This window comes from Nicotiana tabacum, chromosome 23, assembly GCF_000715075.1.
Source record: "Nicotiana tabacum cultivar K326 chromosome 23, ASM71507v2, whole genome shotgun sequence".
NCBI classification, from domain to species: domain Eukaryota; kingdom Viridiplantae; phylum Streptophyta; class Magnoliopsida; order Solanales; family Solanaceae; genus Nicotiana; species Nicotiana tabacum.
In genome coordinates this window covers 105008994-105081082 of record NC_134102.1, presented here as the reverse complement: position 1 = coordinate 105081082, position 72089 = coordinate 105008994, and the positions used below count along the sequence as shown (strand labels likewise).

The following is a 72089-nucleotide window of genomic DNA, read 5'->3' as shown; positions in this document are numbered from 1 at the left end:
GAGATCCATAACCAAAACATAAGGCCTTCAAAATTTCTAAATCGGTCTGAAGGCTACCCTTGGCAAAATTATAAAAAATCCTAAGTGAACATTTCAGGGAAAGCCTCCAGTCATACCGACCCCCCCCCCCCACACACACACACACACACCACTACCACCAGCCTTAAGCAAAATAGTATCGAAAACGAACAATGTTGCTAAGACATCCCAAATCTTTTCGATTATAAAGAAAAAGCAAAAAGAATCAATCTTGAAAATTGCCAAACGGCCAAACGGCCTCAACAAAAAAACGGCCAAACGGCCTATATATGCAAATTTTTACAAAGGCCAAACGGCCTCAACAAAATACAGAGGTACAAAAGCAAAAACTTACAAAGCACCTAAGAAGCTTAATCCTCACCAGAGCCCGCCTCATCACCGGGGCCGTCGGAATCCTCCCTATCCTCGGACCTGTCCGAACTCTCAGAATCTTCCGCATCCTGGGGTAAGCCAACTTCTTGGCCTCGACCTAGAGTCTCTTAACATTTTCAAGCTCGAGCGATAAATCGAGCCCCCCGGCATGAACCTCTTCGAGAGCCTCCCTACGGGACTGCCACTTTGCATGATTGACTATGGCCTTTAGGCGCTCCTGAACAGCCTCAACATTGGCTTTATACTGGGCCACCATCTCATCAGCATCGTCCTTGGCTATTTCAGTCACTGACTTGGCTGCTTTAAGCTCCCTGGTGAGGGTTTCCCTATCAGCAACAGCCGAGCTCAGTTGAGATTGGAGTTCCCTAATTTTCCGGGACCGTTCCTCTGCCTTCTCTTTCATCGATCGAAGTTGGGCCTCTGTTGAGGCCAATTGATCCCGGTTTGTTTCCTTTTCAGAAGCCAACCGGTCCATCTTGCCCTTCCACTCCTCGTCCAGGGCCTTGACTTCGTCCATCTCGACCAGAAGCTGATCAACCCGTTCTATGTAACGACCTGGTCGGTCATTTTGAGTGTATTATACCCAATCCCCTATTTACTGTTTTTCCCGTATCTGTTTCTGCTTATGTGACTTATCGGGAGGTCTTGTTTTTGATTTCGGAGTGTTTTGTGAAACTTAGTCCCTAAAACGGAAACTAAGTCTTAGGATTTTTGACTGTAGTCAGAATTGTATGAATACGACTTCGGAATGGAGTTTCATCGGTTACGTTAGCTCTGTTGGGTGATTTTGGATATAGGAGCGTGTTCGGACTGTGAATTTGAGGTCTATAGCTAATTTAGGCTTGAAATGGAAAAAGTCAAATTTTGGAAAGTTTGATCGGGGGTTGACTTTTTGATATCGGGGTCGGATTTCGATTTCAAAAGTTGGAATAGGTCTGTAATGTTGAATATGACTTGTGTGCAAAATTTGAGGTCAATCGGACGTGGTTTGGTAGGTTTCGGCGTCGTTTGTGGAATTTGAAAGTTTAGAAGTTCTTTAGGCTTGAATCCGGATGTAATTGATGTTTTGATGTTGTTTTGAGTGATTCAAAGGTTCGGCTAAGTTTGAATGGGGATATATGACTTGTTGGTATGTTTGGTTGAGGTCACGGGGGCCTCGGGGGTGTTTCGGATGCCCATCGGAAGGAAATTTGGACTTAGGCATTGCTGGGTTTTTTCTGGTGTTCTGGTATTTCGTACCTGTGGTGGGAGCCCGCAGGTGCGGCCCCACAGAAGCGAAGAGGAGGACGCAGATGCAGGCAAGGCTGGGTTAGACTGGAAGCGTAGGTGCGAGGTAAGGAGCGCATCTGCGAAACCGCAGATGCGGAATGGAAGGCGCATATGCGGAAGAAGGCCTGAGTGGGAAGGCTCACAGAAGCGGGCAGGGACACACCCGCAGGTGCGAATGAGTGACCGCAGATGCGGAATCTGGGAACTTAAGTGGGATCCGTACCTGCGATGGAATTTCCGCAGGTGCGGCGTCGGAGATGCGACAGAATGTCCGCAGGTGCAGAAGAACTAGGCAGAAAATGGAACTTCGATGGTTTTATTCCCATTTCAATTTTGGGACTTTGAGAGCTCGGTGTGAGGCAATTTTTTGAGGTTTCTTCAAGAAGATTGTTGGGGAAAGTGATTCTAACTCGGATTGAAATATATTTCATGAATCTATTGCTATTTTCATCATCTAATTAGGTATTTGAGTTGTAAAATTGGGGGAAAACGATAGAAACTTGATAGGCTAAAATTTCAAGTTTTGGAAGGTGATTTGAGGTTGGATTCGAGTAATTCTTGTATGGTTGGACTCATGAGTGGATGGGTGTTCATATTTTGTGACTTTTGTCAGATTTTGAGACGTGGGCCCGGGGGCCGGTTTAAGCCTATTTCGGATTTTGACTTATAATTTTGTGTTTCTCTTGTGGAATTGATTCTTTTAGCTTACATTAATTATATCATACTGCTTGTGGCTAGATTCAGGGTGCTTGGAGATTTATTCGAGGGGCAAGGGCATTGTGGACTAGGAATACTGCGCGGTTGAGGTAAGTAACAGTCTTAAATCTAGTTTTGAGGGTATGAAACACCGAGAATTGGTATGATGTGAGTGTTTGGAGGTGACGCACATGCTAGGTGACGGGCGTATGAGCGTGCACCGCGAGGGATTGTGACTTGGTCCGTCCCGTGAGACTGTAAAGTCAAATAGCCATTGTTATTACTTGTTTTCCTTGTCCTGAGCAATTGACTGCCTTTCATGTTAGAAACCATGCTTAGGCCATATGATATCATTGTTGGGACCCGCAGCAGTCGTATACTTGTTGAATTGACTGCTAATTGATGTCTTGTACTCAGTCACAGTCTTAATTGTGTGTTATATCTCTGTTCCCTCTCAGTTCTTGTTGATAGTTGTTGTATTCTCTATTTGGGCTGATTATTATGATATCCTGTGAGCCCGAGGGGCTGGAGAGGTTAGTGACTGAGATAGGGCCTGAGTGTCGAGTTGTGTGCTATGTGAGGTTATATGGATTGGGTTGCATGCCGCAACGAGCCTTATGGCTATTTATGGATTATGGATCGGGTTGCACGCCGCAACGAGCTTCATGGCTGCTTATATGATTGGGTCGAGTTGCTCGCCACAGCGATATAGCGCTTGGGCTGAAAGGAGCCCCTTTGGAGTTTGCACATCCCAGTGAGCGCACGTACCTATTGAGAGTTTGTATTAAGGGTTGAGAGCCGAGAGTATAAGCTATTGAGATGAGTTGAGTGACTGCTGCCTTGAGAGGTTGTACTTGCTTTTATTTATTATTGCACTTAGTTGTTATCTGTTGTTGTTGTGAAATTTCTGGAAGATTCATATCTGTTTTACTTGAGCTCGAACTAATTTGACTTATACCACCGGATTTGAAAGCATGTTCACCCTTCACTTAAAACTTTTGAAATGATCTCTATTTTTTATAGCTCGTCACTGCGTCTCAGTTCCTTATTTAATTCTGTTACTTGCTGAGTTGGTTGTACTCATGCTACACCCTGCACTTCATATGCAGATCCAGGTGTGTATGTTTCTGACTGTCGATAAGTTCGTGCGAGAGCTGATTATCGGAGACTTACGAGGTAGTTGCCGGCGCCCGCAATCATTGTTTCTCCTTTCTTATTATCTTTTCTCTCTTGTATTGGCATTTGGCGCAGACTGTAGTAGACTCTGTTTCTAGATTGGTTGTTAGATGCTCATGACTTAGTGACACCCTGATGTCGGGCTATCATTTTGCACTGGTATTTTGGGTTTTTACCCTGTTATTATGTAAACCTTTAGTTAGTTTAATTGTTGTAGCTCTCTTCTATTATATATTGAAAGCATATTGAGAATGTCGGCTTGCCTAGTTCCACGATAGGCGCCATCATGACTGGTTAGGTATTTGGGTCGTGACAAGTTGGTATCAGAGCCTAGGTTACATAGGTCTCACGAGTCATGAGCAGGTTTAGTAGAGTCTTGCGGATCGGTACGGAGATGTCTGTACTTATCTTCGAGAGTATGCCTAACCCTTAGGAAACTTCACATTCTTGAATTCTTGTCGTGCGAATCTTTTGATTCTGGTAACTAAATTTCTATTGTTCTAATTCTCTCACAAATGGTGAGGATGCATACTACGGGGCAGGATGGACAGCCACCAGTACCACCAGTCAGGGCCGTGAGAGGCCGAGGTCACGGTAGAGGCTGTGGTAGGGGTAGAGGTGCTGCTCGTACCGCAGCTAGGGCAGCACCTGTAGATCCACCAGTTTCCCCTAGTTCAGGAGCAGGCTCCAATTGTGGATGAGCCAGTGGGACCAGCTCAAGCACCACCTGTGCCTATTGTGATTCCAGACCTTTAGGAGGCCTTAGCTCAGATTCTGACCGCGTGTACCAGTCTTGCTCAGGCGGTCTCTGTTTTGGCCGCAGCAGCCACTTCTTAGGCCAGGGGAGGTGCTCAGACTCCCACCGCTAGCACACTAGAGCAGGTGGTACAGGTATTCCAGACACCGGGGGCACCACCAGCCCAGTCGGTTGCAGATGCTCAGGACTATGTGGTTCCTGTCATGCCTGATGATGAGCAGCATCGATTGGAGAGGTTTGGGAGACTCCAGCCTCCATCTTTCAGTGGTACCGAGGGAGAGGATGCACAGGGCTTCTTAGACAGGTGTTAGAGGATACTCCGTACATCAGGTATTCTAGAGGCCAGTGGGGTCTCGTTCAATACTTTTTAGTTCTCTAGGGCTGCCTTCAGTTGGTGGGAGGCTTACGAGAGGCGTAGGCTGGTCGACGCAGCACCCCTTATATGGCAGCAGTTCTCCGATCTATTCTTGGAGAAGTTCGTGCCACAGTCCCGCAGAGAGGAGCTGCACAGGCAGTTCGAGCAGCTTCATCAGGGTGATATGTCTGTGACGCAGTATGAGATAAGATTTTTAGAGTTGGACCGCCATGCTATCTGGTTGGTTCCCACATACAGGGAGAGGACCAGGAGGTTTATAGATGGCCTCACTTTTCAGCTGCGATTGCTTATGACACGAGAGAGAGTGTCTTGTGCTACTTTTGATGAGGTTGTCAACATTGCTTGTCAGATTGAGATGGTTCGCAGCCAGGAGCGGGTTGAGAGATAGGCCAAGAGGCCTTGTGGATAGGGTGGATTTAGCGGTGTTCCTTCAAGGGGCAGTTCCACCACGGTAGTGGTTGTCCTTTCAGACATGCTCAAATGGCTCGCCCAGTTCACTGTGGTGCATCATCTGGCCATGGTTCACATGGTTATCAGCAGGGCCATTCATCTCTCAGTGCCCTCCAAGCTCAGAGTTCATCCCGTGCTCCATCGGGTAAGGGTTCGTCTATGCCAGGTCCTTCTACCAATTATCCCGGTGCTCGGGGCTCCCTTCAGTCTCTAGCACCAGCACCGGGGAGTTGTTATGAGTGTGAAGAGTTTGTCCACATAAGGAGGCATTGTCCCCGCCTTACATGAGGTCCGGCCCAGCAGAGGAGCCAGTCTATGACATCAGCATCAATTTCTTTACCACACGCTCAGCCAGCTCAGGGTGGAGCCCAGTCAGCTAGGGGTCGCCCGAGAGGGGGAGGCTGATCAGGGGATGACCAGGACCATTTCTATGCTCTTCCTGCCTGACCATATACCATTGCTTCGGATACTATGATTACAGCTATTGTTTCAGTTTGCCACAAAAATGCCTCTGTATTATTTGACCATGGTTCCACTTATTTATATGTTTTCTCATATTTCGTTCATTTTATGGATATGCCCCGTGAGTCTTTAGTTTCATCTGTTCACGTATCTACTCCTGTGGGTGATACTATTATTGTGGACTGCGTATATCGGTCATGTGTGGTGACCATTGGGGGTCTGGTGACCAGAGTGGATCTTTTGCTGCTCAGTATGGTCGATTTTGATGTGATATTGGGTATGGATTGGTTGTATCCATATCATGATGTTCTAGATTATCACGCTAAGACTGTGATGTTGGCGATGACGGGGTTGCCGAGGGTTGAGTGGAGCGGTTCCATAAACTATGTTCCCAGTAGAGTGATTTCATACTTGAAAGCTCAGCGGATGGTTGAGATAGGTTGTCTATCTTATCTGGCCTTTGTGAGGGATATTAGTGAAGAGTCCCATGCTATTGATTCTGTTCCGGTGGTGCGAGATTTCCCAGATGTGTTTCCTACAGACTTGTCGGGCATGCCGCCCGATAGGGATATTGATTTCGGTATTGATTTGGTGGCGGGCACTCATCCCATTTCTATTCCACCGTACCGTATGGCACCGGCTGAGTTGAAGGAGTTGAAGTAGCAGCTTCAGGAACTCCTTGATAAGGGGTTTATTCGGCCTAGCGTGTCACCTTGGGGTGCACCAGTTCTATTTGTGAAGAAGAAGGATGGTACTATGAGAATTTTCATTGATTACAGACAGTTGAATAAGGTCACAATCAAGAACAAGTATCATTTGCCGCGTATTGATGATTTGTTTGACCAGCTTCAGGGAGCGATGGTGTTCTCCAAGATTAATTTGAGGTCAGGGTATCACCAACTGAAGATTCGAGACTCGGATATTCTTAAGACAACTTTCAAGACCCAATATGGTCATTTTGAGTTCCTTGTGATGTCTTTTGGCCTGACCAACGCCCCAGCAGCGTTCATGCATCTGATGAACAGTGTGTTTCAGCCGTATTTGGACTCGTTCATCATTGTATTCATTGATGATATCCTGGTGTACTCTCATAGCCAGGAGGAGCATGCCCAGCATCTGAAGATTGTTGTACAGAGATTAAGGGAGGAGAAGCTTTATGCAAAGTTCTCCAAGTGTGAGTTTTGGCTCAGTTCAGTGGTGTTCTTGGTATCCAGTGAGGGTATTCAGGTGGATCCGAAGAAGATAGAGGCGGTTCAGAGTTGGCCTAGACCGTCCTCAGCCACGGAGATTAGGAGCTTTCTTGGTTTGGCGGGCTATTACCGTCATTTTGTGGAGGGTTTCTCATCTATTGCATCACCCTTGACCAAATTAACCCAAAAGGGTGCCCCATTCAGGTGGTCGGATGAGTGCGATGAGAGCTTTCAGAAGCTCAAGACTGCTTTGACCACGGCTCTAGTTCTATTTCTATCATCAGCTTCTGGTTCTTACACAGTGTATTATGATGCCTTGCGGATCGGCATTGGGTGTGTTCTGATGCAGGAAGGTAGAGTGATTGCTTATGCTTCGCGCCAGTTAAAGCCCCATGAGAAGAACTATCATGTCCATGACCTTGAGTTAGTAGCTATTGTTCACGCCTTGAATATTTGGCGGCACTATTTGTACGGTGTCCATTGTGAGATTTACACTGATCATCGAAGTTTGCGGCATCTGTTCAAATATAAGGATCTTAACTTGCGTCAGCGGAGGTGGTTGGAGCTTCTTAAGGACTATGATATCACCATTTTGTACCATCCTAGAAAGGCCAATGTGGTGGTCAATGTCTTGAGTCGTCAGGCAGAGAGTTTGGGTAGCTTAGCATATCTTCTAGTAGCAGAAAGGCCATTGGCATTGGATGTTCAGGCCTTAGCCAACCAGTTTGTTAGATTAGATATTTCTGAGCCAAGTCGAGTATTGGCCTGTGTGGTCTCTCGGTCTTCTCTTTATGATCGTATCCGGGAGCGTCAGTATGATGACCCACATCTACTTGTCCTTAAGGACACGGTCTGGCACGGTGATGCTAAAAATGTCACTATTGGGGATGATGGTGCATTGAGGATGCAGGGCAGGCTATGTGTGCCCAATGTAGATGGTTTGCATGATCTAATTCTCCTGGAGGCTCACAGTTTGCAGTATTCTATTCATCTGGGCGCTGCGAAGATGTATCAGGATTTGAGGCAGCATTACTAGTGGAGGAGAATGAAGAAGGATATAGTGGAGTATATAGCTCGGTGCCTAAATTGCCAGCAGGTGAAGTAAGAGCATCAGCGACCAGGAGGGTTGCTTCAGAAGTTAGAGATTCCGGAGTGGAAATGGGAGCGGATCACTATGGATTTCATTGTTGGGCTTCCACGGACTCAGCAAAAGTTTGATGCGATTTGGGTAATTGTGGACCGGCTGACCAAGTCAGCTCATTTCATTCCTATGATGACTACCTATTCTTTCGAGCAGCTGGCTTTAGTGTATATCCGCAAGATCGTCAGGCTTCACAACATACCGGTATCTATCATCTCTGACTGGGGTACATAGTTTACATCACTGTTCTGGAGGGCCGTACAACATGAGTTGGGTACTCGAGTGGAGTTGAGCATAGCATTTCACCCTCAGACGGACGGGCAGTCCGAGTGCACTATTCAGATATTAGTAGATATGCTACGTGCGTGTGTGATGGAGTTTAGGGGTTTGTGGGATCAGTTCTTGCCTCTAGCGGAGTTTGCTTACAACAACAGTTACCAGTCGATCATCCAGATGGCATTGTATGTGGCTCTGTATGGTAGATGGTGTAGGTCTCCAGTGGGTTGGTTCGAGCTTAGCGAGGCTAGATTATTGGGTACAGACTTGGTTTAGGATGCTCTGGAGAAGGTTAGGGTAATTCATGATAGACTATGCACATCCCAGTCCAGACAGAAGAGTTATACGGATCGGAAGGTTCGCGATATTGCATTCATGGTTGGAGAGCGGGTCTTGCTCCGGATGTCACCCATGAAGGGTGTTATGAGGTTCAAAAAGAAGGGCAAGCTGAGCCCGAGGTTTATTGGTCCATTTGAGGTATTGCGACGTGTTAGCGAGGTTGCTTATGAGCTTTCCTTACCTCCCGGTCTAGCAGGAGTTCAACCAGTATTCCATGTTTCTATGCTCCAGAAGTATCACGACGATCTGTCTCACGTGTTGGATTTCAGCTCAGTCCAGTTGGACAAGGATTTATCTTATGTTGAGGAGCCGTGGCGATTTTAGATAGGCAGGTTCGAAAGTTGAAGTTGAAGAGTATTGCTTCTGTGAAGGTTTAGTGGAAGGGACAGTCGGTCGAGAAGGCAACTTAGGAGACCGAGCACGATATGCGCAGTCGTTATCCTCATCTTTTCACTACTTCGGTATATTTCTGTGCTCGTTCGAGGACGACGATTATTTTAAGAGGAGGAGGATGTAACAACTCGGCCTGTCATTTTGAGTGTATTAGCCCCGATCCCCTATTTACTGTTTTCCCCGTAACTGTTTCTGCTTATGTGACTTGTCGGGAGGTATTGTTTTTGGTTTCGGAGTGTTTTGGGACACTTAGTCCCTAAAACGGAAGCTAAGTCTCATGATTTTTGACCGTAGTCGAAATTATGTGAAGACTACTCCGGAATGGAGTTCTGTTTCGTTAGCTCCGTTGGGTGATTTTGGACTTAGGAGCGTGTCCGACTGTGAATTTAATGTCTGTAGCTAATTTAGGCTTGAAATGGCGTAAGTCGAATTTTGGAAAATTTGACCGGGGGGTTGACTTTTTGATATCGGGGTCAAATTTTGATTCCGAAAATTGGAATAGGTCTGTAATGTTGAATATGACTTGTGTGCAAAATTTTAGGCCAATCGGACGTGGTTTGGTAGGTTTCGGCGTCGTTTGTGGAATTTGAAAGTTTAGAAAATCTTTAGGCTTGAATCCGAGTGTAATTGGTGTTTTGATATTGTTTTGAGTGATTCGAAGGTTCGGCTAAGTTCGCATGGGGTTATATGACTTATTGGTATATTTAGTTGAGGTCCCGAGGGCCTCGGGGGTGTTTCGGATGCCCATCGAAAGGAAATTTGGACTTAGGCATTGCTGGTTTTTTTTCTGGTGTTCTGGTATTTTGCACCTGCGGTGGGAGCCTGCAGGTGCGGCCCCACAGAAGAGAAGAGGAGGACGCAGATGCGGGCAAGGCTGGGTTGGACTGGAAGCGCAGGTGCGAGGTTAGGAGTGCATCTGCAAAACCGCAGATGCAGAAGAGGAGGCACAGATGCGGAAGAAGACCTGAGTGGGAAGCATCGCAGAAGCGGGCAGGGCCCGCAGGTGAGAATGAGTGACCGCAGATGCGGAGTCTAGGAAGTTAAGTCGGATCCTCACCTGCGATGGAATTTCCGCAGGTGCGGCGTAGCAGATGTGACAGAATGTCCGCAGGTGCGGAATAACTAGGCAGAAAATAGAACTTCAAGGGTTTTATTCGATTTTGGGACTTTGAGAGCTCGGTGTGAGGCAATATTTTGAGGTTTCTTCAAGAAAATTTTTGGGGTAAGTGATTCTAACTCGGATTGGACTATATTTCATGAATCTATTGCTATTTTCATCATCTAATTAGGGATTTGAGTTGTAAATTTGGGGGGAAATGATAGAAACTTCATAGGCTAAAATTTTGACTTTTGGAAGGTGATTTGAGGTTGGATTCGAGTAATTTTTGTATGGTTGGACTCGTGAGTGGATGGGTGTTCATATTTTGTGACTTTTGTCGGATTTCGAGATATGGGCCCCGGGGCCGGTTTGAGCCTATTTCGGATTTTGACTTATAATTTCATGTTTCTCTTGTGGAATTGATTCTTTTAGCCTACATTAATTATATCGTACTGCTTGTGGCTAGATTCGGGGCATTTGAAGATTGATTCGAGGGGCAAGGGCATTGCGGAGTAGGATTTCTGCGCGGTTGAGGTAAGTAACAGTCTTAAATCTGGTTTTGAGGGTATGAAACACCGAGAATTGGTATGATGTAAGTGTTTGGAGGTGACGCACATGTTAGGTGACGGGCGTATGAGCGTGCACCGCGAGGGATTGTGACTTGGTCCATCCCGTGAGACTGTAAAGTCGAATAGCCATTGTTATTACTTATTTTTCCCTGTCTTGAGCAATTGACTGCCTTTCATGTTAGAAACCATGCTTAGGTCATATGATATCAATGTTGGGGCCCGCAGCAGTCGTATACTTATTGAATTGACTGCTAATTGTTGTCTTGTACTCAGTCACAGTCTTACTTGTGTGTTATATCTCCGTTCCCTCTCAGTTCTTGTTGATACTTGCTGTATTCTCTGTTTGGGTTGATTATTATGATATTCTGTGAGCCCGAGGGGCTGGAGAGGTTAGTGACTTAGATAGGGCCTGAGTGCCGAGCTGTGAGCTATTTGAGGTTATATGGATCGGGTTGCACGCCGCAACGAGCCTTATGGCTATTTATGTACTGTGGATCGGGTTGCATGTCGCAACGAGCCTTATGGCTACTTATATGATTGGGTAGGGTTGTACGCTGCAGCGATATAGCGCTTGGGCTGAAAGGAGCCCCTCCGGAGTCTGCACACCCCCAGTGAGCACAGGTACCTATTGAGAGTGTGTATTGAGGGCTGAGAGCCGAGAGTATGAGCTGTTGAGATGAGTTGAGTGACTGCTGCCTTGAGAGGCTGTACTTGCTTTTATTTATTGTTGCACTTAGTTGTTATCTGTTGTTGTTGTGAAATTTTTGGAAGATTCATATCTGTTTTACTTGAGCTCGAACTGATTTGACTTATACCACTGGATTTGAAAGCATGTTCAGCCTTCACTGAAAACTTTTGAAATGATCTGTATTTTTTTATAGCTCGTCACTGCTTCTCAGTTCCTTATTTAATTATGTTACTTGCTGAGTTGGTTGTACTCATGCTACACCCTGCACTTTATGTGCAGATCCAGGTGTGTACGGTTCTGACGGACACTGAGTTCGTGCGAGAGCTGATTAACGGAGACTTACGAGGTAGCTGCCGGCATCCGCAGTCCTTGTTTCTCCTTTCTTATTATCTTTTCTATCTTGTATTGGCATTTGGCACAGACTATAGTAGACTCTGTTTCTAGATTGGTTGTTAGATGCTCATGACTTAGTGGCACCCCGATGTCGGGCTATCATTCCGCACTGGTATTTTGGGTTTTTACCCCATTATTATGTAAACATTCAGTTAGTTTAATTGCTTTAGCTCTTTTCTGTTATATATTGAAAGCATATTGAGAATGTCGGCTTGCCTAGTTCCACGATATGTGCCATCACGACTGGTTAGGTATTTGGGTCGTGACATTTTGCCTTCTATTGGACCTGTGGATTCTGACTGTTAGACACCGTGCCTAGCTCATCATCACTAACTTAAAAAAAATTTACTTGTTCCAACAGATCGGCATGTTCCTTCTGAGCCGCATCCAACTCGGCTCGGAGGCTCTTGATTTCACCCTCGAGTTGCTCACTGAGATGTTTATACATGTTTCTTTTCCCAGCAAGCTCTTTGGCTTCGGCCTCGAGTTGTCTCAACTCATCTCGGTACCGGAGGAAGGTTTTGTTGTGGAGCACCGAGGCCAGCAAATATGAGGAAAGATATTAGAAATATCAAAAAATAGTTCAAATATCAGAAGAAAAATTAGAATCATCAAGGATTATCAAGAGTTACCCGGTTCAGCGCATGTTGTGCTTCGTTGAACAAGCATGGCGAGTCTACCTCATTCATTTTGTCTTGGTCTTCCTCAGTCATCAGGCACCGGAGGTAACTGCTATCACTACGGGGGCAAAAAGAACCAGGGCATCCTCCGGAATGGTGATGATAATTGACCGCTTCCGACCAGGATCCGCACTCGAGGAAGGGAACCGGTTGACAAGTCTCGGGCTCGAGTTAGGCCCACCTTCCCCGGAGGATGGACTTTCCCTCGGTACTTCTAAGTCACCCAACCCAGTGACATAAAAAAAACAGCAGAGGGGATCGTCTGCTTCGTGGTCCCCCTCGTTGGGTCGTTCTTTCATAGTTTGGGCCTCGTTGTACATCGGCTCGGTAAACGAGGATGACTCAGTGATTTCTATCACGCCAAGTGCCTCCTTCGGGCACTGCCCGTATCCCTGGAAGCCTCAACCCCGGCCTCCTCATCGGCATCCTTGGCCTGAGGCAAATCGACCTCACGGGTCTCTGTTTTGACGGCCCCCTACTCTTCGAGGGACGACAGCTCACGGGTCACAAAAACAAAAGGCTCTTCCTCATCGGGCTCGTCCCTAAGCCGATAAAGCAAGTCCGAAGTTGGTACTCGGGAGCTGGTGTTTTTCTTTGGCTTGCACACCAACCTTCTCCATGTTTTCTTTTTTCTCCAAGCTCGGGGAACTCGGAGCCCTCCTCTTCTTCTTCTCTCCGGCTTGCCCCGGAGCAGGAGACTCAACAGCCAAGTTCTCGTCCCCAACGAAGACCTAAGCTCGACGTTCTTAGGCAAACCTACAAAGGAAAGTAAAGGAGATAAGGACGCGATGTTAGAAGAAAAAGACTCACTACGACTTGTTTGGGAAAAAGGACCTTACCACGGGAACGGGCCCCCAATGACCTTTTGAAAGTTTGCGCCATGAGCGCTCGGAATAGGGCATCTGTGATATGATGCTCTCGACCCACTTATCGAGTCAAGGGATAGCATTCAGAACCCGAGCAAGGGCTACAACATAACAAGCACCGATAAGAAAAGGGAAGATAAGTCATAAAATCGACGCTTAAAGGGAATACTTACGTGATGCATTCCACCTTTCGGGGAACGGCCTCCACTCGGCAGGTACCAGGTTGACAGTCCTCACTCGAACAAAATGTCCTTGCTAACCCCGATCCCGGTCCTCGTCAATGCTCGAGAACGGGGCTTTGTTGGCCCAGCGTACTAGCTTTATCAGTCCCCCCGGAAGATTCGGGGATTGTATAAGCACAGTAGATGGTCGATGGTGAACGAGCACCCATCGATTTTGTTCACAAAAAATCGGAGGAGGATCACGATCCTCCATAGTGATGGATGATTCTTGCCTAGGCATACGTTGTACCTCTTGTAGAAGTCTAAAATGACTGGGTCTACCGGGCCCAATGTAAAGGAATAAGTGTAAATACTTAGATATCCCTCGACATGGGTGGTAATGGCCTCTTCGGGGTCGGGGACCACTATATATTTGTCGGCCCAGTCTCCGACAAAATAAGCCAAGCTCGAGACATGAGGCCGAAATCGGGGCAAGAGTCTCTTCGAGTCATGGTTCGGAATCGGTCCAGGCCTTGAACGACTTCAAAGAACATTGTCGGACAATCAAACACGTCCAATGGAGGGCCGTTATGTCCTGGACTGGCCGGATATACCTCTTGTGCTAAGGCCCGAACATATCGCTTACCACCGGAGCCATCGAGACCACGCCCCCCGAATTCGTTTCAAGCTCCAAGACCTCGGAAAAGCCTTACCAAACGGTTGCACACGACTAACGAAGGGCCGTGATATCAGTGCCCGACCAGATATCATGGCGCGGATCTCGGCCCGTATCGACAGCAGATCAGTGATTAACGAAAAAGAAGATTTTTACCTTGTTTAGAATTGTACTAGGGATGAAACTCTCCTACTATATAAAGGAGATAATTTTTATTCAAAGGACACATTGTAACACACATTCCAAAGCAATATATTATTATGATTTTCTCTATTATTAGCTCTTTCTCTTATTCATCAGTGCTGGCCATAGTGAGCCCGGGTCGAGGGCGAATACTTCATTAAGGCTGAAACTATCCTCCTTGTGTGGTTAGAATCCATTTTATTTTTGTTTGTTCAAATTTGACTTAATTTATCGCTTTGTACTAAATTAATCTGTGTATCTTTAAAATTACTTACAAATTTAATTGTTATCCGATTTTGAGGGTAAACAATTATATGATTGAGTTAGTTACTGATCCATTTTCGAAGTCCATATAGATGCCGTAGTTTGCACCTACTTATTACATGTTCAGTAAATAGTTGATCCTAGATGCGTTCTGGAGTAGTTCCCTTAGTAACGAAAGGAAAAATGATTATGCACGGCACGCCCATCTAGTAAATTTAGAAGGGGAAGCTTGGTTAATTTGAAACACAATTTGTCTTCGCCGACTGTACCGCATGGTTGATTTGCACACACGCCGTTCCAAATGCAGACAAAATAAAAAATGGAAATATGCACCATATAGGATTCGAACCGAAGAAATTTAAAAATAGCCAGATTTATAAGTAGTAATTGAAAAATAGTCACAGTTCTAAAAGTAATCGAAATTTAGCCATTTTTCATGTAAAGATAAATCTGAACGAAAACACTGTTCAAAATCCGAAAAATATTCCAGCATAATATACTGGAGTTCCAATATATTATACTGGAAGTTCATATACAGATGCTCCAATCTCCAGTATATTATGCTGGAACTTTCCGCGTATTGGAGTTCCAGCATAATATGCTGGAAGTTCATACACAGATGCACCAATCTCTAGTATATTATGCTGGACCAGTCCGTGTTGCAGCAAAATAGTGGCTATTTTTCAATGACTTTGCAAACGGTGACTATTTTTGAATTACCGGTCCGAAAACTGACTATACCGTGCTATTTTTACTATTCCTTCGTCAGGTTTAAGATCGATAATATGACAAGCTCACGTAAATGAAATTAGTAACTAGTAAGGATAGCATACAAAGAAAGAAAAAAAAAAAAGGGTTTTCTAATCATGCTTAAAATAATCTCAAAACGAAGCGGGTTCAACTGAACCCCTTGACATCATGCGGGTCCTCCCCGGTGATTCTTGTTAAAAATTTGAAGTACTTTATTATGTTATTTAAAAAGTGAGCAATGTTCATATTTTTTCTTCTTCTGTTGACTTTTCTTGCAGGAAATGTTAAATTTTTTATGAAAAATATAATAAACATATATCATGCATTTATCAATTTGGTGAATTTATCAGATATCATCAGTAAGTATCTTTATGAATTTACCGTGCTACTATATCTCCAAGAAAAAATTGAAAGTATGCGAGATTGGATTAAAAGTAAGAAGTTTTGTGCTTCAAACATTATGAAAGTGACTAATCACTATAGATGCTAAAGTGTTTTGCCCTAATATTGAAGAGTCAATTAGTTCTAAACCTTTTATTTTCTTATATTTTTATTTAACATCATGTGCAAATCATGTGTCACATAAACATGTTTAAGTGATAGATTTTTATGTAAAATTAATGATACATATAATAAATTTGTGTAGTTATCTCCAATTAAAGAGAAAATTGTGGTCGGACTTTGCAAAAAAATTGTTAGGTGCATGTTGGATCCTTCAAAAGTAAGTGTATTTTTGAAGGATCCAACACATGTGCGGTAATATTTTAGGAGAGTCCACGCAACATAATATTAAACATCCTCTCCAACAGATTATAATGTTCTTAGTTGCGTCTTCAGATTCAAATAGCATTAGTATTGACTATCCAATATGATCAAGCATAGCTTATAGAAAAGTTGCTCAAGGTCCATCTACTGGGACTGCTCTTTGTACGCCAGAAGCCAATGATAAGAATACATTCTTGAAAATCAAATGCAAGATGAAAATGAATAGCAGTAATGTGTATTTTTACATTGAACATTGGGAGAAAGAACATTAAATGAAGTCATTACCAACACAAAAAGAAGAGGCCCTTCAATCAAGCCAAAAACAATCCCTTGATGGTTTAAACTCATAAGGCATAAAGCAATGCGACGAGAGATCCTAGAGCTATTGGCCAGAGATGTATGGTTCGAGACAAAGTATTAGCACCATTGCATTGATCATTAGCACCACTGAAGCATCCAGGCCTAGTTACCTTAGGCTCTCCTCCTTCCGTGACAAAGCTGCTCTTCGGTTTGCCATTGCTGAAGAGTACACACCAGAAATAGGGGCCACCACCATCGGAGCCACTCACAGCAGCACCGACCTCCGTGTGATTCTTGCTGTTGAGAATATCCAAACTCTTGCTATTTCTAATAAGAATATCGTTGAATGCTTCAGAAGGTTCGGCATACTTGGATTGGCAAGCAAGAAATCTTCCGGTTATTTGAGCAAGTGATGACGCCTTCACATCACAGTCGGGGGCAAAAGTTTCGGCGAATTCAGATTCAGCAGGTTTCTTGGCATCTGGCCCTCCAACTGCACTACATTCACCTTGGTATGCTTTAATATATTGCAAAGCCAAGCATGCCAAGCCAGGATTGCTGTATAAGGAGGATAATTTATTTCCGGTCCTGTTACTATTAAGGACAGCTACCAGCTCATCAGCAGGATTATCTGTTACCTTAGCTGTAACTTTTATCAAGAACATATGTGTTAGAAGTTGACCATAAGGGCAATATTGGTGAATCAAGATCAAGAAGCTGTCTGCTCAAGGAATATGCATTGGAAATGACAAGGGTAAATTACATCTAACCGAAGGGACTTGAGAGACATGTTGGTATGTTTTTGGCAAGTACGATCAATTTAAGTATCTAAAACTAAGGAAGAAGAGCCCGAGAAGGGGGTTGTAAGCGTCATTTAGGCTGTGACTGTAATTCTAGCATACTCAGGAAAGATTATCAACAGTAACTATATCTATCAAGAGAGTTTTTTTTTATTATCTATCAAGAGAGTTAAAAGAAGAAAAAGTGAAGATACAAAATCAGGATCCAACATAGTTTTCAAAGGCATAAACTAAAGCAACTAGAAAAAGAATCTTGAGCAGTGTCCTATCATTTAGGTATCTTATCATGTTACCACAAGTTACAAAGAGCTAAAAGCCAATTTGAGCAGCTTCCCCTAGACTACTGTAAACATTTTACTCAAAATCAAGGACGACCCTACTGAACCAGCAAGAAGACTTGTAGCCTAGAATTTGCAGATGAACTAGATAGTTTCTTGTCTGAGCCATATATTCAACATCATCCGTTCCAAACTTCCAATAATTTTGGCTAGGTTAATAAGGCAAGACTCACACAGAATCCAAGGTTCAATTGTTAAGATATACCTTTTGACAATTTCCTAATTGTACAAATAACCTATCCCAGAGCACAATTTTGCACACTACTACTTATGTTTATTGGGGTTACAACATACCATTACCAACATACGTGGGAAATGGTCAATATTGAGCAGCCAAATGATATCATTTAACAAAGTCTCCAAAAGTAGATCTATCTCAGAAACTATGCACTTTATATGTAACTGCTATCCTGTTTATTTTTTCTTTTTTCGATAAGGAATAACTACTATCCTTTTTAATTTCTGATAAGGAATAACTACTATCCTGTTTGCATGAACAAAAAAACATCAATGCAGAAATCACTCAGCACATTATAGTTTATTAAGCAAAAACATACACCAGAACAAGTTGTTGACAAGTCTAAATATACTCCACTGAAGGATCTTTAGGAAAGGACACTGTACTATCTTGTAACTCAATCCTTAAGTAGATCCAAGAGTAGAGGTGGATTTTATGGGTTCAGATTCGCAATTCTACCACATCTCATCTAATTTAATGGATTCAAAACTTAATCTTTGTACATATTTAATAATATTTTGGGTAAAAATACAGGATATGAGTCAAAGCTATGGGTTCTGAATACGCCTACCAAGACTAAGATGGGCACAATAACAAGAATCTAACAGTGGAAAACATTCACCATTAGTTCATTGGATAAACAAAGAGTGGAAACAAACAACGCAAGATCCTTATCAAAAAACCTTCAGTAAATCAGCTCACTCAACACAAATCTACTCAGCAGATAATCAAGAAACTATAATTCAAATAACAATAAGAAAACCCACTTGAAATGTCAGATCACAAACACATATTCCCTCTAACTATACAATGAACAGAACACAAATTAGCAATATATAAACAAAAAAGAGGAATATTTACTTTGAACATTTGAAGCAGAAGCAGAGATGAAGAAAATGCAGAGAAGAAGGAACCATTGAGCCATTGCCATTTCTGTGAAGTAGTCGGTGGGTTAAGTGAGCTTTTCTTAAAGGTATATAAGAGAAGCTAGCTGTTAAGCAGAGGAAGAAACAGCTTGCAGTGGGTCGCTCTGTTAGTATGTCTATTTCGATCTGATGCTTTATAAATAACGCGACATCTTATTGCATTTAATTACTGTAATGCCACCAACCGAAAGCTCATTTCCAACTGATATAATATGTATTTTAGTGACCAAACTACCCTTCAAAATCTCCATGACATAAGACAACCATTTTGCGACTCGAGATGCAGAGTACGAGCTTTAACTTTTTAGTTCTGTTCAGTTTGGTTATTCGACTAATTAGTGGGCTTGATAATTAATTCTGGAATTAAATTTGAAAAGAGTTTATTTTACGGTTGGTTGGAATAAAATTATGATATAACTAATTATAGAATTAGTTATTTAGGAATTGTAGTGTTATTTTATTCATATGGGAGAGTGGGACAACAATCCGGAGATTACTAATCCTGAAATAGTTAATCCTAGGATAACTTGTTTCTCAACCAAACGACCCATAATTGTGTCAAAATAATGTTCAATACCCAAAAAGTAACAACAACAACAACAACAACAACAACAACAACAACAACAACAACAGCATACCCACTATTATCCCACACCATGAGGTCTGAGGAGGGTAGTGTGTACGCAGGTTTTACCTCTACCTTGTGAGAATAGAAAGGTTGTTTCCAATAGACCCTCGGTTCAGGAAATCATAAGCACCCCATTAATGAAAATATAGACAAGAAAGACCAGTACCAAAAAAGTCATATAAAAGCAGAATAAAAACAACAAGGTAGTAAGGTGATCAACAATGAAAGAAAATAACGGTTAGCCATAAAAACTTACTACCAACAGAAAGCGAGACTGCGTGCCAATACTACTGTTATGAATACTCTAAACTACCGACTCTACTACCCTAATCCCCGACCTCCAAACCTTGCTATCAAGGGTCGTGTCCTCAGTCAGCTGAAGCTACACCATGTCTTGCTTAATCATCTCTCCCCACCTCTTCTTTGGCCTACCTCTACCTCTCCGTAGGCCCTCCAATGTCAACCTCTCACACCTCCTCATCGGGGCGTTTGCGCTCTTCCTCCTCACATGACCAAACCACTTAAGCCACGTTTTTCGCATCGTGTCCTCAATAGGGGTCACACCCACCTTGTCGCGAATAGTCTCATTTATGATCCTATCTAACCTGGTGTACCCGCACATCCATCTCAACATCTTCATCTCTGCTACCTTCATCTTCTGGACATGAGCGATCTTGACTGGCCAACACTCATCCCCATACAACATTGTTGGTCTAACCATCACTCTATAGAACTTACCTTTAAGTTTCGGTGGCACATTCTTGTCACACAAAATACCGGAAGCGAGTCTCCATTTTATCCATCCGCCACAATACGATGTGTGACATCTTCATCAATCTCCCCATCCCCTGAATAATAGACTCAATATACTTAAAACTCTCTCTCCTAGGGATAACCTGTACGTCCAGCCTCACCTCTCCTTCCCCTCCTTGAGTCTCGACATTGAACTTACACTTCAAGTATTCTGTCTTGGTCTTGCTCAACTTGAAACCTTTAGATTTCAGGGTCTGCCTCCATACCTCTAATTGTGCGTTCACACCATCTCGCGTCTCGTCAATCAATACAATATCATCTGCAAATAGCATGCACCACGGCACCTCCCCTTGGATGTGGCGCATCAGTACATCCATCACTAGAGCAAACAAAAAAGGAATGAGTGCCGACCCCTGATGCAACCCCATCATAACTGAAAAATGGTCTGACTCCCCACCCACCGTCCTCACCCAGGTCTTTACTCCATCAACATGTCCTTAATCAACCTAACGTAGGCAAGGTACACCTCTAGCCTCCAAACATCTCCACAAAACCTCCCTCGGAACTTTATCGTACGCCTTTTCTAAGTCGATGAATACCATATACAAGTCCTTCTTTCTCTCCCTATATTGCTCCCAGAGGCAGAGCTAGGATTTGAAGCTTATGGATTCGGGATTCTAATCATTTTTAAGTTACTGAATTCTAAATTAATAATTTATACATGTTTAATGAATTTCATCAAACAAATACAGAGTTTGAACCAAAGCTACTGGGTTCGGCCCGTAACTTGCTCTCTAGCTCCGCCCCTGACCGCTCCATCAATCTTCTAACAAAGTGGATGGATTATGTAGTCGAACGCCTCGGCAATGACCAAAAAGGAAGGGGAAGAAAAGAAAGAAAAAAAAAATTCCAATCATATTCAAAAAATAATAAATTAATATTACAGTACCTTTTTCTAAGTATTATTATCTTTTCATAGGAAAACAGCTTGACATTTGTAGTAAAATTATGCAGGACGTGTTGTAGATTTGTAGTTCATGATCACTCTTTTACCAGTTTTTAAGACAATTAAAAAAAGAGGACAAGATTTACTTACGCATTGACATGTAGAATATATGCAAATTATGGTACTATTACTAAGTATCAACTTGAACTATTATATATGTTATATCAAGATGTGACAACTACTTCACTAAAGTTCCTTCAAAAACAACATCATAAAACGTATAATCATTATATTAATTTGAAATGCAAAGTTTATGGTGCGTATATGTATAAGATTAACCAATCCCATGAATTAAGTAAGTTGTCCCACACCATACATATTTAAGAAAAATAAATACTGTATAAGATATAAGAAGCGTACACCATTGACAGCTGTAGTTTAAAGGGTAAAATTGTAAATTCAGGAGGCTGAACTGGAAGAAGAGAAAAAACTGGATAAGAGTAACGCTGCTGCTCCTCTCCACTGCCAAACGCGAGATGACAATTACCATCTACAACCCGGCGCATGTTAGCACCGGCAGCTTAAATTTGCGTATCCTCCGTTCTCCGCCGCGGCGAACCTTTTCGCCGGCGCGATGTCACCGCAATTTTAGCTTGAGTTGCGCTTTACTCCCGGAGAAAAGGCGGGAAAGCAGACGATCGGTCACCGTAGCCCTCGGAGTCTTGCTTCAATGGCTCTTAGTACCTAAAGGTGATCCCTCTCATTCTATCAGTGCTAAGTGCTAACGTGCCTCCGCCAGTGCAATGCGCTAGTAATTACATTCGTAATTCTCAAGTTACGTATAAGTCCGCGTTTGCCTGCATTAGATTATTATAAAAGTGGCCGAGGTCGATATTGCTGCTATTATATATGCAAGCATGAAATTATCTTTGATAAACTGTAATCATTTCTCTGTGTGTGTGCGTGTTTATTTATTTTTATTTTTTCCTTTTGAATTTTGTTTTGGTTTGCAGATGCAGGAGCAAGCCCTTTTGACAAGTATGTTAAGAGGTGAGCACAAAAGTTGTTGAGTTTTGGAATAGATTGCATATATAATGTTTATGTTAGTTGATGAAAAGATGATTATTTGCATGAGATTGAGTTTAAATAGAGTAACGAGGTCAGTGAGTGAGGATTCAATCCCGACTTGTTTGGGACTAAGGCTTACTTCTTGTTGTTGTTGATGATCAAAAGATGGCTAATTTTCAAAGGTGGATCCAGCATATAAGCAGTAAAATGCTTACACCCACTGACTCAAGTTACACATCTATATGGAAATTTAAAAGAAAAATTATAAAGAGGAGGACCCAGTGCATTTAAATCATGGATCCGCTTATCAAAGGTGGACCTATATGTAGTATTGAGGGGTCACCGGACCCCGTAAATTTTGACAGAAATCTTGTGTATGTATATATATGTATACCTTGAAAATGATTATATAAATAACTTGGCACCCTGAACACTAAAAGCCTTTAGGGACACTGATTAATTGAGCAAAATATGGTGTCCCCGTCACGTTAAAATCTTGGGTCCGCCTTTGCCGCCTATACTATGGTAGCGTTCCTATAGCATGTAAGTTGTGCGTGCTATTAAACTATATCAAGTGGTAGAGTTAGGCTTGATTGTCACATCTATGTAATTGAATGGGACAGAAACTGTGTCATATTCTACTCCATTAAGATAATATGTTTCTCTTTTGATAACAATAAATTTTATGATGTATCTAATGACTTGAGTTGCACCTAGATTTTTTTTTTGTTGGTGAATCAGTAGTTTGCACTTTGAAAATTTTAGTGAAAATCAAAAAAGGAAAGAGAAAATTTTCTAGTATGATAACGAAAGAGGTGAGCGTTGATAGTGATTTTGTTTTTCAATTAGCCCGCCAATTTGAATGAAGTTACATCATTTTCTTTCTTCCCATGCCTCTCTCATTCTCAGGTCAAATTTTCAAAACACTAATTTCTCCTAGTGATGTTGACTTTCAAAATGCCGAATGTTTTGGGTGTTCGTAAGCTTTGTTTTCTACTTCCAATGATGGAATTTGATTTTAGGGCTAAATTTCGACCCCAGCTCAGGAAAAGCGGCTTCCATGCTTTGCTTTTATTTCATGAGTGAATTAGAGGATTGCCTACTTTTGTGTTTCCACGACTACTGATATTTGTGTCGATACTTAAGATCAAATAGCTTGTATATCTCGGTGGTATCAGGAGCCTGGGTTCCAGATGGCTCCACCATCTTCATTAACTTCCAACACCTCTGTAACTAGCTTCCACATCTGTCAACCTGCTTTATTTAGCTACGGCGACTGGTGGAATTAGCTTCTGCTTGAGTTATTGCCTTTGTGCTTTCAATTAGTTTTGTAAGCCTGTGATAGTTTGTGATTTCAGTTAATCTGGAATTGATCGTTGTGCTCATGTTATTATCAAAAATTTCGATTTGATAACTAGGAAAAAGCTTGATCCGCTGGAGACTTATATACCAGCTGTGCTGTTGGCGGGGGTGCAGATTAAGGAATTAGGTGACACTTGTTTCTCGCTGTCACTATTTTTGTTTCCTAGCATGTAAAGCTTAGTAAATGTCTATAGTTCATGCTGTGATCCACCGTGTTTATTTAGCCTGAATATTTAAGTGATTTTTCCTGCAGTACGGAGAAATATTGGAATTAAACGATTCTTCTTTAAAAGTTTGTGCCAGTGGTTGCAAATCAATTGCTATCTTCTCCCCTTAATCTCAACCCCCCCCCCCCCCAAACCCCCCCACCCCCAAAAGAAAACAAACAACAACAACAAAAAAGCAAAAATAACGGAAAAGCCAAAAACGATAGCCATCCTCTAATATTGACCCAATTGGATCATGAGCACCTTATGAATCAGAGTGAATGCTGTTTCTGTAATAACCTTCTAATTTCTCTTCTTGTTAAAAAAAGTTTGAAACACCATGCTCTATAGTCTACGGCGTCAAATATGTGCACATGATCACTGAAACTTTTAACAGTCTATCCATCAAGGACTACTGATTAAAAAAATCTGTCATCGAACTATCCACTGATATATGAAGAGAATGCTTTCAACTTTGGTGGCACGTCAGTATAACCTTCCCTGTGATAGTAGCTTATATAAACTATCCTAAGATATTCTCTTACAAATCTTCCTCATTTTCTGCTCCAAACCAAGTGGGAAGAGCACTCGTCTCTCTTCCTTAGCTTCAAGAATATTACAGCATTCCCGTTCCTTCCTGAAATCTCCTTGTTGCTTCTGGAGATTTCAAAATGAAACTATTCAGGAATGGGTGTTTACCATCTCTCGCACACTCATTTTAAACACGGTTCCACTGATGAACTTACTGATATGCGGAGACCCATAATTCTGGGTTCTTGCAAGGTTTCACATTCTACTGACTGCTATAAAATCGGAGTATGGTTAAACTTTAAATTTTTTATTATAAGATTTCACAGCATGATTTACATGATTTTTTTGGCATTTTATAGAGAAATCTTTGGAGGCTGATCAACCTAAATATGGCGATTGCCGGAATATATTGCGTTCTGGTCCTGCATCATCTCTTCGTGTCAATATTCGAGCAGTAAGTAAAGGTTTTCCCATGCCCCATCTCAACTCAATGAATGTTTTTTTCTAATGGTTGATAATTATCAGTTTCTGTACAGCTTTTTCCAAAATTAGTAATGTATGAAGTTGATTTTGTTGATATAGACTTATGAATGCTCCACTCTGGTCTTGGAGCACACTATATCATCCTAAGCATGAGAATTATTATTGTACCAGTTGCATTGTATGATATTTGTTGATGAAGGAAAGTAAAGTAAAAAGGAAATTAAGAAGAAAAGGGTAAAGAATTGCACCGCTGTCACAAAGTTGTCATTTTAGTTTTTTGAGAGTCAACTGCATTAAGACTTTGACCAAGATTTTTTAACAATTTGTAAACATTTTGATACAATTTTTGATCTTGCAGTATGTTTCATGTAATTTTTAAATATCCAACTATTACTTTCAAATCATGAATTTAAATATTTGTCAACTTGACACTCGTAAGAAAAGATTTGAAGAGAACAAAGCAAGGATTTCTTCATTGGTCTATGACTCCTCTGCTGTGCCATTTCTTCAGCACCGTGCAAGTATGAACATTGAGTATTTGAGTAAGCTACACAAGTCCAAGCTAATTATCCAAATTAGAGAATCGGTTAACAACAGAAGACCATTCAAGTATTTATTGCTTTGACATGCTATCATCTGTCTATCAAAAGTAAGGCAAAAATATCAAAAATGCTCAAATTTTTGTTACCAAGGAAAGAAAAAGTCTAGTTACATAAAAAATAAAGAAACTGCAGTTCTTTAAATAAATTTTGTTGCTGGTTTGAAAATGGCATTGCACTGAAGTTAGATATTCACATGTTCGACTAATTCTAGGCAATGGCGTTTCTTGTTCTTTTCTTTCTATTTTGTTATTTAGTTTGTGGCAATTTTTCTTAATTCACATAGACAGAGAAATACCAAAGATTTCTTCTCACTACAAAAAGATGATCATATCTTGAAAAAACTCTCTTATCTTTGCATTCAATTACAGGTAGCACAATATGCATCTGATGATGGAAATGGTGAATCAGCTTCCAGTGATGTTGATCAGTGTCTGAGGTACTACATCAAATATTTTAACTGTCAACCTGAACTTTCCTGTTTAAATACAATGTAATGCTGTGATAATAATAGTTTTGCAGTTCAGATTTTCTATTAAATTCATGCACGGGATGATCAGACTATCGGGTACAAGATGTAAGAAAATTTTAAAATTTTCTTGGAATACTGATGATTTCACTAGGTCTTTGTCCCAGAGAGAGCTACTTAATTGATTCTTGATCCCTTTAAGGTTGATTTCTATGGTAATGACATTTGATTGTTCAATCGTAATTTTTTCCAGTAAGCTTCATGACTTTTTTTTTCCTTAAGCAAGGTTGGCTGTGAAAGTTCATGCCATGAATGTGCAGTTATTGTAATTCCAAGCACACTGCCAAGGGAGATGGAACACCTTCAAATTCATGACTAGAGGAACATGCTTTTAATATATCCGTGTACCTCGCTAAACAAAAAGGACAAATGTTTAACCAAAATGCAAATTGGACCATCATATTGCTTGTAACTTTTTGTTTTCACTCTCACATGTCGTTACTATTGCTTCTATTCTTTCCTGCAGTGCATTGGAAGGACTTGACTCATTGCTTTTGCGTGCATCAAGAAATGATCCAGGGGCCTCAATTGACTCGATGAAGGCAAAAATTACTACTGCTCTAAATGCATTGGACAGGTCAAAGTTCTTTTTTTATTTATTTATTTCTGCCTTGGTGATAATCAATTGTTCAACTGCATCTCAATTCCAAATCAATTAGGTTGGTTATACATATATGTATTCTCTATAGCCATTTTACTCTGTTCAGGTAAAATTACTACTCCCTCCGTTCCAATTTAAGTGAACCTGTTTGACTGGGCACGGAGTTTAAGAAAAAATGAAGACTTTTGGAATTTGTGGTCCTAAACAATTCAAAAAGGGGCCAGAGTATTTGTGTGGTTATAAAAGCTTCTCATTAAGGGTAGAATTGTAAGTTTAAGCAAAATTATTTCCAAATTTAGAAAGGGGTCATTCTTTTTGGAACGGACCAAAAAGGAAATAGGTTCACATAAACTGGAACGGAGGTAGTAAATAATTTGTCTTTCAACGCAACTCAGGGGTTCGCTAATTCTGAATGTATTCATACACAGTTAACTAGTTTAATCTGAACCAGTTATACGCTTTTGCTAGCTAGTTCCCAACCAGATTCTCTAGAAGGTTTTGAAGTGTTTTATCCCCTTTTCCTCTTTCAGTCTTCTGAAAACCGTCCCAGCTGATATGCTTGACAAGGGAAAGATTGTAGCTGATTCATATTTCTTTGCTGATGAGGAAGATGTAACACCTGAGAAACTGGACCCGAATCTGAAGCAACTGGAATCAATACTGTAAAGAATATGAGAATGCTATGGCATTAGCTTTGGATACGAAGCCTCTTTCTGAACCAGGTCTGACTGTTTCATCCTATCAGAGTTTTTATATTGCTCGAAAACAAAAACCCATGAGTAGATGTGGTTTGGGAAGGGGGGCCGGGGTTCTCTTACTCTCTTAATTGATTAAACATAAAACAGAAGACCCAAAATATGCTCTTGTATTTAGTTTTCTTTTTTAATTCTAAAGATTGTATAGGATATCTTCCAATATACTCTAAATTTATAGCAGTATTAACTCTGAAATACCTCTAAACATAGAGTAAATTCGCTTTAACTTTTTAACTTTTTGACGGTAGATAAAAATTCTCCCTTTTCCTCTATTGAATGGAAACATAACCCTTTCGACCTCAAGGTCGACAGCAAAAAATAAGATGATTGTTGCCGCTATCAAAGTGTAAAAAATGGGTAGCAGTGCATTTTCTTTTAACAATTAAAAGGTTACCTAATAGTAGCACATAAAAATTGAAATTCCCGACCTTTTTTCTCTTTAGCTTTCTATGACTTTCTGTCTCTTACTCTGTTCTTACATATATCTTAGTCCAATTACTTAAAAATATCTGTATTATTTTGAAGAACAAGAGACTGTGCGGATGTTACAATCCTTTATAGGTGTGATGCACTAGCTCCTAAAATGTTAAAAATCATCAGAGGACCTGGAAGGAATTCTGTGTCTCACTGAAGGTGAAGGGAAAAAATCTCGCTGCTCTCTTAGCTAGTTAACTTTGAGGACCTTCAAATAATGTGATCGCAAAGCTGACCCAACCAACAGCGATGAACAATTTTCTGATCCAATCCTCCAGCTCTATTCTGGTGGCTACTTCTAAGTTCTAACTCCGAGCCTCGAGCTTTTCTTCTTTCTACGGACAAACAAAATATTGCTTTCTTTTTTATAAGCGATCTAATATTCACAATGCAGTTCATTTGAAAGCTTCACATTACTTGGAACTTATTAGCGGTAAATCCGAATCATAAGTCAAGGTGGTGCCCATGCTCATATTTTCCGGTTCATCCCAATTACTGCTACCTCATTTGAGTTTGTCCCTGCCTTGGTTGTTGATAGAAATGTTCTGAAGGCTGCCAAGTAGTGCTAGCAGATCCTCTATCTCCCAATCATTCAGGTTCCTCCTTAAACTTGGGCTCCAAGTGTTCACCTCCCAATTCTGAGCGACTGTAGAATTTGGATTAGATGCAACTGAGAATAGTCTTGGGTAAGCATCCTTCAAAGTGCTTTGACCAATCCAAAGATCCTTCCAAAATAAGATATGTTCCCCACTGCCCACCTGGAGAGAGAAAGTATTCCACAATTCCTGATACCCTTCCATAGACCACAACCATGAGGTGTATTAACCATATTGGAGCACCAACGACTATCATTGCCATACTTAGCTTGTACTACTTCCTTCCATAGATTCATTCCTTCTTGATTATACCTCCAAAGCCATTTCATCAACATGCTCTTACTGTGTAGTGACAGATCCTTTACTCCTAGACCCCCAAATGATTTGGGAAGTATTACCTTATCCCATTTCACAAGATGGAATGTGTGATCTTTGGAGTTACCTTCCCATAAGAATGAGCATCTGAGCTTATCAAGCTGCTTTCGAACTTTTGCTGTAAGAGGAAATAGTGACATAATGTAGGTTGGTAAGCTATCCAGTACTCTACTAATAAGAGTTAGTCTGCCACCAAAGGAAAGATACTGATACTGTTGCTGTCAGGAAGCCAACCTTTTTCAAAATTTTCAATGACCACATTCCATACCTCAGTTGATCTATGTCTAGCTCCCAATGGAAAGCCTAGATAAGTGGTTGGGAATGAATCTGTATTGCAGCACATGATCTCAGCCAACACCTCCAGATTAGGTACACAATTTTCTTTTGATGAAGTAAGTGAGTATTATTATCAAAAGTCATCAAGAAGATGCAGATATTACAAAGAAACAGAAAGTATCAGCCCAAAAATGTCAACAAAAGCTCTATCATGAGACTAAGGAGCTGATAAATTCCAAAAAGGATTCGGTGTTATAAACAAGGATAAGATTAACCCAGCTAAAAAGATTAACTAAACATTTGGCTTTAAGAGAATGATTGGCAGTTGAGACCCCATCAAAACATCTCTGATTCCTTTCGGTCTATATACACCACAAAATACAAGCAGGAACCATAGCCCATATCCTTTTTATGTTTTTATCAACTTTCCATGAGCACCAACTCACAAAAGCCTCCCTAACACTACATGGCATAGACCAATGCACACCAAAAAGAGCTAGGAACATGTTCCAAATGTCTGTTGCAATTGAGCAGTGAAGAAACAAATGATTAATTGACTCAGACTTGCAGAGGCACGTGTAACACTTATTAGGTAGCTGAAAATTTCTCTTGATGAGATTGTCTTGTGTTAAGCAAGAGCCCTTTAGAGTGATCCAGCTAAAACAGATAACTTTTGGTAGCAGTTTAGTTCTCCAGATTAATTTAGGTATACAATTAAGAGGGTATATGACACTTTTTGACATGTTAAAGAATACCATTTTAATTTCAGTGAAAACATAATTTCTTTAATTGTATTATTTTTTGCCAATGCAATTTTAATATGGTTTGATTACACTATGGTGTACCCATAAGAATGCGTCCAGTTCATCCTCCATTTCCCCCTCCATCGACCGTATTTTTGGAGGTTCGACTTCCTCCACAAGCCCAATGTGTGTCCCTGTTGTGCTGTTACAATCATCTGCATGTCTCCTCTGGCCCCTGAATCCTCCAATTGTACCCGCCATCCCCTTCGATGTTAGTCAAAGCATCTTCATAGTCATCTACTTCCTCATGTATTATCAGCATCATCTCTTCTTCTTCTTCTTCTTCTTCTACTTCTATGTGGTTTTCCATATCCCTGAAGCTTTCATCTTCATACGAGGACTCCAGCATATTGAACCCAATTTCATAAGTTCTCTATATTTAAGTAGTTTAAGGACTTGGGCCTCAGTAAAATAAGCTTGGGCCAGATGAGGAGCCCTTGTTAAAATTACTGGGTGAAGTACACAACTAGTCTTTAAAGTGGATCTTTAAAGTGGATGGTCTTCAATTTTTGTCCCCACTTGCTTCATGGGCAGAACTTCAAGTTTAACAAGCGTTGCCCTCCGCTTACCCCATGGGTAACACTTTTAACTTTTGACCTTAAAGTTCTGTTCATGGGGCAAGCGGGGGTCAAAAGTTATATATCACCCCCCAAAAAGTATCATATTTCTGTAATATTTGGAAATTACTTGTATTACCCGGCCTATTTAATGAGTCCAGTCTGCATATGTTTAGGCTTGTCGCTTTTGCAATATTTTCCTTTCGGCTTGCATTTATGCGCCCCCCTTCTGTATAGTACAGAAGGTATCAGGTCTTACCCCCTCCTTGTAGCCGTCAATCTAGTGGGATTTTGTTTTAGCCAATCAACTTAATATTTGAAATACAACCTTTAAAAAAATGGAAAAGGACTATATTTGTCCCTTTAATATCGAAAATAAGTTATATCTATCATCAGTTTCTTAGTTAACTATTTCTACAGTAATTATTTTGGATCATATTTGTCCCCACTTGTTAAATGGTGTGGTCCTATCTTAAAAAAGACACGTGACTGGCCTTGATTCAATAAAAAAGACCCACCCCTATTTTAATCAATTTCACCCGTCCCATCTATTTCTCCCAAATTAAACTGAAACCCACACAATATATTGTATTTCTCTTTAAATCTCCCAGCAAACCCACACAAATTTAAATGATTAATTGGATCACTATGCTTCACATTTACTCCTTCCGATCCACCTTAATTGATTTTTTGGCCTTTTTTTTGTAGTCCACAATATATAATTTTTTCAGATATCAAGAAAGAATTTTTTTTTTTTTTTTCAAAGTTGCCCTTGTAGTAAAGACCCTAGGAGAATTTTATGATATTTTAATAAACAAATTAAGGCTAATATGGTCAATTTTATTGTTAATTAATGCTAAAAGGTGACTTTCTCAATATATGTGAAAAGCGCCAAAAAATTCAATTAAAGTGTATCGGAGGGAGTAATATATTTATTTTGGTCCAAAATTAGTGTCCATTTACATAATCAAGAAAGAATTAATTTTATTTTTCCAAAATATGTCCTTATTTACATATTCCAATATGTCAAGGTAAGAATTAATTAAGGTTAATTTAGTGAATATATTTTTTTTTCTCTATGAGTTCGTATTTCCTTAATGGGTGTGCCAAAGGTAAAATGGTCACTCGTTGCGGACCGGAGAGAGTTTAACTTTTCCCTAAAAAAAGAGCTACGGTTTTGATAAGCATATATCTATGTTTATCTTCAAGCTTTCTGCATGTTCGAGATATCTAGTTTAGCTTACTTTATTTGTGAAAGTAAGCCCTTAAGTAGTCCATCTTTCTAGAGCTTGTGCACGCGCATTGTGAAACTTTTGTCGTTGTTAACGCAAACCACAATGTACAACAATTTGCCCATGGGATCGCAGAATGGATGAAATCTTGTAGCCTCTGGAGTCTGGGGGATAAGAATATAACACAGGAGTTGCAGAAACCATGGCTTTAGGAGTGGGCTCTCTATCTGCCCTATATTGACCGTCTGTGTATCTTTTTTTCTTTAGGCGCAGACACACTGCAGTTTTATATTCTGGAATATTAATTTATTCTCATTTGTTTCATGATATACTACAGTAATAGAAAAGGCAGTGTTTCAATTCATGTGAACATAGCCCACATCTCATGCATCCCAGGGCGATTTGGTGCATCACAAGATATCCAAACAATCATTCAACTATACCCGCCACCCCCAAATTAGAAATTTCATTGTTATTCAGGTGAAAAATATCATTGTTTTGAGGACCTTAACTTTTACGTTAATGATATACAAATAAGATTTAATATCAAATATATTTCATTGTCATTGGAAACACAATCAAAAGACAGAATATTATATCCCATTGTAGGTGATATTCACCATATTTCTTTCGGAAGGATTAGGAGAAATGAGCAAGACTTGCCAGTTGCCAATCAGGTTTGGTCGGCTGGGTTAGGGGAAGTGCAGTTAGCCACTAATTAGAGTTTTATTTACTTTTTAGCCATTGTTTAAAATGTATTTACTTTTTAGCCAGTGCTTTAATAAACTTTTATCCGCCTAGACAAAAATACCCATGTGCTAGACATGATGTCCTTAACTTCATGAGTGTTGTGTAAATATTAAGGACAAAGTGTTCTGAATTAGCACCTTCTGTTTTAAACTTTAGGACATCATGTCCTTAACTCCATGAGTGTTGTGTAAATATTAAGGACAAAGTGTCATGTATTTGCACCTTCTGTTGTTAAACTTTAGGACATCATGTCCTTAACTTCATATGTGCAGTGTAAATGTTAAAGATATGGTGTCCTTAAACTTCATGTGTGCAGTGTAAATGTTAAGGACATAGTATCCTTAACTTCATGAGTGTTGTGTAAATATTAAGGACATGGTTCGCTTAATGTCCAGAAGTTAAGGACATTTCAGAAACGTTTGTCCTCAATATTAGTTTCCTAGTTCAATATTTTAGGATGTTTAGAAAATTATGTCCTAACATTTACTTGTTTTGCTTAATGTCCAGAAGTTAAGGACATTTCAGAAACTGAATTTGATTCTCGTTTAATCCCCACAAAACAAACTCAAGTAAGGAATACAGCTTCCCAATAGCAGTACAAACAAATCCCATTAGCTAATTTGATTTAATTTTCACGAAATCAACAAAGCCAAGTGATCGTCTTTCCAAAATCGGCTTTGCAAATTTTCGACAAACCCTAGCAAATTAGATCACAAATGGTCCAAATTTGTAGAATCAACTCACAAAGGTGTTTCCCAACAAATATTTTGAACACCCAATTGATTTTGTATACCCAAATTTTTAGAGAAGAAACGAGAACTTAAGTGTTGGAGAGAAGCGGGGGTTTTGAGATTTTGATAATGAAAAAGAGTTGAAAATAAAAGAGATGAAGAAAGGGTAAAAACATCTATTCATATTAATTATAACAAAGTAATGGCTATATATGCTCAGCATTAAAATTGTTGGCCAAATACTAAATAGCATGGAAATGCGTCAAGCCACGCCATTTTCACGCTGGGTTATAAGCATGGGCTGAGCGGAATCGAGGCAGTCATGTCTTTTTTAAGATGGGGCCTAAACATTTAACGAGTGGAGGAAAATATGATCCAAAAGAGTAACGTTTGCAGTAATTTACCAAGAAACTGAAATGGAAAGTAAACGAGGGTGTTTGGCTAAGCTTATAAGCTGGTCAAACAAGTTTATAAGCGTTTTTCGGCTTATTTACGCGTTTGGTAGAGTTAAAAGTGCTTATAAGTCAAAAATAAGTCAAAAACAATAAGCTGATCACCCCCTGCTTATGAATTTTTATCTTATAAGCACTTTAAGTTTGACCAAGACTTTTACTATTTTATCCTTAAAATATTCTTTTTTAGAACAAAACTCCTACATCGATAATTATTGCCTCAAGCATTTTTTTCAACCCCCCCCCCCCCCCCCGGCCTCTTCAAGTCTTCAATTCTCATTGACTATTTAAGATAAGCGAATCCTCTATTCCTTTGCATATTTGTATCAATGTAATTGTGTATTAATCTTTGAGCTGTATGTAATAAATGAGGACATATCAATTTTTTGGTGTATTGCTTTTTAAATGTTGTGGTGATGAAGACAATGTTTGTTTCTCTTTAAATATTTTGTCCTATTTAGGTTTATTTTTTACTGAGAAACTTTTGTCAATTTATTAATTATTATAACTTATGATTATATGCTTATCATAAAATAAATTATATTTATCATAAAAATTATCTTATCTAAACACAATTGTATTTAAAATAAAATGACAAATAGAATATTTTGTATTTGAATCGATCTAAAATCTAAAATTTTGAAGAAATTATGCTTTAAACAATTATAAGGTTATTTAAGTCATTTTTAACAGAAAAAGAGCTTATCAGCATTTTTTCATTAAATACTGCAGCAGCTTATTATCAATTTCAGCACTTATCCAAACACATAACTGCTTATTAATTAAATCAGTTTCAGCACTTAAAAGTACTTTTCAACACCTAATAATTATCAGCTATTTCCAAACGGGCTCAATGTAACCTAATTCGATGGTAGAGAAGCAAATGCAACCCTCTTCTGGAAAAAAGATGAAGTTAGTTTTCATTTCTGCGAAAACAGCTAAAACACTTTTTGCAAGAACCACTAACATTTTACTTAAACATATGCAACAGCTTATTATCAATTTCAGCACTTATCCAAACACATAACTGCTTATTAATTAAATCAGTTTCAGCACTTAAAAGTACTTTTCAACACCTAATAATTATCAGCTATTTCAAATCAGCTAATCCAAAAGGGCTCAATGTAACCTAATTCGATGGTAGAGAAGCAAATGCAACCCTCTTCTGGAAAAAAGTAGTTTTCATTTCTGCGAAAACAGCTGAAACACACTTTTTGCAAGAACCACTAACATTTTACTTAAACATAAGAAGTTAGTTAATTCATATTTTATCCATACCATCATAACAAGCTTTACTTGTATTTATAACCCTTTTCTCTTTCCTTGTGCTGACATCGAAGTTGCATCTATTGCGTTAACCAAAACATACAATGCGAAAGCCAATGCCAAAAATACTACGACATTCTTATGTTTACAGCTCGTTGTGCATTCAGTAACCACAATAATATAAATAGTTAACTATACATAAAATATAAACCTCTGTAGTTATACATGTTGCTGAATTACCCGTCAACACAAACATATCCAATATTTCATTGCCTCACGATGGGACTAGGCTGCTAAATATGCGTTTTAAGCTGGGACATGCAGCACGTAACCTCCCCATGCTCGGTGGACAAATCTGTTAAAAGTGGCAAAAGGACCATGAGCATATAACAAAATCAATATAGGGCATATTCCTAGCATCAAATGTATTCCTATCAATAGATGATACATAATAAACCAATATGGGACATATTCCTAGCATCCAAAAATATCCCTTACCTTGGGACAAAAGCGTACGTCCAGCGTCTCAAGCATAGTACATCGTGAAATTGCAGCTTCAACAGCTTCCTCGTCAATGTTGCAGGACTATACAGCAACAAAACAAAAGTCAGGAACACCTCGGCAGCACAATTGCATCACAAAGTGTTTCAGGCAACCAGGAACTGTTTAGACACTATAGAAAGAAAGAATAGCAGTTGATTTCACGAGCACTACACTAAGAAGTGATATGTAAAGGTAAAAGGAAACGGAAGCCTGAAATGTGTCACTTATAGAAGTAATTGCAGTAGAATTATTTCAAGAAAATAAGCACCAGTTAAAGCCTCCTCAGTAAATTTTACCCAAAGCACATCACGCTCCAGGAAAGAGGGGCAAGACGCTTCCAAAATACATATGCCACCCCCACCCCCAAGAGTACCTCAAATTTTAATTCCAAAATTTGAAATTTTCGATAACCCATCCCCATGAATGCCCAGGACGACCATGAAGAGTACTACGATTACTTGTATTTTAGTAGAGGCCAGTGAGTTAATTTTGAGCATTCATTAGAAAATATGCAGCTCGATAACGGATCTTTGGAGAAGGAAGAAAAGAAAGTGGTTCCTAGAAGATCGTACGCCATCATTGTGAGGTCAAACACATGAGTATTTTAATGCACAGAGTTTAACATAGCAAGTCAAAACAAGATCAAAGCATGAAACAACCAAAAAAAGCATGAAACAAGTTTAAATTTTCTTCATATTTGAAGAAACATTCGAGTTATTTACCCAAAAAAGAACATGTAAGTCAACTGAACAAAGAAAAAGAAGCATGCTGGCATTTAGCAAATACTAATTACACAGATTGCTATCAGATCTAATAATACAATCTCATCTATAAAACTTTACTTAGAAGCAAAAGCACATGATAGAAATGATAAAGACTAACTAGAAAGAATATTTTTTGCAGCAAGGCTGCTGCTACAACTAAAATAACCAGCAAAGGACATGCCAAACTGAAGATGTAAGAATACCTGAAGAAAGAGGCTACTCAATCTTGGACATTCCAGTTGCAACGATTCCAGTGAACAACAGTTGCTGAACAAGAGAACAGAATTCATTAGAAGTTACAACTTCGATTATGAAAACAAAATTGTTGATATAAAACTAACCTATGAAGTCATATTGCTAAAGTATATACCTCAAATTGAGAAAGCACAGGTTGTAACAAGCTATATCAACCTCCTTCAAATTCGCAGACAGGGAAAGGTTTAATGATGACAAAAGGAAACCTTGTGCCATCGGAATAACCACCTTTTTTATATTTGGGCAACCTACACAATTTAGGTTCTCTAGCAAACGCTTTGGATGTTCATTTGGCAAATGTTGTTCTACCAAGGAAGATCCATGAGGTGCTATACCAACACCAGGTATACGCGACAGTTGGTCACCAGTAAATCCCCAGTTCAAATCATGCATATTAACACATCCATTCAAGCTGACATGAGTCAAATGCGTGCAGCAAGCAAGCAATTCCTCAATGGCTGATTGGCACAGCGTCCCGTATGACAAATCCAACTCACAAAGGGCTGGGAGAGCATTTTCTTTGTACAGAGGTTCCAAAGATGTATCAGTGAGATACTTGCATGCTTGCAATTTTAGGACCTAGAAGAGCAAATAGATAAGCTTAGAAAGGGGGGAAATGCAATAAGCAAAAGACCATGAACGTACCATACAAGATGCAATAAAATATAATCCCAAAAGCAGTAAGAACTAAGAAGGCAGTGTACAGCGCAGCCGGAAAGAGAGAAACGCAAAATTGTGGTGTTAAAATACGTCACAGAAAATTTCAGATTGATAACGCACCTAAAAAAAATTGAAATACAAGGAACTCAAGTCATTGCAGTGAAACAAGTTGGGGCATCAGACAATGACAAACCTTGTATCCTAATTGAATGCATTAGAGAATCAGGCGGGGAAGTAGAACTATTCAGATATGACTACACAAAAATAAAAGAGGAATGATAGAATGCATAACCAGACCTGGACGCTATACTTCCAGATTCCAGGCCGGCCATCTTCAACGGTTCAAAAAGGAGGAAGACTACTAAAAGAAAGTTAAGGTGGGGATTCTAGCCTATAATTTTGTAACCTTCAACAAACGAGTTAATAAATAACCCAAAGAATGGGTATTAATTCTTTAAGCATAGAACTATTTGAGGACAGACAGACAGCATTATCATTCCTTGAATGGCGTCATACCATAGTCCATCCCCTTCTTTACATGTTCACTCACTCCCTTTCTCACAACACTCCCTCTCTCTCCCGGTTAATATGGCTAACATAATCGTAAGTTTTAGAAGCCCTACAATATTCAATCTCAAATTTTCTCGGGTTTTTAACTATTACTCTATCCCTTGCCTTCCAAGTAGTCTTCTCTCAGTGCAAAACGGAAATTGCTAGTTTTCTGCTTGATCTTTACAGTTTCAGCTGTTCCAGCGCCAAATTGCAGGTAAAAGCTAAAAGCTAAGCTTGCCTTCTAGTTATTTTTTTAGCTTTCTAGAAGACAATATGCCTCGGATAAGCTAGGTCTTTCTCGGGAGTTGTTTATTCAGACAGCTTTAAGAACATTTACTTTACAAAATGAGAGTTTAAACAGACACCATTGGTCTGGTTACAGTTGTGATTCTTCATTTTCTTTTTCAGTTTTTGAGTTCTTCATTTGCTCTCTAAAGAGTAAAGACTCATTTTTGCCTTCCCTGAACTGCTTTTCTTCCTTTTTTGCAGTTTCCTCGTATCCATGGTTGTCAACTTTTTATCTACTGGCGTTACTTTATCTCTTTTATCACTTATACTTGTGCTTGAACTAATGCATTGGCTTATTTTACTTCCTATTCTTTGTACACAGCTAAATTTTCACTTTGAAAACAGAAGTGGTTTTTTCGGTTAATAATAGGATTCGGTTGTTAGTACTGTGGGAATAATTTGGTAATTGGTAAATAAATGTTTTTGTAAGAGTATCTTGTCCTGAAAAATTAAGCTTTTGCCGCAATTGGAAAAAAGGGAGAAGACAGATATAGAAAAAGGAAACGGGGAGACTGAGTAAAGTAGAATTGGCTTATGACCCAGTGTTCATCGCATCGTGACATGAGTAAATTTTGTAGTAGGTATTTTGACCTTCCCAAACTTAACCCAACCAATCCATTTGACACCCATAAAGAAAAGGGATAGGAAAGCGGCCCTTAAATCTACAAGAGTGGAAGTCAAGACTGAATAAATAGGCATACTTTTTTCAACAAATCGAGCATGTTAAATCAAGTTCATCTAAACTACGCACTGTAATGGAGAAAGTGATAATACTTCGATGGAAGAAGTTACCTTTAATCGCAAGCATGATTCATAAACAGGCTGCAAGTTAACCAAAAATGTGTAGGATAGATCAAGGTAGGTCAAGTTTGGGAGGGAATGCAAAGAGAGCAGTCCATCACAGCCAACAGATGGACACGACATTAGTACTAATGACTCGATAAGGGGGCATGATGAGGTCGTGGCAGATAAACAGTCATCCTTGAGTTGGCTGCATATATGGAAAGACATTAATCAGATGTGAAAAAACTGAACAAATATACATGTGTGATAGGTGAAACAAAGTAAGCAACCTGCAGAATGAAGCATCAAAAGAGGTTAAGAGAGGGCAATTAATGGATGCTTCAGATAGCACACCACAGCCCTTCAGCTCAAGTGAAGCCATTTGTGGAGCTTCAATATTGAGCACACTCATTTTGGGGCATATACCGAGATTAAGTGACCGAAGACCAACCTGCAATAAGAAAATGCATTCATCAACTTCTTAGGAGGAAATAGATATAAAAAGGCATAGTAAAATTCATAAAATTATTAGGTAAAACCCAAAGAGGATGTAAAACAAAGAACAGATGATATTGAGGCTAAAAAGGAGCCTATGGTCACTTACTGGGCAAAATGATGCTATTTCAAGATGATCACAACCATCTAAAGAAACTTGCTCAAGATAAGGGCACCTGAGTTGAAGAGACATTAAAGCACGGCAACCAGCAAGTGAAAGAGAAACCAAAGAAGTGCTGCAGAAAGCCACAGCTGTCAAGCTCTGAACAAAGAGAGAACCGCAATTAGATTTAGACCGTAATAATGCATACAAGCCTTTCAAAAAGAAAAAGGAAAAGGTGAAGTTGAATAGGCAGAAATATATCATCATTTTCTTTCAATATAAAAACAAAAAAGAAATATTTTCTTTTCCAAATAGGTGGTAGCAAAAAACAGATCTGGCAGAAAAAAAAAGAGCACAAAGAAGTTGAATGCTGCATTATGTTAGGAGTTTAGAGAAGTATCGAGGGACAGGGGGGGGAGAAAAGATCTCAAAGCATTTCATTAGACATAATTAAAAAATGTATGAATGCTTTCATGTGGTCAATTCAGGATAGCTCAATAAACTCTCCTCTAGAAATTGGTTTTCTTGAGCCTCAATTATAGCTTTAATTGATTCACAACTTTAACACCACCAACAAAGCAACCAACTTCTATTGGGGTGGGTTGGGGTTTTTTTGTGTGTGTGTGGTGTGGGTGGGTGTGTGTGGTGTGGGTGGGTGTGTGTGGTGTCCACATTTACTTGACTGTTCATGTTTACTAGAACCCATGCTAAAACTGTGGTAAGCTGAACTACAACACCCCCCCCCCCCTCGTCCTTTCCGGGAGTTGGGGGTGTTAAGTGTTAACTTCTTTGTTTGATAAGGTCAAGTTTGGGTTGATAGACCCAATGTGGTACGGTCCTTCTACAGACCCCCTGCAGAGCGGGAGCTTAGTGCACGAGGCTGCCCAACTTCGTGAGTTATTGCAAACAAGACAAATTGTATAAAGCACAACTAGATGACACAACATTCAGTACACTTAGATTTTTCAAATGTTATTGACATGATTCAAAACATTCCAGAGACACGAATATCATCTTTATGATTACTCATTAAAAACCCTGCTAATTAATTGTTCGATTTTGCAGTACTAAATTTATATACTTACATGTTATTAATTCCTAAGTTTCTTAAGAAAAGAACAAAATGGTAATATGATAACAGGTCCATAACTACATTGACAAAGTTGAGGACGAAGGTAAGCTCTCATTTAACAATATGTGTGATGCAAGATCAAGAAAGGCCAAGAATCCAAGAAATTTAATAAGTCCAAAAATCCATTCAAGATTATGATTTCTTTTCCTTAAACATTTGGATTTCTTATTTCTTGTTTCCTAGTAATTTGATTCTTGTTTTAGTAGGATTATATTTGTAGTTCTAGTCAACTAAGATTATTAGTTAGTATTCCGTTCCGACTAGAATTCTTTTTCCTATATTAGTTAGAATATATTTTTCTTAACCTTATTGTTATTCTAGTTTGATTAGGATTAGTTTTCCTTAACCTCGTCAATTTTACTAATTGTAAGGCCTATTTATAGCCTGTTTTGGCCAAGCTTTTCAAGAGGCCAAAAGTGCTTATTTTCTCAAAAGCACTTTTTTTTCCTAACTTGAGGTGTTTGGCCAAGCTTTTTTGGGGAAAAAAAGTGTTTTTGGGAAGAAGCAGAAGCAGTTTCTGAGAAGTAGAAAAAAGTAGCTTCTTCCCAAAAGCAGAAGCAGTTTTGACTTTTCTTCTTACCAAAAATACCCTTAACAAAATATAGTATATACCAAAATAACTGTTAAACCTAATACTTAGGATATTAATGTATAAATATTTCTTATTATTTTTAGGATAGTTTTCTAATATATAGTGACTTTAGGGGTGAATGCTTTTATATTTGTTGAATGATTTTTAATATATTTAACTTATATTAAAAGAACTAAGTATTTTTAAATTTTATTTTCATATTTTACTTAAATAAAATGAAAAGATTTAATTATTGCGTGTAATAATAAAGTTTTAAGATTATTTATTTACTTATAATATTAACTATTAAGCAAATCTATTCATGTCTTATTCGTAATTTGATACTTAAAAGCACTTTCTGAAAAGCTTGGCCAAACACAAATTATTGCTCAAAAGTGCTTTTCAGAGTGATTAGCCAAACACAAACTGCTTCTCTGCAAAAGTACTTTTTTCAAAAGCACTTTTGAAAAAAGCATTTCTCAAAATAAGTTGATTTCTCCAGCTTGGCCAAAACAGGCTATTAAAGGGCTCAACATTCTAAAAATAAACATTGGTGATTAGTTTTTCTAAGCTCTTGTTTCAAAAACATGATTTATCTTTTAGTTCACTCTTCTTTCTTTATTCAGCGCTTCTTGCAATCTTGCAGGATTGAGGAACGAGTGGGTAAGGTTCTTTTCATCTTACATTCTTCTCGCGTGAGTTTGAAGAACGCTTTCGCTAGTTTTATGAAAAACTTTAGCAGGGTGCTTTCGTTTTTCTCCTTCTTTATGCTTGAGAGGTGCAAAACCTTCTTTATGCTTGAGAGGTGCAAAACCTTGAGACTACATCAATATGTGCGTAAAAATCAGCTGCCAAGATTTTGTTAAACGCCTTTCATTGTCAAGTAAAACTAAGTAGAGATACATATATGTTGGTATTAGATGTAGAAAATCATGTTCAGCAACACCTCCTCTAGTTAACAACCAAGCATGCACAAGTTTAAAAGGAAGAACTAAAATTACTAACCTCGCAATTATCTAGAATTAAGGATTTAAGCACAGGACAGCCACCACCATCGCTGAAAACTTCACAGATAGAATTGGTGAGCGATTCGCACTCAGTAAGGTCTACTTCTAGCAAATTCGGGCACTGCAATGTAATTATTGACAAGCTTTCTTGCTTCTGCAAAACTAATTTCTGCGGAATGATAAAGGAGAGAACCATTATCCCATGAATAATGCTAGTCAATATATTAAGGTGATAAAGATAAAATATCTAGGAACAGACTTACTTTGAGTGCACTTGAAGTTATATTGATTCGTTGGAGCAGTGGGCAATTAGAAACAGTAATTGATGATAACATGCCACTATGCAAGTTGAGGTCAATAAACCTGTCTCAATTTAAACAGAAAGTTAGTGCCCAAAAGAGTGACGGAAGTTAAAATTTCCTGACACTGAACATGGAAACAACAAAGATATTATCATACTTGCGACAATGTACGAGTCTAATGTTCTGAAGGCGAGGAAGATCCAAGGACACTGATGTTAATAAACTACAATTATCAAGCTCTAGAACCTGAAAAGTAGTGAAATTCACTTGTAAATATGAGGTTGAAGGACTCCTGAACACAGCATGGTTACCAGTATGAAAAGTGTGAGGAAAGACTCAAACCTCTAACATATAGCTATGGGCTATGGCAGCCATGGAAGCTGATGTTATGCCCTCACAACTGTGAAGCTTGAGAACGGTCAACATAACCAGCCTCACAGACTTCAACAAGGAACAAGTGTCAGCATAAACCAACTACGTCAATTTCAGGTACTACATAAAATTTAATGAACATCAGAACAGACCTCAAGAGAAATGTTAGGGCAGTATGAAGCATCCAGAACTCGAAGATTTGCACAAGTTTGAGCTATTTCTCGCAGTGTTTCATCACTAACACATGAACAATTTGACATATCCAAAGACTCTAAAAGAGGGCATGCTGTTGCTGCCGAACGAATAGCGGCGTCTGAAAGCTTGTGACATGAAGCTATATCAAGGTCGTGTAAAAGTGGGCAATTAAGCACGGCATGTGGCATGCTACTGCGCTTAAGTGACAACGTTTCAAGCTGCGGACACCTGTAAGAATAACAGTTAAGCACAACTTGGCGCCAACTATATTGACAGTATAACATGGTCTATTAACATTTTACCTGACAGAAACTCGAAGCACACGACACTTCACGAGCTGCAGAAGACGCAATCTGTCATGATAAATAGGTATCTCCTGAATGCCATTTCCAAGAGTAGCATCATTAACAGTCAAGCTCTTCAACATATGGCAATCTGTTAAGGCCTGGAAAAATGTTTCCCCCAGCTGACCTCTGCCCAAAGTCAGAGCTTCAAGATTTCTGGAAACAATGAGATGTATCAGATTAGTCACTTACGATGATCCATAAAGTAGTGCCAACAACATAAAAACCAATTACCTTAATGAGGAAACCGCTTTCATTGCTAGTGTGTGAATATTAAGAGTTCCATATAAATTAACAGCTGTTGCATTTGGGTATCGTCGACACATGTCCTCAACTATCATCAAAACAGCCATCAATTCTTTTTAATAAGTGAAAGAAACAACCACAAACTTTATCTTGTGTAACCATACAGATCGCAAGAAGTTGTTATTGATTGTGACACAATTTAATGTAAAGGTATCATTGCAGTGTGCAAGATTACTAACTTCAAGCTTCAATTGAGAACAACTTCCTAACAGAATAAATTACATAAACAAAACGAGAGGGTAACCACTCAACTTGACATGCTCTCTCATTTCTCACATCACATTACAGAAAATCATTCATAACCCAGTGTTGTCAATGGTGAAAAGCTCTAAAAAGCGCTCTAGGTCTATTGGGGCTTTAAGCGCACAGCGCACTTGAAAATGTGGGCTTTAATAAAAAGGCACAATGAAGGGAAAAAATAAAAACATATATGTAATTCAAGAGCAAAGTAACAAATTCATTCATAATGTTTTCCTTTACATCTAATACACTTATTTTCCGATTATGTTTGTGGTTTAGTGTCGCTTGATTCACGCTACAGCTCATGGGCAATGAGGCGCAGGTCTTAGTGCCTTGCCTTAGACTGAAGTGCAGCTTAAGAGAGCTGAAGCGCCCTCCCTGAGCTTTTCCGAGCTTCAGGGCTTAAGCACGCCTTAAATGAGCCTTTGACAACACTGTCATAACCCACCAGGAAGAAAAGAGTTATTCTATTAATCCCTAATATTTGGCAATCTCTTATTCTAGCGCAGAGCTCTATTAACCAGCTAAGGACGCATCAGCTTTTTGGTTAGGTATTGATAAGTTTTCCCTGCCCTTTTCAATCGACGGAGACTAAAATCTGAAGTAATGACAGTTCCAATATCTGTTGATCGTCAATAATATATATTCAGATGCATGCTCAGGTTTATGAGTAATGTAAGACACAGACATCTCTCGCAGTCTCTCACATTTTTTCTTGCTAAGAATCAAGCCATATAATCAATTGCTCAAGATCATCTAAGAGACAAGTGAGTTTTCTGGCCTTGGTTAAAATATGATCTGCTTTTCTCGGTATCACCATACAACAACTTCATCTTCGGAGTTCCAGTCCTCAACCCCAAGTATGATGAAGATGGTTAAAAAGTTCTATAATTGCTTAAGCCAGAATAATCAAATTATATTTGTGCATACAGTTTCATGATAACATGAATCAAACCATTGGGAAAAAATAAAGAACAGCATGTCAGCATTTATTACCACGGTAAAAGATACTCACATTGATCTGAGGAAATCTGCTTGTTCTTAAAATTGAGATACCGCCAAAAATCTTCATGAGAGCTAGCTGCTCTCCACTGCCTACAAACACTTGCAGCTCGACAGAGATCAATATGGTCCAAGAAAGAGAATACCTAGCAGCACATGGGACATATATTCCTTAATCAGAAACTTAGCGGTAATAAACAATTGTTTAAGCAACTCGGACGGAACAGATGCCAGGCAACTAGTAAATACCATATGCAACAAGTCATCAGTAAGATCCATCCGCACATCTAAATCCTCCATTTTTGAGATGCCAATATCTTTCCCCTCATCATTTGTTGCATCAAGAAAGTTGGATAAACTCACATCTCCACCACCCTCGTTCATAGGACAAAGGTAATTGGTCTCCTGCAACAAGTGGTTGTCCCAATCCCTGCAAGAATACCGATCAACCAGTCTTTATACAAGCAAAGCTATGAATTTGTTTCAAACCAGTCCTCTAAATTGTATTTTGTCACAGCCACTTCAACTGAAAATATCCCCAAAACACAAAGAAGCGGGGAGATCACTACTGGCAGAATTTAGATCTCTGTATCTCTTTATTTCAAAATGAGCACGTAAGCTAATCACAAAAACAGGGTACCAACTTCCGGATGTAACAATCTTTTAGCCTTCATTAATGAGGTCTGCGTCAGATATACATGAACAAGGAATACAAGTTGCTAAAAGAAAATTCAAAAGGATCTCAAATTTAGAAATACTTATTTCAGATTAAGTTTCTACTCGAGGTTTTGACCAAGGACTCGTGTAACATAACTCGCTATTATATAAGAAGCTTGTTAGACTTCCCTTTAAGTTAGCACAAAAAACTGTGACGACCACAAATGATCCCTCCCGCACACCCCACTAAACATAGAAAAATATAAAATAGTAAAATGACCTTTTTTTAACCTAAAGGCATGTTAGCTAACTTGGCATCTTTAAGGAATGCAGCAGAAATAAGAGCTTTTAGAGTGAAAAAGCACTTCTTCGAGTATTTTATTTTTTTGAAGAAGTGACAACACTTCTTCGAATATTTGGAAAATACTTAATAATAGTGTGGCAAAAAAGCATGTTATCACAAGCTCTTTTTTGAGCTTTTCGCCTGAAATTAAGCCTCGCTCCAAATGCAATTTGTCTATTATCAAATTAAAGAGTTAAAATATTACTTTGCATTTTGAAATTCCATAATATAAGTAGCTTTAGAAATAATTCTACTAAATATATTAATTAAAATGCTTTTACAAAATTTCTATAGTGTTATATTCTTTCTCCTAGAACAACTATGCGAAAATGTACCTTCTCCAAAACACAGTGAACTCTGAAACAGGCTTGACTTTAATTACAACCATATATAACAACCCAAAAGCCTGCATTTGAGGGACTCTTGAGTGTTTTCAAGTATTGAGACGGCCCTATAAACAACTACGCCTAGTTGCTATTCATTCTCTATTTTGGCCTATTTCACTCCAATATTCCATAATTTGACTAATTCAAACAAAAAATAATAAAGACTACAAATGAAGGCGCAGAAGCAGGTCTTACAGCGAAAAGGAGTTAACTTTGGGCCTTTTGCTACAGGAATCACGATCAGGATCCTCTCTCTGCACTGTTGAAGACGAAGAAGCCTCTTCACTCAACCCTAAATTTAAATTAACATTCAACATTCTCTCACCACTGTAATTCCCATTCCTCACCTCCACGTCACTGAGTAACCAGTTGATATCAAAATCAATCTCCTCATTCCTCCGGACACCAACATTATCCGCGCGTGGCCTCGACGCGCCAGCGCCGCCAACATCAACGCCGTCAAAAACCGCCCTCCAGTCAAATGCCGGGTTTTCATCCGGCGATTCATCGCCGTTATTTCCCAAAATCGGGTCCCTCATACTCTTCTTGTAACCCTTGCTATTATCTTCTTCTTCTTCACCGAAGCAAAAACAACACCAAATCCTCATACACACACTCACAACACACCCAAAAAAGCGGGAAAAAAACAAATAGAACTCCAAATTTTATCAATTTGTGAATTTCACAAACCCTAGCTCACGATCTAACAATTTACCCCCAAAAAAACCCCAACTTTACAATAAATTACACCAAGACCACTCCTTTTACACAAGAAATTACACAGATTACACAGTTGAGAAAATCCAATGGATTTTTATTCAAGAATGAAGTAGCATAATACAAAAGATACACAATATGTAGGTACAGGTGGGGAGAGAGAGAAAGAAAACAGCAGTGCGAGAAGTGTAGAGAGAGAGAAGAGATCTGATCGGATCTTTGAAGGATGGAAGGCTGGTAAATGGTGACGCTTTTTGGGGATTGAGCTTTGAAAAGATCGGCGGAAACGGAGATTTGTGGCAAACAAAAAAATATGAAGATTTGTAAAATAAAGACTTATGTACCTTAAAACTTATAAGTACATAGAAAGTGATATATTATAAATATAATGAATTGAAAACTATTTTATTTATAAAAAAAAAAAAAAAAAAAAAAAAACTGATACGTAAGCTGTGTGTAAACTGTTACCGTAAGTTGTTGTATAAATTGCTTGTAAACTGCTATCATAAGTTGTTGTGTAAGCTGTTTGTAAGCTGCTATTGCAAGTTACTTGTAACTTGCTTGTAAGCTACTACTGTATCATATATAGATAATCTTTTACCGGGTTAATATTTATTCATAACAGAGTACCAAAATGATAAAAATTTTCAGGAGGCTTATTTCCAATAAAGTACTATATAGATAAACATATTTACAGCGAAGTCTCATATGGATAAACTTCTTCAAAAAGCTTATTTACAACGGAGTACTAAATGAACATCCATAATATAATATATTTATAATACTCCCCCTTGGATATTCATTAAAAGATAATGTGCCTCATTAAAATCTTACTAGGAAAACTCCGTGGGAAAAAAATTATAGTGAAGGAAAAAGAGTACACATATTTAATAATACGCATTGCTAACTGCCTCATTAAAAACCTTAAAAGGAAAACCTTGTGGGAAAAAAGCTTAGTAAGGAAAAAAAAAGTACATCGCATATTTTACTCCCCCTCATGAAAACCTTGTTTCAAATATTTGAGTCTCCGCATTCCAATCTTGTATACTATCTTCTCAAAAGTTGAAGTTGGAAAAGATTTAGTGAATAAATCTGCCGGATTGTTACTTGAACGGATTTGTTGCACATCAATGTCACAATTTTTCTGAAGATCATGTGTGTAGAATAATTTTTGTGAAATGTGCTTCGTTCTATCTCTTTTTTATAAATCCTCCCTTCAATTGGGCTATGCATGCAGCATTGTCTTCGTATAAAATTGTGCATCTTTTATCACATTCCAAACCACATTTTTCTTGAATAAAATGAATCACTGATCTCAACCATACGCATTCCCTACTTGCTTCATGATGCAGCATTGTCTTCGTATAAAATTATGGATCTTTTATCACATTCTAAATCACATTTTTCTTGAATAATTTGAATCACTGATCTCAACCATACGCATACCCTACTTGTTTCATGAATAGCTATTATCTCAGCATGATTTGAAGAAGTAGCAACAATAGATTGCTTTGTGGAGCGCCATGATATGACAGTACCTCCACATGTAAACACGTACCCGGTTTGAGATCGAGCTTTATGGGGATCAGATACATAACCTGCATCTGCATAACCAATAAGATTTGCACTACCTTTGTTAGCATAAAACAAACCCATATCAAGAGTTCCCTTTAAATATCGCAAAATATGCTGAATCTCATTCCAACGTCTATTTGTAGGAGAAGAGCTATATCTTGCTAGTAAATTAATAGAAAATGATATGTCAGACCTTGTAGCATTAGCAAGATACATAAGTGCACCAATTGCACTGAGATATGGTGTTTCAGGACCAAGGAGTTCATCTCACTCTTCTAGAGGTCGGAACGGGTCCTTATTCGCTTCAAGTGATCGAACAACCATTGGTGTACTCAATGGATGCGCTTTGTCCATGTAAAAGCGTTTTAAGACCCTTTCTGTATAGGCAGTGTTACACCCCGAACCTAGGGGCGAGACCGGCACCCAGTGCCTCACCTATTCTTGCGTACCAACTTGCGACTAAGGGAATCTGAACATATAATGTCATACTTTGGCCATGGGCCACATTGCAAGACAATTTGCGAAGCAAAATATAAAACTAAATGGAAACCAATGCTGACTAAACATCAATATAAAGCTGGGCCGGCAAGGCCGTCACAACTACTACAGCTGACAAACCAACAAAATATACATACAAGGCCTACAAGCCCAGCATACTGCACTAACTGACAGGTTAAGTCTACAAGCCTCTACTGATGGATGTATCATGATCGGAACAGGGCCACGACCTACCCATAATCTATATACATATATACACAAGATGTACACAAATCTTCTAGACCCGACAACTACGAAGGACGTGAAGCTTACCGATAAAGCTGAACTCGGGCAACACCTACTGAGGAGGTCTACCCGCATGTCTATCAGAACCTGCACGCATGAAATGTAGCATCCCCAGAAAAAGGGATGTCAGTACGAAATAATGTACCGAGTATGCAAGGCAATAAAATAACTGAAAGCTGAAACTGAACTGATAATATAATAACTGAAAGTAACTGGGAGTCAAAGATGATATGGAGATATACTTACCTGTTGATACTGACTCAACTCTCTCAATATAGTAAGTAAAATAAGTGTCCGGTCCTATAAGGCTCAGAACGTGTAACTGCTTCGCCGTAGTAGGCTCGCTCATAGGCGCTCGGCCATACTAAGCTATGTATCTCGGCCATTCTGGGCTCGCTCATAGGCGCTCGGTCACAGTAGGCTCGGTATATAACTTACCATCTGATCAGAGGTTGTCTAATAGGGGCCTGCCCACTGATTATAGCTCGATGGTGAGGAAAATACTGTAATAATGTATATATATAGACCTTCTGCTCTCTTGATTGGAAGAAGATAATACTCAATTGAATATGAAGTCCCGATAAGGGAAAATACTGTAACTTATGAGACTAGGATAATATATATAAATTCGAGAGTATGAACTTCTCTTTATGCCTCGTTATCAAACGCATGTAGTTACGAGATCATTCTAAAATAAAAGAAGGGCTTAACCTTAACATACCTGGAGTACGGAAAAATCCGTATGATATTCTTGAGAAGGATTACACCGTACTCCCTTAGAATCACAAAATCTCGTTGCTATTATAATATAGAGTCTCATATGAATTTCCAAATTCTCTCACCTTCGTTCTTGGCTTTGCCTTTCTGTATAACTCCCTTACTAAATGAATTTTGATATTAATTCAAGATAAGTGTAGGGATGACTAATATAACTTCCCTCTCTAGTCTCACTTATTCATAGTTCTATGAGAAGTATGCCACTAAATTTGTAATGAATTTATGAATCCTTCTTCTTTGGATTGTCGAGACATTTTACATAAGAAAATGAATGAAAATTATCAAGAAGATGATGAGAAATAAAGGCAAATAAATGACAAAGTCCAACTATGGAGATCTCTGAGTTTAGGATATTCTGTTTGCAAGGAATGGCTAAGGACATTATCCATGTGTCCTCCTAATTTAATTGCCTAAGTCAAGAGTCACTATTAACTTCCTCCACTTGCTGCCACGTGTGTGTGGGGGGGGGGGGGGGGCTTTGTCCCCACCTACAATTATCCACAAATCTTTAATTACATGGTTAATCTCCCATTAAACCAATAATTAATCAATTACCCACGTAATTAAGAATTATCTCAAACTACTTAAAATACTACTCATTTTTAATACACCTTATACATCATACTATCATGGTCATATGGTACCTTGTATGACACTAGTCCATAAATACGGGGTATTATAGCTTGGACCGTATTTTATTTCAAATTGCCAAACTTCGACGAAACTCATTTTCTTTTATTTGCTCACCCTCTCTCTTTCACGAATTTACTCATCACGTGTTTGAAATAGCATAATGCTTATAATCCCAAAATAACCTCATTCCCGAACTTACATCGATTAACTTACGACGAAACTTTAACGTATGAAAACGCAAGATGTAACATCCTTCCCCCCTTAGAAACATTCGTCCTCGAATGCTTATTCTTAGAGACTTTGGAAAAATTTTGCCAGAGTCTCCTCCGTAAACTAGATTAAAACCATCTTGTACGCAGCCAGAAAACATACTATACATGCCACACATGGCCAATGTCAACAAATAGCAACACTTGGCCTCACATAGCTGTCCATTATAAATTCTGAAAGTCAAAAATTAGAGTTTACCTGATGACCTACTGGCCTGAATAGAGTTGTGCTGAGGTATCCCACCTCGAACCATATCTTCAATTTGAAATAGGTGGGGATATTTAGACTTAATTTCTTCCTTCGCTTCCTACGTCATCTCTTCCACATTCTTTCTTCTCCATAAGACCTTCACGGAGGCTACCTCCTTATTTCGTAGCTTGCGGATTTGTCGGTCTAGGATGGCAACCGGAATTTCCTCGTATGACAAGTCCTCCGTAATCTGTACATCATCTGTGGGTACCACTCGGGTAGGATTGCCAATTCACTTCCGTAATATAGATACGTGAAACACCGGATGGGCAGACTCCAATTCCGAGGGCAATTCTAACTCATAAGCTACTTGGCCTACTCTCCGAATGATCCTATAAGGCCCAATAGACTGTGGGCTAAGCTTGCCTTTCTTGCCAAACCTCATCACGCCCTTCATAGGTGATACTTTTAAGAATACCCAGTCATTAACCCCTAAATCTAAGTCTCGTCGTCGCACGTCATAATATGACTTCTGACGACTCTGGGCTGTCAACAGTCGCTCCCGGATAAGCTTTACTTTCTCCACGGCTTGCTGAACTAGGTCTGACCCATGTAATCCAGATTCTCCAACATCAAACCACCCTATAGGAGATCTGCACTTACGCCCATACAAAGCCTCGTACAGAGCCATATGGATACTGGAGTGGTAACTGTTATTATATACAAACTCGATAAGAGGTAAATGTTCATCCCAACTTCTTTTAAAATCTAACACACATGCTCGTAACATATCCTCGAGCTTCTGAATTGTGCGCTCGGCTTGTCCATCAGTTTGTGGATGAAAAGTTGTGCTGAGATTCACCTGACTCCCTAGACCTTTCTGAAATGACCTCCAAAAATGTGTTGTAAACTGGTCCCCACGGTCAGATATAATAGATATCAGTACTCCGTATAGCCGCACTATCTCCCTAATATATAACTTTGCATAGTCTTCTGTTGTATATGTAGATTTTACCGGTAGGAAATGAGCTAATTTCATGAGCCTATCGACTATCACCCATATGGAATCGAACTTACGATGAGAACGAGGTAAACCCGTGATAAAGTCCATGTTTATCACCTCCCATTTCCACGTCGGGATCTCTATAGTATGCATTAGCCCTCCGGGCTTCTGGTGCTCTATCTTCACTTGCTGGCAACTAGGACACTGAGCGACAAACTCAGCAATGTTTTTGTTCATATTATTCCACCAGTACACATCCTTAATGTCATGATACATCTTCGTCGACCCAGGATGAATGGAGTACCACGAATAATGTGCCTCTGACATAATCATGTCTCATAGCCCTGCCACATATGGAACACACAAATGACCCATGTATCTAAGAACCCCATCTCCATTGAGCTCTAACAACGGCTTCTTCTGCTGCGGAACTCGCTCTCTCAACTCGACCAACTCTTGGTCCTCGTACTGCCTCTCCTTTACTTCAGTTATGAGAGATGATTTTGCAGTATTTTGGAGTACAACTCCACCATTGCGAGAGTCTACTAACCGAACCCCCAAACAAGCCAATTGATGAATCTCTCTAGTTAATTGTCTTTTCTCAGCCTCTACATGTGTTAAGCTACCCATAGATCGGCGACTTAAGGCATCTGCTACCACATTAGCTTTGTCTGGATGGTAGAGAATGTTAACATCGTAATCTTTCAATAACTCAAGTCATCGCCTCTGTCGCAAATTCAACTCTTTTTGCTTGAAGGTATATTGCATGCTTTTATGATCTGTAAATACATCAACATGAATGCCATATAAATAATGTCGCCATATCTTAAGTGCGTGGACAACTTCGGCTAACTCGAGGTCGTGGGTCGGATAATTTCGCTCGTGTTTCCTTAACTGCCTTGAAGCATACGCAATTACCCTCCCATGTTGCATAAAGACACATCCTAACCCGAAACCTGAGGCATCACAATACATGGCATAACCATTTGGACCCTCTGGAAGTGTTAGAACTAGCGCTGAGGTCAACCTGTTCTTAAGCTCTTGGAAACTCTGCTCGCAATCCTTTGTCCACTGAAACTTAGTTGCTTTTTGCTTCAACTTCGTCAATGGTGCCGAAAGGGAAGAAAACCCTCTATGAACCTCCGATAGTATCCTGCTAAGCCTAGAAAGCTACGAACCTCTGTTGGAGTGGTAGGTCTAGGCCAGGATTTCACAGCCTCAATCTTCTGAGTGTCTGCCTTTATACTTCCATCGGATACAACGTGCCCTAAGAATGCTACAAACTTCAACCAGAACTCACATTTAGAAACTTAGCATATAATTTACTATCACGGAGGGTTTGGAGTACCGCTCGCAGGTGGTCCACATGCTCATCCTCTGAACGTGAATAAACCAGAATATCATCAATAAAGACTATCACGAACAGATCTAAATATGGCCGGAATAGGCTATTCATCAAGTCCATAAATATGGCAGGTTCATTCGTCAACCCAAAGGACATGACAAGGAACTCGAAGTGGCCATATCGGGTCCTGAAAGCTGTCTTGGGAATATCTTTCTCCCGAACTCTGACCTGGTGGTACCCCGACCTCAAATCTATCTTTGAAAAGCATCTAGCCTCCTGCAACTGATCAAACAAGTCATCGATCCTTGGAAGTGGATATTTATTTTTAATAGTTACCTTGTTTAGTTGCCTATAATCGATATACATCCTCAGCGAGCTATCTTTCTTCCACACAAACAGTACCGGTGCACCCCAAGGCAAGGTACTGGGCCTGATGAAACCTTTCTCCAGCAAATATTTTAACTGCTCCTTTAACTCCTTCAATTCGGCAGGTGCCATTCTATACGGAGGGATGGATATTGGTTGAGTTCCCGGAAGCAAATCTATGCCAAAATCAATCTCTCGCTCTAGAGGAATACCTGGAAGTTCATCTAGAAATACATCTGCATACTCTTTGACTACTAGAATAGATTGAAGTATAGGTATCTCAGTATCTGCATCTCTAACTCGCACAATATGATAAATGCACCCTTTTGCGATTATTTTCCTTGCCTTCAGATAGGAAATAAACCTACCTCTGGGCGTTGCTGTATTACCTGCTTATTCAAGGATTGGCTCACCCGGAAAATGAAATCTAGCTGTCTTTGCTCGACAATCAACTGTGGCATAGCAAGCTGCCAACCAGTCCATGCCCATGATAGCATCAAAATCCAACATCTCTAGCTCAACTAGGTCGGCTGTGGTCTGACGACCACAAACTGTCACCATATACCCTCGGTAAACCCGTCTAGCAATAATCGATTCTCCGACCGGTGTAGATACTGCAAAAGGATCATTTAGTATTTCCGGCACTATACCAAACTTCCCCGCGACAAATGGGGTAATACACGATAAAGTAGATCCTGGGTCTATCAAGGCATAAGCATCATGAGAGCAAATGGTCAACATACCTGTCACAACGTCTGGTGAAGACTCCTGGTCCTGTTGACCCGCTAAAGCATAGCTACGATTCTGGTTACTACCTGAAGTGGAACCTCTACCTCTGCCTCGACCTCTACCAGCCGAAGACTGAGACTCGTGCCCTGAAGGATGCATGGACATAGATGATCCTGTTGCTGAATTTGCTGGTTGTGCCATACCCCCAGAATCTCTATTTGGGCAATCTCACATCATATGGCCCGGACATCCACATGTATAACAAGCATCGGAACCAGCTCAGCATTGGCCCAAGTGTCCTCTACCACAGATGTCACACCACGGCGGAAATGACCATGTCGGCCCTGAACCTCGTTGTCGCTACAAACCCGATGCCCGTGAGCTCTCACCTGGTCCTGACTGAGTATAGCGGTCATACATGTAACCCTGTAACTGAGGTGGCGGAGGCCTAGGTGGACGTTCGAAGTACTGGGACCTATAACTACCCTGAGACTGCTCCTGAGACCTGGAAAATCTAATCCTCTTACGATGTCCTGACTCAGTCCTCTCTGCACCCTACTGTTGACGCCTACCCCTTTCTACATTCTGGGCGAATGCCTGAATCCGGAAGATATCCATACTGTCCTGCAATGCAGCGGTGGCACATGCCTTGGTCAACTCTGGAGCCAATCCTGCTATAAACCCGTGGATCTTGTCCCACATAGTAGCAACTATAGATGGTGCATATGTGGCCAATGAGTCAAAACGGAGACTATACTCTCGAACACTCATATTGCCCTGCTTGAGGGTTAGAAACTGATCGACTCGAGCCTGTCGGATCTCCCGCGGTAAGTACTGGTCAAGGAAGGCATCTGAAAAATTCTCCCAAATAGCTGGAGGTGCATCACGTCCCCTGGACCTCTCCCATCCCTCGTACCAAATGATGGCTATATCTCGGAGTCGAAAAACTACTAGCTCAACTGCCTCTTTCTTTGTGGCATGCATAACCCGAAAGATCCTGTGAAGCTGATCTATGAAATCCTGCGGGTCCTCCCTCTGATCTGTCCCCGTGAACTCTGGGGGACTCAAAGCAATAAACTCTTGGACCCTTGAACTCCCAGACCCCTCAGAAGTTCCTGCACTAGCTGATGCCCTAGCCTGTTGCTGGGTAGCTACCAACTGTGTCAACAAATGCACCGCACTCCTCAAGTCCTGATCTGATGGAAGTGGAGGGGGAACTAGATGTGCGGTCTCCCTAGGAATCTCCCCAGGTGGTGAAGGAGCCGGTAATGGCTCAGTATGGGTCTCTCCCTGGGCCTCCTACTGGGCCCCATCTACTGGGGTACCCTGATAGTCCCCTCACCTACTGTTGTATCTCTCCTCTGACTAGCTGTAGTCTTCCTAGTCACCGTCATTTGTGCATGCAAATGCCAACACGTAAGTTTAACTCAAATTTCCTATAACTCAGTTCTATAAGACGATTTAGATTTGAAAGAAGGGTAACCAACTCTTAAATGCCCTGTAGTCCCCTGCTTATATAATGTGGTGCACAACACATCTATAAACAAGACCCTACTAGACACAACTTGTAGACTCCCTAGGACATAACTGCTCTAATACCACTTTTGTCTCGCCCCGAACCTAAGGGTGAGACCGGCACCCGGTGCCTCACCTATCCTTGCGTACCAACTTACGACTAAGAGAATGTGAACATATAATGTCATACTTTGGCCATGGACCACATTTCAAGACAATTTGCGAAGCAAAATATAAAACTGAATGGAAACCAACGCTGACTAAACATCAATATAAAGCTAGGCTGGGAAGGCCGTCATAACTACTACAACTGAAAAACCAACAAAATATACATACAAGGCCTACAAGCCCAACATACTGCACTAACTGACATGTTATGTCTACAAGCCTATACTGATGGATGTACCGTGATCGGAACAGGGCTCCGACCTACCCATAATCTATATACATATATACACAGGATGTAAACAAAACTTCTAGACCTGGCAACTCCGAAGGACGTGGAGCTTACCGATAAAGCTGAACTCGGACAACACCTACTGAGGAGGTCTACCCGCATGTCTGTCTGAACCTGCACGCATGAAATGTAGCATCCCCAGAAAAAGGGACGTCAGTATGAAATAATGTACCGAGTATGCAAGGCAATAAAATAACTGAAAGCTGAAACTGAACTGATAATATAATAGCTGAAAGTAACCGGGAGTCAAAGATGATCTGGAGATATACTTACCTACTGATACTGACTCAACTCTCTCAATGTAGTAAGTAAAATAAGTGTCCGGCCTTATAAGGCTCGGAACGTGTAACTGCTCCGCCGTAGTAGGCTCGCTTATAGGTGCTTGGCCATACTAGGCTATGTATCTCGGTCATTTTGTGCTTGCTCATAGGCGCTCGGCCACAGTAGGCTCGGTATATAACTTACCATCTGATTAGAGATTGCCCAATAGGGGCCTGCCTACCGATTATAACTCGATGATGGGGAAAATATTGTAATACTGTGTATATATATAGACCCTCCGCTCTCTTGACTGGAAGAATACAATACTCAATTGAATATGAAGTCTCGATAAGGGAAAATACTGTAACTTATGAGACTAAGATAATGTATATAAATTCGGGAGTATGAACTTCTCTTTATGCCTCGTTATCAAACGCATGTAGTTATGAGATCATGCCAAAAGGAAGGAAGGGCTTAACCTTAACATACCTGGAGTAGAAAAAAATCCGTATGATATTCTTGAGAAGGATTGCACCATACTCCCTTAGAATCGCAAAATCCTGTTGCTATTATAATATGGAGTCTCGTATGAATTTCCAAATTCTCTCACCTTCGTTCTTGGCTTTGCCTTTCTGTATAACTCCCTTACCAAATGAATTTTGATATTAATTCAAGATAAGTGTAGGGATGACTAATATAACTTCCCTTTCTAGTCTCACTTATTCATAGTTCTATGAGAAGTATGCCACTAATTTGTAATGAACCTATGAATCCTTCTTCTTTGAATTGTCGAGACATTTTACACAAGAAAATGAATGAAAATTATCAAGAAGATGATGCGAAACAAAGGCAAATAAATGACAAAGTTCAACTATGGAGATCTCTGAGTTTAGGATATTCTGTTTGCAAGGAATGGCTAAGGACATTATCCATGTGTCCTCTTAATTTAATTGCCTAAGTCAAGAGTCACTATTAATTTCCTCCACTTGCTTCCACGTGGGGGAGGGGGGCTTTGTCCCCACCAACAATTGTCCACAAATCCTTAATTACATGGTTAATTTCCCATTAAACCAATAATTAACCAATTACCCACGTAATTAAGAATTGTTTCAAACTACTTAAAATACTATTCATTTTTAATACACCTTATACATCATACTATCATGGTCATATGGTACCTTGTATGGCACTAGTCCATAAATATGAGGTGTTATAGCTTGGACTGTATTTTATTCTAAATTGCCAAACTTCGACGAAACTCATTTTCTTTTATTTGCTCACCCTCTCTCTTTCACAAATTTACTCATCACGTGTTTGAAATAGCATAATGTTTATAATCCCAAAATAATTTCATTCCCGAGCTTACGTCGATTAACTTACGATAAAACTTTAACGTATGAAAATGCGAGATGTAACAGTCAGATTGATGGATAAAGATCCCGTCTGCTAAATGTTCAATTTGCAGACCATGACAAAGTTTTGTCTTTCTAAGATCTTTCATCTCAAATTCTTTCTTAAGATATTCAATTGCCTTTTGGAGCTATTCTGGAGTTCCAACAAGATTTATGTCATCAACATAAACAGCAAGTATAACAAATTCGGATGCCATTTTCTTTATAAAAAATACATGGACAAATAACATCATTTATGTAACCCTCTTTTAGCAAATATTCACTGAGGCGATTATACCACATGCGCCTAGATTGCTTTAAACCATACAAAAATCTTTGTAATATGATTGAGTACATTTCTCGAGATTTTGAATATACTTCAGGCATTTTAAATCCTTCAGGGATTTTCATGTAAATTTAATTATCAAGTGACCCGTACAGATAATCTGTAACCATATCCATAAGGCTAAACTGATGAGATAACGAAATGTTATGGTATCCATAACGGGTGAATATGTTTCTTCATAATCGACTCCAGGTCGTTGGGAGAATCCTTATGCGACAAGGCGAGCCTTGTATCTTTCAACTTCATTTTTGTCATTTCTTTTTCGCACAAAAATCCATTTATGACCAACTGGTTTTATACAAACAGGTGTATGGACTACTGGTCCAAAGACCTCTCTTTTAGCAAGTTTGTTCAATTCTGAATTAATTCCCCTTTGCCATTTTGGCCAATCAGATCTTTGTCGACATTCTTCGACAGATCGGGGTTCAAAATCCTCATTATCTTCCATAATATTAAGTGCAACATTATATGCAAAAATATTATCCACCACTATTTTAGATCGATTTAATTAATCCCATCACCAGTAGAACTTATTAAAAGTTCCTCGCTCATTTGAGTCTTAGGTTCATTGATTACTTCAGGAATCTCAGAACTAATCAGATCTTGGGTCTCTTCAGGAGATCCCCTCATAGTATCGTTATCATTTGTCGATTTTCTTTTTCGAGGATTTCGATCCTTAGAACCCAAAGGCCTACCACACTTCAGGCGTGCTTTAGGTTCACTAGCTCTCATGCTAGTAGATGGTCCTGCTGAGACATCAATTCGGATAGGTACATTCTCTACAGGGATATGTGACTTAATTATCCTATTCAAATCAGTAAATGCGTCTGGCATTTGATTTGCTATATTTTGTAAATGGATGATCTCCTGGACCTCCTGATTACATATAGGGGTACGTGGATCAAAATGAGATAACGGTGAAACTTTCCACACAATTTCTCTTTTGATTTCCTTTATCTCTCCCCCTAATTGTGGGAAATTTATTTCATCAAACCGACAATTTACAAATCGAGCAGTAAATAAATCTCCCGTTAATGGTTCAAGATAGCGAATAATAGAGGGTGATTTAAACCCAACATATATTCCTAACCTTCTCTGCGGGCCCATCTTACTGCGTTGTGGTGGTGCTACTGGCACATATACAGCACATCCAAAAATTCGTAGATGGGCAATATTTGGTTCATGACCAAAAACTAATTATGACGGAGAATATTTATTATAATGTGTCGGTCTGAGATGAATAAGTGATGTTGCATGCAAGATAGCATAACCCCAAATAGTAGTGGGCAATTTTATTTTCATAAGTAGTGGTCTTGCTATCAATTGTAGGCGTTTAATAAATGACTCTGTAAGGCCATTTTGGGTATTAACATAAGCTATAGGATGTTCAACTTTTATTCCAACTGATAGACAATAATCATCAAAAGCTTGAGATGGGAATTCTCCAGCATTATCAAGGATAATAGCCTTTATGGGATAATCTGGGAATTGTGCCCTTAACGAATTATTTGGGCTAATAGCTTTGCAAATGCCAGGTTGCGAGATGATAGTAACACACATGAGACCATCTTAAAGATACATCTATTAGGACCATAAAATATCTAAATAGCCCACTTGGTAGGTGAATAGGTCTACATATATCCCCATGTATACGTTCTAAAAAGGCAGGGGATTCAATGCCAACCTTTATCGGTGATGGTCTAGTAATCATTTTGCCTTGATAACAAGCATCACAAGAAATTCACTATTTATAAGAATCTTCAGGTTCTTTAATGGATGCCCACTCGAATTTTCAGTAATTCGTCTCATAATTATTGATCCAGGATGGCCCAAACGGCCATGCCAAAGCACAAAAATATTTGAATCAGTAAACTTCTGGTTTACGATAGAGTGTGCTTCAACTGTCCTAATCTTTGAATAGTATAAGCCAGAAGATAAAGTTGGTAACTTTTCTACAATGCACTTGTGGCCAGAAATATTCTTTGTAATACAAAGATATTCCATATTTATTTCATCTATCTTCTCAACATGATACCCATTTCGGCTGATATCTATAAAACTCAACAAGTTTCTTCGGGACTTGGAGGAGAATAATGCATTGTCTATTATAAGTTTCGTTCCCTTAGACAGAAATATAATGACTCTTCCGGAGCCTTCAATTAAACTTATATTACTAGAAATTGTTGAAACATTTGCTTTTTCCTTATGCAAATAAGAAAAGTATTTCTGATCTCTAAATATGGCATGAGTTATTCCATTATCAATTACACAAATATTTTCATGATTGGTCTTTGATCCAAACATAATTTGAGGATTATCCATATTCTTCAAAATGACATAAACAAAATAAATATGATAGTAAACATCATTATCAAAGTATAACTTTTATTTATGTACAACAATTACATAACTATACTATCTACTACAAACAACAAAAATTAAAATATTTACATCTCTACAGATTTATCACCGATCAGATAACTTTTTTCTCCTTCCGGGAGTGCAAAGTAATCAGTTACATCCAAATGCATGAAGTCTAAATTATCTTCAGAAATAAAATTTGTTTCAGTATTTTTCTCTGTCTTCTTCAGGGAGGCTTGATAAAGCTCAACCAGGTGCTTTGGCGTATGACAAGTGCGTGACTAGTGTCATTTTCCTCCGCATCTATAGCATACATTTTCTGGCTTTGCTGCTTGCACCGCTTCATGCTTTTGTTCCTTCCTTTTCCACTGCTGGTGGTGAGGAGAGTTCTTTGATGCATTATTATTACCATGATCAGAGTTTCTTCCCCGACCACGGCCATGACCACGACTGGGGCCACGTCCTCTTCCACACTTAGCTTGGTGGAAGTTCGTCTCATTTACTTCAGGGAATGGACAAGAACTAGTAGGTCAGCTTTCATGATTTTTCATTAATAGCCCATTATGTTGCTCGGCTATAAGAAGATGTGAGATAAGTTCAGAATACTTTTTGAATCCCATCTCTCGATATTTCTGCTGCGGGAGCATATCCGAGGCATGAAAAGTGGTGAAAGCTTTCTCCAACATATCATGATCAGTAATATTATCACCATATAGTTTCAATCGGGAAATAATTCTAAACATAGCAGAATTATATTCACTGATAGATTTAAAATCTTGTAGCCTTAGATGAGTCCAATCATAACGTGCCTGTGGAAGAACGACCATCTTCAGGTGGTCATTTCTATATTTTAAATTATTCCACAGTATGACTGGATCTTTAATAGTGAGATATTCCATTTTCAAGCCTTCACCAAGGTGATGGCGTATGAATATCATTGCTTTGGCACGGTCTTGGTTTGATGCTTGATTTTTGTCCTTGATAGTGTCTGCCAGACCCATCACATCAAGATGAATTTCAGCATCAAGCACCCAAGACATGTAGCTTTTGACCGATATATCCAGGGCTACAAATTCAAGTTTAGAAAGATTTGACATTATTTAGAAAAAGAAATTCGTACCTCTGATACTTTCAAAGTATTTGCTCGAGATGGCAGAGTCTCGTGCTGATAACGTGTTATAAAATAAAGACTGTAAAGTAAAGATAAGTATAGAGAGAAACTGATATATTATTCAAACTTCAAACTTATGTACATAATGAACTGAAAACTCATCTATTATAGAAGAAAGGAAGCTGCTTGTAATCTGCTACTGCAAGCTGCTGTGTAAGCTGTTACTGCAAGCTGCTGTGTAAGCTGTGTAAGTTGCTTGTAAGCTGTTACTGTACCACATATAGATAATCTTCTACCGGGGGTAATATTTATCCATAACGGAGTACCAAAATGATAAGCTTCTTGATGAGGCTTATTTCCAATAGAGTACTAAATAGATAAACATATTTACGACAGAGTCTCATATGGATAATGTCACGACCCAAAATCTGTTACAGGTCGTGATGGCGCCGAACAACATTGTCAGGCAAGCCAACACTAAATAGTTAATTAAATTCTCATTTTAATATTTTTGAAATCGTAAATTTACTTCAATTTATCTAGTAAAAGATAAATTTACAGAATAAAATAACAATATTTTCCAATTTCAATGCTGAACATCCCATAATTATCCTAGAACTCGGTGTCACAAGTACATGAGCCTTTTTTAGAAATTTAAAATAAAATCCAATAACTGTCCGGAATACAAATTTGAACAGGAAAGAAAATACAATACTCTGAAGGAGACTCTGTTGGCTGCAGTGCGTCGTATATAATACAGCTCACCTAAGTCCCCACCATTATCGCGTCTCTGCGCCCACAAGGCCGCTAAATATATATGTACCTGCACAAAAAAATATGCAGCAAGTGTAGTATGAGTACGTAAATCAACGTATACCCAGTAATATCCCGCCTAACCCCGAAGAAGTAGTGACGAGGGGTCGACTTCGACACCTACTACGGGCTATAAATAGGATATCAATGATATAATTAGGTATGGATTATATGAACGGTTGCAAGCTCAATATTTTGAAGTACAGTTCTTTTATAATTTAAAAATCTCTGAATTTATCTCCCATTATTTAACAATTTAACTCAGGCCGAGGAGGCAATATCATTATTTATAAATTTCAAGGCAAGCAATACAAGCATGCGCAAATCATGCCGAGGTCGTACGACACGATCCAATAAATATTTAAACTGTGCACTGCCAGAGGGTCGAATGATGTGAACCATAGATGCATCTATTTACTACTGAGGCGCTCGACCTGATCCACAAATGACAATTATTTTCAAGAAAACACAAGTTTCTCATTTACAGTCAAGTATCTCATACAAACCTTCAAGTAAGTGAATTTAACCTTATACAATTCTTTTATCAATTTCTATCATGACTAAGTGATTATATTAGCAAGTAAGGGCATAAACATTTCAAGTATAGCATGATACGGGTCCTAAACTACCCGGACAATAGCATAATAGTAGCTACGTACGGACTCTCGTCACCTCGTACGTACGTAGTCCCCACAATTAGGTACACACATTTATTTAATTCACCTATGGGGTTAATTCCCTCTTACAAGGTTAGAAAGGAGACTTACCTCGCTCCGAAGTTCCATAACCGGCTTCCGAGCCCTTCAAACAACTTGAATCGATGCACAACGCTCCAAAACTAGCCAATAATTATGCAAACCCATTAATATATACTCAAATACTCAATATAATCCAATTTATAACAATTTCTAACCCCGATCGAAAAGTCGATAAAAATCACCCTCGGCCCCACGTGCCCGGATTCCAAAACTTTTCGAAGATAAACTTTACCCATAACCTCACGAACTCAAATGTATAGTTTATTCTCAATTCCATGCCCAATTGCGTGGTCAAAATCCAAAAATACCAAATTCTAGGTCTTCTACCAAAACCCCCCACAATTTATACTAATTTTCATGTTTAAATCCTTATACCAACCATGTATTTAACTTATAATAAGTGGGAATCACTTACCTTGGCATTGATGACGAAGAATGAGCTCCAAAATCGCTCCAAGACCGGCTCTCATGGAGAAAATGGGGTGAAAATGAGCCAAGCCCTCATCTTTAAAGAACACACTGCCCAGCCCCGACGTTCGCACCCGCGGTGCCTTGGCTGCATCTGAGGTCCCGCACCTGCGGAAATCCCATCGCAGGTGCGGCTCCAGCTCGGCCCAACATTTTCGCACTTGCGCTCCATGCGGCGCATCTGCGTCTCTGCTCCTGCGTTACTCTCTTCGCACCTGCGCCTTCGCAGGTGCGCAAATATTTCCTCTTCTGCGGTACTCAACAGCCTGCCCCTTCCGCTTCTGCGAGCAATTTTCCCGCACCTGCGGCCCTCTTCACGTAGGTGCGGTTACACCAGATGCTCAGTTGCTTCAGCCCTTCTTCAAATTCCAAATTCAATCTGTTAACCACCCGGAATCCACCCGGGGTCCTCGGGACCTTAACCACTTATACCAACACGTCCTAAAACACATTACGAACTTAGTCGAGCCTTCAAATCACATCAAACAACATCGAATTCATGAATCGCACCCCATTCCAAGCTTAATGAACTTTAGAATTTCAAACTTTCTCATTCGATGCCGAAACCTATCAAATCACGTCCGATTGACCTCAAATTTTGCACATAAGTCACATTCAACATTACGAACCTCTTCAACTTCCGGAATTGGAATCCGACCCCGATATCAAAAAATCCACTTTCGGTCAAACTTCTCAAAAACCTTCAAATTCCTAACTTTTGCCAAACGACTCCAAAATGACCTACGGATCTCCAAATCCACTTTCGGGCGCGCTCCCTATACCGGAATCACCATACGGAGCTATTCCCAGACTCAGAATTCCAAACAGACATCGATAACATTGAAATGCACTTCAACCCAAATTTATGGAATTCTTCCAAAATGCTAACTTCCATAATAGGTGCCGAAACGCTCCCGGGGCATCCAAAACCCGATCTGAACATACGCCCAAGTCCGAAATCATCATATGAACCTGCTGGAACCTTCAAATCCCGATTCCGATGCCGTTTACTCTAAGATCCAATCTTAGTCAATTATTCCAACTTAAAGCTTTCTAGATGAGAATTTTCTTTCTAATTCAACTTCGAACTTCCCGAAATTCAATCCCGACCGCGCGTACAAGTCATAATACTTGAAGTGAAGCTGCTCAAGGCCTCAAACCGCCGAACGACGTGCTAGAGCAGAAAACGACTGGTCAGGTCGTTACATTCTCTCCCACTTAAACATACATTCGTCCTCGAACGTGCTAAGAATTTCTCTTAAGTTGTCTGAAATCACTGCTTAACACCTTGTGCACCCACCCGTGCTATCACAACTCAGTTGAGCACATTAGCTCGAGCTAATCTGAAGATTTTTTCCCTTTTACTTAGCCCATTAGGCCTTAAAGACCAATTCCAACATTCAGATTTCTCTGTCAGGCCTGCTTCCATCATACAAACACTGTATCAATCTCTATACGATGCACCAATACATGATTGCATACCTTTTGCTGGATCCACACTACGCACTGCATAACTTACATGACCAACAATATCCTCTGACAACAATAGCAAAAATCTCATGAATCCGATGCTCACAATACACCTCATGACATATATAAGTCTTGTTTCAACACTGGCAATACTGCCACGACGGAAGACACGTGTAGAAATTTATAACCAACTGCCAAGTCAACAAATCATTGAACCTCACCTCTTGACTAGAATCATCGCCCCATTATGAACCGAATAATGTTATTTGCTCTTTAATATGCTTCATATAATCTGATCGCACTGATCCCAGATCCAAAAATCTCGTCTCACCCAGTCTAGGTTGCGCGGGGCAATAAGCCACCTCAGACACTGCCTACAGTCGCATGCGATGCCACAATGTGCCAATAAGCTACAAACTCAAATGTGATACCTAAGGAAAATAAACTCTAGAAAGGATTACTCAACCCGCGTAACTAATTAGACAACCGAAAAGGTGTCATGAACCTTCCTCAGAAAATGGGATACAAAACACTCAAAATAGAATATAAGGCTCTGTACTCAACATCACACTGTTGCGGCGCGCAACCCGATCCAAACAACATACCCGTATATCGTCCACAAGCATGCTAAGTGCATAATACCATCCCAGGGAGGACAAACAATGCCATACGCTACAAAACTCAAGCACAACTAAGGTGCGATATATGATCTGAATCTCGAGAGCCATCCCGCTCACATAACACTATCGCTACGCGTAACCTCAACACATAGGAAATTTATCAAGCCGTTTCACAACTCACACGGCACAATATAGTATTACATGAAATAGCCGACGACGAAATATCATCCAACGTCCGAATACTCCTCCATAAGGAGCGCTATTCTGAAATGAACATATCCGGCCTGACATAGAGCCCACATTCACATTTAAATCCACCCACAGACCTCAAACCGATTCTGATCGCACCGTACTAGGCTAATAACCTTTCAAGGATCCATAATAACCCTTTTTCCCATAACACACGAGAATAGCCATCGTAACCAGAACAAACTTCCACAGTCCACAACCAAATGAACCGAGCGCCCTCCAGGCATAAATTCTCACATGAACAATAGTACCGCAATCTCCATACTTGGATCCAATCTTCGATCAATCAAGTGACTGCATGTTACACTTATACAATATCCCCATGGGACGTGCTCCCACGACCTTAGACGTGCTCCCACGACCTTAGACGTGCTCCCACGACCTTCCGCACCAGATAACAAGTCTGTACATCCATACCACCGACCGCACAAATGCTGTAAAGCAAATCAAAAATCCGAAATCACTACTCAAATCCTCTTACACAGGACACCGATATCAGGTGACGCTAAAGACAATACTAGCTTACTCTAACCATCTGAATTTTTTTCCCGCTCATCCGAACTCTTGACATTCTTGTCGACACCAAACTGCAACCTTGATCCTCAACTTCTGAATCCCATGTCGATCACTGCACTTAGTCATGCCAATGCGCAAGAGTACAAGAATTTCATCTTAACTTCCGAACTACTAATAGTGTAAACACTTCATCAAATAGAAACCTTTTACTTAACTCATTCCAAGAGAACCATCGTAACACGTGACTGAATCTTCATATCCACAGAAAATACCAACCTCAAGTAGTGGTCTAAACCACCATAACCCTTCCGGGATCCATCTGCACATAACAGTCCATTATACTCGAAAGCCTCCAAATAAGATCAATTACGGCGACCGTCAAACTTCACACGTACCATCACAAATCACATGAATAACCCAACATACTGAAGGATTTGATCATCATCATCATTATGCCGATTCGACCATTGCTAACCGACCTGACTCTTTCTAATTTACCCTAAACTTGCCTTAGGAATAATAATAGTTCCATTCAAAATATGGAGAACTCAATCCGCACTCGTCCTGAGTGATCCTATTTCACAAGACCACATTGTCTCAAAACCCACGAACCATTTCATGCCCTCCTTGTGCACATAATCGCGTCTTCAACTGATACACCCATTCTGATGATTCTTCTATAAATCCAAAGTTACATGCTCCCCTTCCTCTCATGATACCCCTAGACCAAAGATAACACGAAACACTCCAAGCTCCTTTATCATAATCTGCTGCAAAAGCTCGATTTCAACCATACCATGGACTCGAAATCCTTAGGCACCACACCTTAACCTTTGAATCCACTAGGACCGTTATTGAGAGTCACCCACTTTGACTTGGTCCCAAATATAATCAACTCCAAGGTTCTGCTAGCACATGAGCACCCTCTCAAAGAAGCACCTGGCCGAATCATCTTCCTTGTAACCCGCCTCTACACGAAGCATAAATCCTGAGTCTTCCCAAAGCCTGAGCATGAACCGATAAAGCCAATTATAGCACACATTCCTCAAATCGCTTGCTCAAATTTCCACTGATGTTCTCTTTCCTTAGTCGTAATAACCCATCAATATGCCGATAACCAGAAATCTTACAAATAGACGACCATGCAATCCAACTGTGGGCGGTGGGACTCTCCCACTTAGCTTGAAGCTACTATTGCATAAACCTGGAACCCACCAAGATTCTTCCTTCATCGATATGATCTAGCACAATCAACCCGCCAAATTTCTCAAAATCCTTCCATTAACCTTTATGAACACTCTGAACCACTAGCCACATTTACATATTCAAATCTCCTACCGGGTAGCCAGTAGAATTCTTTGCAGAAGCTTCATCAACACCACGCGACCGCTAACCTGCTCACAGGAGATAACCCACCTGTGGAAATTACATGCCGATATATTCCAACGTCGCTGCACTGGGTATAATTACTACGAAGTCAGTAGATCATCCTGAGTCTGAGCTAATTCACTAGCTGCACCAGTCCGTTCACTCCTCATGGACGTCAACTAAAGGTGCGACAATACATTCTAATCCAAAGTCATGTGGTATCCTTCTTCATATCAAGCAACTCTTTTCTGTTGTATCTAATCTCCCATCGTATAATAGCCAATATTTCAAATTAAGTCCGTAGACCCAATCACCATCCACCATCATTCCCAAATCACTCTAAACTTTCCTCAAGGCGTGTAGCTATCCTATCACAGAACCCACATGCTACTCTGCCATTCTCCCACTTTGGTCAACCTCACTCCTTTAAGTAACTACCCGACTCTTGTTTCTCACGCTTGGCCTTCTATAAGTTTATCCACCGCAAGGCACCTCCCACATGCCTTTCCTCATCCTTCGCTGCTCAGTTATTGCCTTAAATCAAAATCTACCTCTGTAGCACTTGAACCGATAGATTGCTACCAACTTTAAACCTTTCCGAAAATCATCTTTCTCGAGCCATCAATACCAGGAATGCCGATTCGATCTTGAACCCCTGCACACTACGACCTCTGACAGCCACTTTCTCGGTACCATTTATAATACTCTGCCCAAGGCGAATTGAAGAAAACCATAACACCGACGAACTTAACACATTATAACCAATCAAGGACGATGACGCCACATCACAGGCGAAGATTCCACCACGCACGATGAGGAATCAAGAAGGGAAGTGCTCCTAACAGCCCTGTAGCCTCTCGAAGATAAGTACAGACGTCTCCATACCAATCCGCAAGACTCTACTAGACTCTCTCATGACTCGTGAGACCTAAGTGAACCTAGTGCTCTGATACCATATTGTCACGACCCAATATCAGCAAATTTAGCATTCTCAAAATCAGCTAAATTTGCTAAATTTTGAGAAGACTCCCTATGAGTTACTTAAAGGGAGAAAGCCAAACATATCCCATCTTAGGGCGTTTGGATATAAGTGCTTTGTGCACAATAATGGTAAAAACTCCCTAGGTAAGTTTGATCCCAGACGTGATGAGGGAGTATTCTTGGGATATTCATCACATAGCAAAGCGTATAAGATCTATAACAAAAGAACTATGTGTGTAGAAGAAAGTGTACATGTGGTTTTTGATGAAACTAACATTCTTTCTGAGAGGCAGGAACATGATGATGAAGCAATTGGGTTGGTCAGAAACTCAAATGAAACCACAGCCTATACTGAAGCTGCACTAGAGGAAGGAACATGGGATGGAACAGGTTCTTCCACCTAGGGCAACTTGATAGGGGGAACTGAACAAAGAGGAGCTGATCCTCAAACCTCGAGGGAACCTGTCCATGAACCTGTTCCTCAGTAACAAAACATTGAAGGAACATCTAAGGGAAACCAGCTGGTTGTGAAACCTTACAAGTATCAAAGTTCTCATCCCATTGAGAACATAATTACTGACCCAACCTATGGAATCAAAACCAGATCTTCTTTGAAGAATCTTTGTGCTTTTTTTTTATCTCTTATTGAACCTAAAAATATTGCTAAGGCTTTGCAGGATGCAAACTGGGTGAATGCAATGCAAGATGAACTCAACCAATTTGAGAGAAGTCAAGTTTGGCCTCTAGTACCAAGACCCAAAGACATATTAGTAATTGGCACAAAATGGGTCTTCAGAAACAAACTTGACGAAGATGGAACAGTTACAAGGAATAAGGCAAGATTGGTAGTTCAAGGATATAGTCAAGAGGAGGGCATAGACTATGATGAGACTTTTACTCCAGTTGCAAGATTGGAGGCAATTAGACTCCTTATAGCCTTTGTTGCTTATATGGAATTCACTCTCCATCCGATGGATGTTAAGAGTGCCTTCCTCGATGGCTATCTAAAGGAAGAAGTGTTTGTCAAGCAACCTCCAGGCTTTGAAAGCAAGGAATGTCCTGATCATGTGTACAAACTTAACAAGGCACTTAATGGGATCAAGCAGGCTCCAAGAGCATGGTATGAAAGATTATCAAAATTCTTGCTTGAGCATGGATACAAAAGAGGTAAAATTGACAATTCTTTATTCTTGAAAGAGAAAGGTAAAGATCTCTTGGTAGTTCAGATATATGTTCATGATATAATCTTTGGAGCAACTACGAATAAGTTAAGTAAAGAATTTGCTAAACTAATAGGGAGTGAATTTGAAATGAGTATGATGGGTGAGCTTAATTTCTTTTTAGGCTTGCAAATTAAGCAAAATTCAAATGGAACTATGATCTATCAACAGAAGTATGTGAAAGAGTTGCTTAAAAGGTTTAAAATGGAAGATTCCAAAGAAATTGACACTCATATAGCAACAACAACAAAATTGGATGTAGATGAACCTGGTTTATCTGTTGATCAGAAGTTGTATAGGGGAATGATTGGCTCTTTGTTATATCTCACTGCTAGTAGACCTGATATTGTTTTCAGTGTAGGCCTTTGTACTAGATTTTAGGCAAATCCAAAGGAGTCTCACTTGACTGCTGTCAAGAGGATCTTGAGATACCTAAAAGACACCACTGACCTCTTTCTATGATATCCAAAATGTAGTAATTTCAACTTAGTGGGATATGCTGATGCTGATTATGCAGGTTTTCTTGTGTATAGAAAGAGCACCTCATGTATGGCACACTTTCTTGGCTCATGTCTTGTGTCTTGGGACACCAAAAAGCAAAATTATGTGGCCTTATCTACTGTTGAAGCTGAGTATGTTGTTGCTGCCTCATGTTGTGCTCAATTATTGCGGATCAAACAACAATTAATGGACTTTGGAATTGATGTAGATTATATCCCCATCTTTTGTGATAACATTAGTGCAATTAGTATGACCAAGAATCTGGTTCATCACAAGAGAACTAAGCACAAAGATGTTAGGCATCATTTTTTTAGGGACAACTATGAGAAGGGTTTGATCACTGTGGAGTTTTGTGCTACTGATAAGCAAATAGATGACATTTTCATAAAAGCTCTAAGTAGAGATCACTTTGAAAGGAACAAGTTAGAATTATGGATGACTTAGATCACCTAAAAGGAACCAGTTCTGTCACGACCCAAAATCCCACCTCAGGCGCCGTGATGACACCTTATCTCTAAGACTAGGTAAGTCGATTTCAATCACATTTCAAGCTATTTTTTTTATAGGTAATCAAAACTAACAGCGGAAACAAATATGAAAATCTCCCAAGACTGATAATACTGAGTCACAAACTCTAACTGAATACATGAAATGATCTCAAGGATCGAATACTCAATACTGTTTGAATAATAATTAACAGTACAATAAAATGGAAAGACTCCAAGGAACTGCGATGACCAAGCAGCTCTACCTTGAATCCTTGCGATCACACTTTAACTCTGTCCGAGTTCGATAGCTCCAAAACCTGGCTCTGCACAAAAATGTGCAGAAGTATAGTATGAGTACACCACGGTCGGTACCCAATAAGTATCAAGACTAACCTCAGTGGAGTAGAGACGAGGTACGGTCAAGACACTCACTAGTCTAATAACCTGTGCAATATAGTATGCAAAAATAATAGGAAACAAATAAGAATAAGGGCAACACAAATCAACCAGTGATATGTACAACAGGGCAACAAGAACACCATTAATATCGCTCAACAAATAATAAATACAAGAACACCCAATTAAATCAAGTCCTTCAAATAAATATATTTCACATATAATTCTTCTAAATAACTCTCTTTCATATATAATTTCCTCAAATAAATATCTTTCAAATATAATTCTTTGCATAAATCTCTTTCCAACATAATTTCCTCAAATATGTATCTGTCAATAAATCTCTTCCAAATATAATTTCTTCAAATAAATATCTTTCAATAAATACTTTTTGAATAAAAATACTTCCAAATAAATATTTTTAATATAATTCTTTCAATAAAAAGTCACCATGTGACACCCCGTTTCATAATCATAAAAATACGGGTCTCAGCCCTTTTCATATTT

At 39.7% G+C, this 72089-nt stretch overlaps 3 protein-coding genes across 4 annotated transcripts; 1 reads left to right on the top strand and 2 right to left on the bottom strand.

The window, feature by feature from the left end:
• Positions 1-16205: 16205 nt before the first annotated feature.
• On the bottom strand, positions 16206-18734 carry LOC107800300 (uncharacterized). Of its 2 annotated transcripts, none has more exons than XM_016623449.2 (2): positions 18568-18734; positions 16206-16973 (listed from the first exon to the last, which is right to left on the bottom strand). In XM_016623449.2, exons 1-2 carry the CDS (start codon positions 18635-18637, stop codon positions 16375-16377), a joined length of 669 nt encoding a protein of 222 aa, XP_016478935.1. In that variant the 5' UTR covers positions 18638-18734; the 3' UTR covers positions 16206-16374. The 2 variants fall into 2 exon arrangements, with proteins under 2 accessions (XP_016478935.1, XP_016478934.1); XM_016623448.2 differs by having other exon boundaries at positions 16206-16979; positions 18568-18733.
• A 2665-nt stretch (positions 18735-21399) lies between these two features.
• On the top strand, positions 21400-27288 carry LOC107800299 (uncharacterized). The gene is made up of 7 exons (XM_016623447.2): positions 21400-21709; positions 21973-22009; positions 23446-23516; positions 24486-24580; positions 25580-25647; positions 26204-26314; positions 26869-27288. The coding sequence occupies exons 1-7, from the start codon at positions 21496-21498 to the stop codon at positions 27002-27004; spliced, it is 732 nt and encodes a 243-aa protein (XP_016478933.1). The 5' UTR covers positions 21400-21495; the 3' UTR covers positions 27005-27288.
• A 7380-nt stretch (positions 27289-34668) lies between these two features.
• On the bottom strand, positions 34669-46970 carry LOC107800297 (F-box/LRR-repeat protein 15). The gene is made up of 17 exons (XM_075245421.1): positions 46101-46970; positions 44769-44949; positions 44533-44665; positions 43206-43305; positions 42930-43127; positions 42585-42855; positions 42403-42501; positions 42218-42306; positions 42022-42121; positions 41757-41927; positions 39055-39207; positions 38741-38901; positions 38460-38658; positions 36283-36746; positions 36116-36179; positions 35104-35190; positions 34669-34960 (listed from the first exon to the last, which is right to left on the bottom strand). Exons 1-17 carry the CDS (start codon positions 46511-46513, stop codon positions 34880-34882), a joined length of 2964 nt encoding a protein of 987 aa, XP_075101522.1. The 5' UTR covers positions 46514-46970; the 3' UTR covers positions 34669-34879.
• Positions 46971-72089: the final 25119 nt, after the last annotated feature.

What these genes read in the sequence shown, in the direction of transcription:
- LOC107800300 (XM_016623448.2), bottom strand. Translation starts at nt 18,637, where the DNA reads ATGGCAATGGCTCAATGGTTCCTTCTTCTCTGCATTTTCTTCATCTCT. An exon ending in TTCTGCTTCAAATGTTCAAA is followed by an intron (nt 16,980 to 18,567) that starts GTAAATATTCCT and finishes TCTTGATAAAAG; the next exon opens with TTACAGCTAAGGTAACAGAT.
- LOC107800299 (XM_016623447.2), top strand. Translation starts at nt 21,496, where the DNA reads ATGACAATTACCATCTACAACCCGGCGCATGTTAGCACCGGCAGCTTA. An exon ending in TTTGACAAGTATGTTAAGAG is followed by an intron (nt 22,010 to 23,445) that starts GTGAGCACAAAA and finishes TTTGATAACTAG; the next exon opens with GAAAAAGCTTGATCCGCTGG. An exon ending in GCTCTAAATGCATTGGACAG is followed by an intron (nt 26,315 to 26,868) that starts GTCAAAGTTCTT and finishes TTCCTCTTTCAG; the next exon opens with TCTTCTGAAAACCGTCCCAG.
- LOC107800297 (XM_075245421.1), bottom strand. Translation starts at nt 46,513, where the DNA reads ATGAGGATTTGGTGTTGTTTTTGCTTCGGTGAAGAAGAAGAAGATAAT. An exon ending in CTGATGACTTGTTGCATATG is followed by an intron (nt 44,666 to 44,768) that starts GTATTTACTAGT and finishes ATGTGCTGCTAG; the next exon opens with GTATTCTCTTTCTTGGACCA. An exon ending in GCCCTAACATTTCTCTTGAG is followed by an intron (nt 42,502 to 42,584) that starts GTCTGTTCTGAT and finishes TCCTTGTTGAAG; the next exon opens with TCTGTGAGGCTGGTTATGTT.